We start from the raw sequence: 72089 nt of genomic DNA, 5'->3' as shown, positions 1-72089 counted from the left end.
TAATATTTTTTAATTTATTATTTATATTATTTATAAAAAATTTATCAAGAGCTTCTTTTTGAGATTGTATTAAATTTTCAATTCTTCTCTTTTTTTAAAGCTTTGAATAACCAGATTCATATTTTCTAGTTGATATATTTAAATTCTTGTTGTGAATTATCAAAATAATTTAGCTATTACAATTATTTTATATTTTTTAAATAGCTAATATAAGATCAATAATCAAAATTTCTAATTCAATGAATCAACTATTAAATAAAATAGAGATAATATAATAATATAATATAAATTTAAATTAAATAAAAATTTATAAAGGTTGGAACAATAGTATCTGATTGTTGAATGCTAATTGCAAATGGGATAAATAATCAACTAATTATCTTATGCAGGAGTGCAAAAAATGAGTTAGAACCTGTTATCAAGGAGAATAGTAAATAGAATAAGGCAAGAAGAATTAAAAAATGACTTAGTTTTATAGAATAGTATATAGCAATTGTGTATCATCAGAAATTGCAAGTGAGAGAACATGGGGCTGTGGGCATTGGTAGAACTATAGAAGCATTAACTAACCTCCACAGTGTGTTTATCTTTTCTAACGGACGGTCATGCCACCACGTTTTATTTTCCTAACGGACCATCATGCCATGTGGCATGCGTATCACGTCTGTCGACTTGAGAATGGGAAAGCCGGTGCCTCCCCAGCTCTCCCCGTAGCCGCACAGAGATTCCAACCTGAAACCCATCGAGATGCTCTCTAGGCCTCCACTACCACCAAAGTGGGTCCCTATCCTCTCCATCAATGGGGTGGGTTGCCTGTGATGGGCTCAGCATTAGGAATGGCCGAACAGGAAAGTCGGTGCCTCCTCGCCCCTGTGTCGCCCAACCCTCACCCCTCAAATCCATTGGAACCTCACCGGAGATGCCTCTCAAGGCCTCTTTGCCATCGGGATGGGTCCCCATCCATTCCTCTCCATCGATGGGGCGGGCTGCAGGTCGCTTTTGAGTCTGTGATGGGCTCTGCATCGGGAACGAAAAAGTCGGTCGCTGTCGGTGCCTTCTCGCCTGTGTCGCCTAGTCCTTGCCCCTTAAACCCACTGGAACCTCATCGGAGATGCCTCTCAAGGCCTCCGTTGCCATCGGGATGGGTCCCCGTCCTCTCCATCGATGGGGCGGGTCGCATGTGATGGGCTCGACATCGGGAATAGGAAAGATGGAAAGCTAGGGGTGGCAAAATATAACCTGACCTGCTAATTCGACTCATGTTTGACCTGCCTTAAATAGATTTGGGTTTAGCTTAAACGGATTCAAATCGTAAACGGATCGACCTGTTTAACTTATTTATTAAACAGATCGGGTTTGATTTTAATTTCTCAACCTACCCAATCTGTTTAATCCGTTTAACATTTTAATAGGTCAGATCAAATTAATGAGCCATTTAAATGGGCTGGAAGCATTGACACCGGGAAGAATCCTAAATTTTCGATTTTAAAATTTGAATCATGTCCAAATTTTCTATGGTGGTCCCAAATCATGGTTAGGTTATTTATTTTTTTTGCTTCCCTTCTCCTGTGCCACATTCACTCCTCTTCTCTCTGGCAAGCAACAAGGCCTCCGATACCAATCCTCCTCTTGCTTGGATATGTCCCAATCCTCCTCTTCTTTGATCTTCTCCCGGTGGCAACGGCAGCCTCCACCTCCCCCAGCATCCCCAACAGTGGGTTTCAAGCATCCATAAGTCAATGGAAGCATAGGACTGTGAGCTCCCCGACATGGAGGAACATGAAGCGGAGCGTGGCAATTTCTCTATAAATCCCTCCCCTCTATCTGAATCACCCGAATCGTCCTTAATCTCAATTGATCATCAGGGAAACTCTTTGGATTTCCTCTAATCTTTTGTTGATTGTGCTCATGATTCATCGATGATTCTTTGTTGGAGTGAAGATAAGAGGCAGGAGGCCCTCATCTATCTTTCATCTTCTTCGGATCCCTTTGCCACTATTATTGATCGGATTTCATCAGGAGGTGAAGCGTACCTGCTCTCAGGTATCAACAACGAGAGCAGTCGAGCAGAGATGCAGCCGAAGCATAGCGAGGGGGAGAGGAATGGAGTTGCAGTGAGGGCGGAGATGAGGCGGTTGGGCGGAGCCATGAGCAGTTTTTTTTTTGTTGCATTTTTTTTTGGAAAAAATGGGTGGTAAACGAGTTGGGCCTTGTTTTTTCTTTCTTGTTTTTTTAAGTTGGTTCAAGTTATCTATTTAATAAACAGATTAAATGGGTCGGGTGACCTATTTATTAAATGGATTAGGTTCAGATTTGAAAATCTGATTTGTTTAATAAATAGATCGGGTTCAGATTTGGTATTTTCTGATCCAATCCACATCTGATCTGATTTATTTATGATTCGATCCGATTTGATTGCCATCTTTACAAAAAGCCGGTTGCTGTCGGTGCCTCCTCGCTGTGTGGCTGTGTCATCCAGCCCTTGCCTGCCTCGAGGGCTCTCATGAGTGGATGCAGTGGAGGGTTTGGGGGCCTCCGAGCAAGAGGGGCCTAAAGCAAGGGCTTTGGTGGCCTTACCCTTCAGCCTCTCTGGGGGTACATGCTTCTTCAACTATCCAAGGTGACCCATATATATTTGTTCATATTAAAGTCTTTTTTTTTTCTGTAATTCTCTCCAAATGTCCACATCATACAGATATTGCCAAGGTTTTCCACTCAGATTTCTTTTTCTTGGTTTCACCAGCTGATACGGTATTTCTTTTCTTGTGAAATATATGCTCAATAGAGAGATCCCAGCATACTGTTGATTGATTAGAGAGAGTTTGGGAGGTGATCCAAAAAAGTAGACGCCAAGAACTGAAGCAGGAAGTGTGTCATCTGCCGAACTACGATTTTCGACTGTGAAACTAGTGTACTCGGCTTGATTAAAAAAGGAAAAAGAAAAAGAAAAAATTATTCGGCCCTGTTCCGTGGGCGGTGCTTACCACTGATAACTGATAGTGATGAAGACAGGTGAGGTTTGTTTTCTTTTCTCCTTAATCTGGCAGCAATGCTGTGTAGGGGATCAAGAGGGGATACGTTTTTAAAACTGACGAGGCGAGTTGGAAGTGGAACTACAGGAATCTTAGCACGGGTGACACAAATCGACATTCTTGGGAATAAGGATAAACTAGTCTTCGCAATATTGGTGGTATTCTAGTATTATCATGGTGCATGCCATCGTGTATAGAGCCCTCATTGGAATAGTTTGTTTGCATGCTTCGTCTCCCAGACGAAGATTGGATGTTTAGAGCCACAGTTTGTCTACTTGGCATGCTAATATTGCAAGCTTATAACATGGTTTGGAGCATGTTTATTTTGATCACAATGGATCTTGTGATTTGTAGACCACCGCTTGACATGATGGATCTCTCACTATTTGCATGCTATAGGTCCCGATCGTATGCCCAAAATTTTTTGCATTGCAGCAAGGGTCTAAAAGTCAGAATTGTGCTAACAATACCTATTTAGTATAATTTGAATCAGTAAAACCCTTGCATCATAACTGTTGGTGCAGAATTTCGTCGTTGTCGGAGAAGCTGGAGTCGAGGGGATCGCGGCCACCATCGGGACCTGCAAGAAAAGTCTAAACCGGAGTTGGGGGTGCTCCGGCAAGACCCTCCAACGCTCAAGTCAGTACTCTGCTTCAACAGAAATGGAGCACTCGAATGGGATTTTAGAAGAGTTTAGAGATAGTGCTTAGAGCTTAGAAGAGAACGTATCTGGGGGTCTCTTTTATAGATGGGAGAGCGTAACCGATTGACAGCGACGTCCGTAACTGCCTGGTAGTGGGCCGTTCGGGGCCACATGGCGTTTGTTACGGAGAGTGGAGTGGTGTCCGTTGTCGCGACTTGCCGGGGAGTTCGGACCGGATGGCTGAAGCTCGGTTGGGACATCTGGTGGAGAGGAATAGCTCTCTGTCTCAGCAATCTAAGAGAAGCTCGGATGTTTTTGAGGTTGCTGACGGATTAACTGTTGTTGGGAGCCTTAGGTGTTGATGCTGCAGACAGAAGTCATCTGCTGTAGAAGCCCGGACGGAAACTTTCTGTTGGAGAAATTCGGCTGGAGTCTGATTGCTAGAGAAGTCTGTCTGAAATTTATCTAATGTAGAAGCTTGTCTGAAGACTGTCCGCTGGAGAGGTCCGGTTGCATGAGAAATCCGACAGAAGGTCGACCGGTAGAGAAATTCGGAAGGCACTATAGAAGGTTGACCGATAGAAGAGTCCGGAAGATGTTGTGGAAGTTCGTCCGCTGGAGGAGTCTGGAGGACACTGTTGAAGTCCGGTTGATGCTGTTGAAGGTTGATGGCTGGAGAGGTACAGAAGACACCGGAGATAGTCGGTCACTGTAGAAATCTGGTTGCTGGAGCCCGTCCGTTGTAGAAGTTCGTCTGGAATCAATCTGCTGTAGAAGTTTGGATGGAGTCTGATTCTTGCAGAAGTCCAGAAGGAGTTGTGAAAGTTCATCTGCTGGAGGAGTCTGGAGGATACTGTGGAAGGTCGAACGTTGGAGGGGTCCGGAGGGAATTTGTCTGTTAGAGGGGTCTGGTTGGCACTGTTGAAGTCCGGTTGGCACTGCTGAAGATTGATGGCTGGAGAGGTATGGAAGACACCGGAGATAGTCGATCACTGTAGAAATTTGACTGCTGGAGCCTGTCCGTCGTAGAAGTTCATCTGAAATTCATCCGCTGTAGAAGTTCGGACGGAGTCTGATTTTTGCAGAAGTTCGGAAGGAGGCCGCTTACTGTAGAAGCTCGGATGGAGACCGATTGCCGTGGAAGCTCGGATGGAGACCGCTTATTGTAGAAGCTCGGTTGAAGTTGTAGAAGCTCGGATGAAGACCTGTTGTCGTGGAAGCCCGGATGGAGACCGCTTATTGTAGAAACTCGGCTGAAGTCTACTTGCAATAGAAGTTCGGATGGAATTCGCTTACTGTAGAAGCTCAGATGAAGATCGATTGCCGTAGAAATCTGGATGGAGACCACTTATTGTAGAAGCTCGACTGAAGTTGTAGGAGCTCGGATGAAATTCGAAAGGCGGTCGACAACTGTAGAAATTTGGATGGAGTCTGATTACTGTAGAAGTCCTGCTGCTGGGGAAGCCTAGACATTGACGAAGTCCGGAAGAAGCTCGGAGTAAAGTCGATCGTGACAGGAGGAAGTCTGAAAGAGATTCGGAGAGTAGTCAATCACTGTAGAAAATCAACTGATAGTGAAGCCCAGAGAGCATTTGGAGCAGTCCGATAGATGACTGAAAGAGCTCATTATTGGAGAAGTCCGGAGGGTACGATAGGAGTTCGTCCGTTGGAGGAATTTGGAGGATACTGTGGAAGGTCGACTGCTGGAGGAGTCCAAATGGTACTGTGGAAGCTCGAACGGTCGGGGGAGTTCAGAAAGATGCCACACAAGGTCAGAAGCCGGAAGAGTCCTGGGAGGGTTGGCCTCTTACGAACTTCGACTGGGATTATTTTATACCCAATACTAGTCCCCTTACTTCCGAGTTCGGGTTTCGAATGAAGGAATTACAGAGAAATTTTCACAGCCGAAGTTGCCCCCCTTAGAGACTGAGGATTTTTTACAAGAGTTTTCTTCCTCGTTGAGACGAGGTCCCTTGTGTTTTAGATGTAGTTCATTTTTCCTTATCTCTGATGAAGCTCGTCGCTTTCTCTTTTTCTCTTCCCTTTTTTTTTTATGTTTGGGTGAGGGTTTTTCCTCTACTCCTAACAGGGTTGTAGGGGTGTAGAGGAGCCGTTGAGAAGGCTTTTCTCCTCATCCGGTCTTAAACGATCAGGTCTTCGTTTGTGTCAGGATGAGGTTCTCCTCCTATTCCCGACACAGTCAATTTCAGCTCATGTTAGGATGAGTTTTCCTCCTGTTCCTAACAGGGCTGTGGGGGCACATAAGGGCCATTGCGAGGGCCTCTCCCTCCATCCGATCTCTTAATAACCAGGTCTTCGACTTTGCTCATGTTAGGATGAGGTTCTCCTCCTGTTCCTAACATGGCTGTGGGGGCGCATAAGGGCTGTTGCGAGAGCCTCTCCCTTCATCCGATCTCTTAATAATCGGGCCTTCGACTTTGCTCATGTTAGGACGAGGTTCTCCTCCTGTTCCTAACATGGCTGTGGGGGTGCATAAGGGCCATTGCGAGGGCCTCTCGCCCCATCCGATCTCTTAATAATCGTGCCTTCGACTTTGATCATGTTAGGACGAGGTTCTCCTCCTATTCCTAATATGGCTGTGGGGGCGCATAAGAGCCGTTGCGAGGGCTTCTCCCCCTATCCGATCTCTTAATAATCGGACCCTTGACTTTGCTTATGTTAGGATGAGGTTCTCCTCCTGTTCCTAACATGACTGTGGGGGCGCATAAGGGCCATTGCGAGGGCCTCTCCCCCCATCCGGTCTCTTAATAACCGGACCTTCGTTCATATTAGGACGAGGTTCTCCTCTTATTTTTGACACGCTTAGTTTCGATTGTCTTAAGGAGCTACTCCCTGTCATTATAAGTTCATGCCAAAAGAAAAAATATGTGAATATGAAACTTTTACTTAAGGTAAAGTTATCGATAATACATTCATAAATTTTTTGAATTCCACGATCGTGGAAGGTCCGCTCCTCCGAGCTCTTTTAGATAGTATGTTCCGGGTCGGACTACCTCCCTAACCTCATACGGGCCTTCCTAGTTTGGGGCAAGTTTCTCTTGGTTCTGAGGTTGTGAAACAGCGGCTCGCCGAAGTACTAAGTCCCTCACTCTAAAGGCTTTGCTCTTGACCCGGGAGTTGTAGTAGCAGGCTACTTTCTGCTTGTAGGCTGCCATCCGAACTTGAGCTGTCTCCCGCTTTTCTTCAAACAAGTCGAGGTTGGCCTTAAGATCCTGTGAGTTGCGCTGCTCGTCGAATGCCACGACTCGCACCGACGGAAGCGTGAGTTCAATCGGGATAATGGCTTCTGTTTCGAAGGCTAAGGCAAAAGGGGTCTCCCCCGTGGGCAGTCTTTGGGTAGTTCGGTATGCCCATAACACATGATAAAGCTCGTCTGCCCAAGTTCCCTTTGTTTATTCAAGTCTCGCCTTGATTCCTTGGAACAGAGTCCTGTTGGTCACTTCGACTTCATCGTTTGCTTGTGGATGGGCTACTGACGTGAAGTTATGGGAGATGTTTAAGTCCTCACAAAATTTAGCAAATCTTGCTCCAGCAAATTGTCGCCCATTATCAGTAATGAGAGTTCTGGATAAGCTGAATCTACAAACGATTAACTTCCAGACGAAGTCCTGCACTTTAGCTTCTGTGATTTTCGCCAAAGGTTCAGCTTCGACCCACTTGGTGAAGTAGTCAATTGCCACCAGGAGAAACTTCCGCTGCTCGGACGTCATGAGAAAAGGTCCAAGGATATCCATCCCCCATTGTGCAAACGGCCATGGGGCACTCAAGGGTGTAAGTTCGGAGGCGGGCTGTTTTTGGATATTCGCATATCTCTAACACCGATCACACTTTCTGACATATTCAATGAAGTCGTGGTACATTGTAGGCCAGTAATAATCTTGTCAGAACAGTTTGTGGGATAAAGATCTGGCCCCCAGGTGACTTCCGCAGACTCCTTCATGTACCTCCCACTAGACAAAGTCGGCTTTAGAAGGCCGGAGACATTTCAGGAGGGGCAAAGAGTACAACCTCTTATACAGTTTGCCCTCATAAAGGATATATCGAGAGGCCTGGTTTCTAAGCTTTCGAGCTTCTTTTGCATCATGAGGAAGAACCCCGTCTTTGAGGTATGCAACCAGTGGGTCAATCCAGCTGGGTTCATGGCTGATCTCCATTACAAGCTGCGGTTCTTCCGTACTTGGACATTTCAGAACTTTGAAGAGGACTTCTTTGGGTAGTTCAGCCAGAGCCAGTGTAGCCAACTTGGAGAGAAGATCGACCCTAGTATTTTCTGCTCTTGAAATCTGCTTGATGTCAAAGCTGCCAAAGGCAGGGATGATCTCTTTCACCTTTTTGAGATACTTGGCCATACTGTCCTCCCGAGCTTCATAGTTTTTGCTGACTTGTCCCACCACTAATTGAGAGTCACTGTAGACTTGGAGTTGATCTACTTCTAATTCTTTGACGATCTTCAGTCCTGCAATCAGAGCTTCATATTCTGCTCCATTATTTATCGTAGGAAATTCGAAACGCAGTGCGTACTCTGTGATAATTTATTCCGGATTGACTAAGATCAGGCCCGCACCCATGCCTGACATGTTGGAGGAACCGTCCATATAGAGGGCCCAAAAACTATCAGGGAGATCTGTTCTTTCCTCAGGGGAGTTCGACTGGAGCCCTGGGTTGTCAGCTTCACCTCGTTCAAGTTTGGCTTCTTTCGGGATAGTGCATTCCACTATGAAGTCTGCTAATATCTGGGCTTTTATCATTGGCCGAGGTTGATAGTTGATGTCAAATTTTGTGAGCTCGACCACCCATTTCGCTATCCTTTCGGAAGCATCCGCTCGATGCAGAACTACCTTAATCGGCTGGTCGGTGAGCAGTATTATGGTGTGCCCTTGAAAGTAAGATCGGAGCCTTCGGGCTGCAATCAACAGGACGTAAGTTAGTTTCTCTAACTTAATGTACCTAGTTTCGGCGTCTCTCAATACTTGACTTATGTAGTAGATCGGCCGTTGAATTTTTACTTCTTCCTTAACCAGAACTGCTGCGAGAGCCACAAGGGAGACCGCCAGGTACAGAAACAACTCCTTTCCAGGTTCGGGTTTTACCAATAGCGAGGTGAGCTGAGGTAGTTCTTCAATTCTTCAAACGCTTGCTGACATTCAGTGGTCCAACAGAAGTTCTTCGGCTGCTTGAGAGTCTGAAAGAAAGATAGGCACCGTTCAGCCGACCTTGAGACGAAGCGATTCAGAGCTGCTACTCTCCCAGTAAGGTGTTGAACTTCTTTTATTGACTTCGGAGCGGTCATTTCCTGGATGGCATGAATCTTTTTCGGATTTGCTTCGATCCCGCACCCCGATACCATAAAGCCCAAAAATTTTTCTGAGGTTACTCCAAAAGCGTACTTGGTTGGATTCAGCTTCATCTTGTATTTTCGAAGGGCGCTGAAGGTCTCCTCAAGGTCGGCGACATGGTTTATTGAGGATTTACTTTTTACAAGCATGTCATCCACGTAGACCTCCATGTTGCAGCCTATCTGCTCTTCGAAGATCTTGTTCACCAGCTGTTGATAGGTCGCCCCTACATTTTTTAGGCTAAAAGGCATGACTCTGTAACGGTAAAGACCACGGTCAGTGATAAAAGTAGTCTTTTCTTCATCCTCTGGTGCCATCCTGATTTGATTGTAGTCGAAGAATGCATCCATGAAAGTGAGAAGCTCGTGGCCCGAGGTTGCATCCACCAATTGGTCAATTCTGGACAGAGGGTAATTGTCCTTCGAGCAGGCTTTGTTCAGTTTTTTGAAGTCTATACACATCCTCTACTTGCCATTCACCTTCTTGACGAGAACCACATTGGAGACCTAGTTCGGATAGTTGACTTCTCTGATGAACCCGGCTTTTAGGAGTTTATCAACTTCCTCAGCTATTGCCTTCTGCCTTTTTAGTGAATGATCTCAGATTTTTTCCTTCATCGACCGATGTTTGGGATCAACAGCTAGACGGTGTTCCATGACTTCCGCATCAATCCCCGGTATGTCCGTCGAAATCCAAGCGAAAACATCCATATTTTTTTTGTAGAAAATTGATGAGCCGTGTCCGTACCTCTTCTCTCAGGTTGGAGCCAATCTTCACCACGTGCTCTTCATTCCCATCGTTCAAAGGAATTGAGACAAGATCTTTAATTGGCTCACCCCGTTCTTCAGAAAGGTCGTCGTGGGTGTCTAATCCATCAACCGGACAGGGGTCAGACTGACCATTTCTTTGTAAGGTTATGTTATAGCAGTGTCTTGCCAGGACTTGATCTCCTCTGACCTCTCCGACCTCTTGGCTTGTAGAAAATTTTAATTTCAAATGGTAGGTCGATACCATAGCTTGGAGGGCGTTGAGGCCAGATCGGTCGAGTATTGCGTTGTAGGTAGATGGCGCCCTTACTATCAAGAAATCCACTTGCGCTCTAGATTGTTTCGGACACTGACCTGCAACTACGGTCAAAATTATTACTCCTTCCACTGGCACAGCATCGCCAATGAACCCTACCAATGGAGAGCTTATCGACCCTAATCGATCGTCCGAAATGGATATTTTTTGAGAATACATCGTAAAATAAAATATCGGTAGAGCTTTCATTATCAACAAGAATACGACATACATCATAGTCAGCAATATTTAAAGAAACTACGACCACATCATTATGGGGAATTGAATCTCCTGGGCATATTCTTCAGTAAAGGTTATAGATTCTTCAGTCCTCTGCTACTTGGGCAGTCCGGCCGATCCACTGACTGCTCCCCACTGGGGTCCTCCAGAGAGGGTGTTGATGATCCCAATTGGAGGCTGATCTTCAGGCTGTTCTTCCTTCCTTGGTGGCTCTAATTGTGGTAGGGCCCTCGGTCAATCTTTCCTACCTTTAGGCCGACGTCGGATGAATCTGTTGAGCCGACCTCATCTAATGAGCTCCTCGATCTCATCTCAGAGCTGAATACACCCCTCCGTGTCGTGGCCATGGTCACAATGATAGAGGCAGAACTTGTTAGGGTTACGCTTCCTGGGGTGTGTGCGCATCCTTTCCGGCCTTGCAGCTGCTCCCTGATCTCCATCAGCACTTGAGTTTTTGGAGCATTGAGAGGGGCGTAGCTGTGGAATCTTCCTGGGGGAGAGCTTCATCGAACTCTGTGGTCCAGACTTATCTGCCTACGAGCTCGGGGGGGGTTCGGACACGCTTGTGTCTGGGGGGAGTTCGAAAACGTGGTCGAGCGAACCTTTTTCAACCGCGGGCTTGCTGGAGTCACCCGCCTGCCGCTCCTTCGCGGCCTCCTCGTCCTTCAGCTTGAAGGCTTCCTCTGCTCGGGCATATCCTTCGGCCCGAGCCAGTAAATCAGCGAAGTTCCTGGGATACTTCTTTTTCAAAAAAAATAGAAGGTCATTCTTTTGAAGACCGCTCTTCAGGACGGCCATTGCAACTGATTGGTCCAAGTTTCAGACCTCCAATGCGGCAGCATTAAAATAGTTGACATAAGTTCAGATGGATTCTCTCTCTTTTTGTTTGATGTTGATGAGGGACTCCGAACCTCTTCGGGGACGTCGGCTGCTGATGAAATGAGCCGCAAACTGGTGGCTCATTTGATCAAAGAGAAGATAGTACCTGGCTTCAATGTCGAGTACCAATTTCTTGCTGCTCCCTTCAAGATAGATGGGAAAGCTCGGCACAGGATGGCGTTTGACGCGTCATGAAGCAACATCATTGTCTGAAAGGCCTCCAGGTGGTCAACTGGATCCGAGGTCCCATCATAGCTCTCAAATTGAGGGAGGTGAAGTTCGATGGGATCCATTCCTACATAATCCTTTGAGAAAAAGGAGGGTCAGTATAGATATCCTCACCATAAGCAGGAGGAGCATGGCGGAGCTCTTCGATCTGCTGGTTCATCTCTTGGAATCTTGATCCAAAAGATCCTCTCAATCATGAATCTCGAGGATCTTCTGGTAGAACAGAGGTAGGGATCCTCTGGGGGTGGAATCATGATCAGATAGAGGACTCTCTGCCCTCTGCTTCCCCTTTTCGGGGGATACAGGGCGACTGGCCCAAGTGGGCCGCCCGATCGTCAGATTCTGGAACTTCGATGATGCTCTTTCCAGTCGCATAGATGTCTGCGGCTATTGTTGCTGCTGCTGCATGGTCTGCACTGCTTCGGTGAGGCTCCTGACCTGTTGAACCAGCAGGTCAAACTGCTCCATACCGACTGCCGTTGCCGGAGGAGGAGCCTGGAAAACTAGAGAGGAGACTGGAGCTGGCAGATCTTGCTGAGATCTGGCCATGGAGGACGTAGATCGCCTGGTGGATGCCTTTCGGGGAGGCATCAGGTTGGGATCTGGCCAGAGAAAAAGAAGAAGATGTCGAAGAAGATGATCGGAGACAGTCCCATTGAGTACTTCTTTAAGAACAAGGGTCCTGCGAAGACACAGCCCCTTCCTCTAGCGCCAATTCTGTTGGTGCAGAATTCCACCGATGCCGGAGAAGCTGGAGTCAGGGAATCACGACCGCCGTCGGGACTTGCAAGAAAAGTCTAAACCGAAGTTGGGGGTACTCCGACAAGACCCTCTGATGCTCAAGTCAGTACTCTGCTTCAACAGAAATGGAGCACTCGAATTGAATTTTAGCAGAGTTTAGAGATAGTGCTTAGAGCTTAGAGGACAACGTATCTTGGGGGTCTCTTTTATAGATGGGAGAGCGTAACTGATTGACAGTGACATCCATAACTGCCTGGTAGTGGGCCGTTCGGGACCACGTGGAGTTTGTTATGGAGAGTGGAGTGGTGCCCGTTGTCGTGACTTGCCGGGGAGTTCGGGCTGGATGGCTGAAGCTCGGTTGGGACGTCTGGTGGAGCGGAATAGCTCTCTGTCTCAGCAATCTAAGAGAAGCTCGGATGTTTCTGAGGTTGCTGATGGATTAACTGTTGTTGGGTGCCTTAGGCGTTGATGCTATAGATGGAAGTCATCTACTGTAGAAATCCGGATGAAAACTTTCTGTTGGAGAAATCCAACTGGATTAAGACACACCATAACACTACTCACTGACCAGCCGATTAAGGCAGTTCTACATCGAGCGGATGCTTCTGGAAGGATAGTGAAATGGGCGGTCGAGCTCACGAAATTCGACATCAACTATCGACCTCGGCTGACGATAAAAGCCTAGATATTAGCAGACTTCATAGTGGAATGCACTATCCTGGAAGAAGCCGAACTTGAATGAGGTGAAGCTGACAACCCAGGGCTCCAATCAAACTCCCCTGAGGAAAGAACAGATCTCCCTGATGGTTTTTGGGCCCTCTATGTGGACGATTCCTCCAACATGTCAGGCACAGGCGCGGGCCTGATCTTGGTCAATCCAGAAGGAATTATCATGGAGTACGCACTGCGCTTTGAATTTTTTGCGATAAACAATAGAGCAGAATATGAAGCTCTGATTGCAGGACTGAAGATCGTCAAAGAATTAGAAGTAGATCGGCTCCAAATCTACAGTGACTCCCAATTGGTGGTGGGACAAGTCAGCAGAAACTATGAAGCTCGGGAGGACAGTATGGCCAAGTATCTCGAAAAGGTGAAAGAGATCATCCCTGCCTTTGGCAGCTTTGATATCAAGTAGATTCCAAGAGCAGAAAATACCAGGGCTGATCTTCTTTTCAAGTTGGCTACACTGGCTCTAGCTGAACTACCCAAGGAAGTCATCTTCGAAGTTCTGAAATATCTAAGTACGGAAGAACCACAGCTTGTAATGGAGATCAGTCATGAACCCAGCTGGATTGACCCACCGGTTGCATACCTCAAAGATGGGGTTCTTCCTCATGATGCAAAAGAAGTCAGAAGCTTAGAAACCAGACCTCCCGATATATCCTTTATAAGGGCAAGCTGTACAAGAGGTCGTACTCTTTGCCCCTCCTGAAATGTCTTCGGCCTTCTGAAGCCGACTTTGCCTAGTGGGAGGTACATGAAGGAGTCTACGGAAGTCACCTAGGGGTCAGATCTTTATCCCACAAACTACTTCAACAAGGTTATTACTGGCCTACAATGTACCATGACTCCATTGAATATATCAGAAAGTGTGATCGGTGTCAGAGATATGCGAATATCCAAAGACAGTCTGCCTCCGAACTTACACCTTGAGTGCCCCATGGCCGTTTGCACAATAGGGGATGGATATCCTTGGACCTTTTCCCATGGCATTCGAGCAGCGGATGTTCCTCCTGGTGGCAATTGACTACTTCACCAAGTGGGTCAAAGCCGAACTTTTGATGAAAATCACAGAAGCTAAAGTGCAGGACTTCGTCTAGAAGTCAATCGTTTGTAGGTTCGGCTTACCCAGAACTCTCATTACTGATAATGGACGATAATTTGCTGAAGCAAGGTTTGCTGAATTTTATGAGGTCTTAAACATCTCCCATAACTTCACGTCAGTAGCCCATCCGCAGGCAAACGGCGAAGCCGAAGTGACCAACAGGACTCTGTTGCAAGGAATCAAGGCGAGACTTGAAAAAGCAAAGAAACTTGGGCAGACGAGCTTTATCATGTGTTATGGGCATACCGAACTACCAAAGACTGCCCACGGGGGAGACCCCATTTGCCTTAACCTTCGAAACGGAAGTCGTTATCCCGATTGAACTCAAGCTTCCGTCGGTGCGAATCGTGGCATTCAACGAGCAGCGCAACTCACAGGATCTCAAGGCCAACCTCGACTGGTTAGAAGAAAAGTGAGAGATAGCTCAAGTTCGGATAGCAACCTACAAGCAGAAAGTACCCGCTACTACAACTCTCGGGTCAAGAGCAAAGCCTTCAGAGCGGGGGACTTAGTACTTCAGCGAGCCACTGTTTCACAACCTCAGAACCAAGAGAAACTTGCCCCAAACTGGGAAGGTCCGTATGAGGTCAGGGAGTAGTCCGGCCTGGAATATACTATCTAAAAGAGCTCGGAGGAGCGGACCTTCCACGACCGTGGAATTCGAAAAATTTACGAATGTATTACCGATAACTTTGCCTTAAGTAAAAGTTTCATATTCACATATCTTTTCTTTTGGCATAAGCTTATAACGAAGGGAGTAGCTCCTTCAGACAATCGAAACTAAGCGTGTCAGGAAGAAGAGGAGAACCTCGTCCTGACACGAACGAAAGCCCAATTATTAAAAGACGGATGGGGAGAGAGGCCCTCGCAATAGCCCTTATGCGCCCCCACAGCCATGTTAGGAACAGGAGGAGAACCTCGTCCTAATATGAGCAAAGTCGAGGGCCCGGTTATTAAGAGACCGGATAGGAGGAGAGGCCCTCGCAACGGCCCTTATGCGCCCCCACGTCATGTTAGGAATAGGAGAAGAACCTCGTCCTAACATGAGCAACGTCGAAGGCCCGATTATTAAGAGATCGGATGGGGGGAGAGGCCCTCGCAACGGTCCTTATGCGCCCCCACAGCTATGTTAGGAATAGGAGAAGAACCTCGTCCTAACATGAGCAAAGTTGAAGGCCCGATTATTAAGAGATCGGATGGGGGAGAGGCCCTCACAACGGCCCTTATGCACCCCCACAGCCATAGTAGGAACAGGAGGAGAATCTCATCCTAACATGAGCAAAGTCGAAGATCCGATTATTAAGAGCCGGATGGGGGGAGATGCCCTTGCAACAGCCCTTATGTGCCCCCACATCCCTGTTAGGAACAGGAGGAAAATCTCATCCTAACATGAGCTGAAATTGACTGTGTCAGGAACAGGAGGAGAACCTCGTCTGACACAAACGAAGACCTGGTCATTTAAGACCGGATGAGGGAAAAGCCTTCTCAATGGCTCCTCTACACCCCTACAACCCCGTTAGGAGCAGAGGAAAAATCCTCGCCCAAACATAAAAAAAAAGGAGAGAAAAAGAGAAAGCAATGAGCTACGCCAGAGATAAGGAAAAAATAAACTACATCTAAGACACAAAGGATCTCATCTCAACGAGGAAGAAAACTCTTGTCAAAAATCCTCAGTCTCTAAGGGGAGCAACTTCGGCTGTGAAAATTTTCTGTACTTCCTTCATTCGAAACCCGAACTCGAAAGTAGGGGGACTAGTGTTGGGTATAAAATAACCCCAGCCGAAGTTCGTAAGAGGCCAACCCTCCCAGGACTTTTTCGGCTTCCGACCTTGTGCGGCGTCTTTCTGAACTCCCCCGACCGTCCAAGCTTCCACAGTACCATCTAGACTCCTCCAGCAGTCGACCTTCCACAGTGTCCTCCAGATTCCTCAACGGACAAACTCCTATCGTACCCTCTGGACTTCTCCAATAATGAGCTCCTTCAGTCATCTATTGGACTGCTCCAAATGCTCTCTGGGCTTCACTATCAGCCGATTTTCTACAGTGATCGACTACTCTCCGAATCTCTTTCAGACTTCCTCCTGTCACGATTGACTTTACTCCGAGCTTCTTCTAGACTTCGTCAATGTCCGGGCTTCTCCAGCAGCAGAACTTCTACAGTAACTAAACTCCATCCAAGTTTCTACAGTGGTCGACCGCCTTCCAAATTTCATCCGAGCTTCTACAACTTCAGCCGAGCTTCTACAATAAGCGGTCTCCATCTGGGCTTCCACGGCAATTGATCTTCATTCGAGCTTCTATAGTAAGCAAATTTTGTCCGAACTTCTATTGCAAGCAGACTTCAGTCGAGCTTCTACAATAAGCGGTCTCCATCCGGGCTTCCACGGTAACTGGTCTTCATCTGAGCTTCTACAACTTCAGCCGAGCTTCTACAATAAGCGGTCTCCATCCGGGCTTCCATGGCAACTGGTCTCCATCCGAGCTTCTACAGTAAGCGGCCTCCTTTCGGACTTCTGCAAGAACCGGACTCCGTCCGAACTTCTACAGTGGATGGATTCTAGATGAACTTCTACGATGGATGGGCTCCAGCAGTCAGATTTCTATAGTGACTGACTGTCTCTGGTGTCTTCCATACCTCTCCAGCCATGAACTTCAATAGCGCCAATCGGACTTCAACAGTGCCAACAGACCCCTCCAACGGACAAATTCCCTCGGACCCCTCCAGCGGTCGACCTTCCATAGTATCCTCCAGACTCCTCCAGCAGACGAACTTCCACAACTCCTTCCAGACTTCTGCAAGAACCGGACTCCGTCCGAACTTCTATAGCGGATGGATTCCAGACGAACTTCTACAACGGACGGGCTCCAGCAATCGAATTTCTATAGTGACCGACTGTCTCCGATGTCTTCCGTACCTCTCCAGCCATCAACCTTCAACAGCGTCAATCGGACTTCAATAGTGTCCTCCAGACTCCTCCAGCAGACGAACTTTCACAACACCTTTCGGACTCTTCTATCGGTTAACCTTCTATAGCGCCTTCCGAATTTTGCTACCGATCGACCTTCTGCCAGATTCCTCATGCAACCGGACCTCTCCAACGGACAGTCTTCAAACAAGCTTCTACATCAGACAAATTTCAGATAGACTTCTCTAGCAATCAGACTCCAGCCGAATTTCTCCAATAGAAAGTTTCCATCCGAGCTTCTACAGCAGATGACTTCCGTCTGAAGCATCAACACCTAAGGCACCCAACAACAGTTAATCCGTCAGCAATTTCAAAAACATCCAAGCTTCTCTTAGATTGCTGAGACAGAGAGCTATTCCGCTCCATCAGATGTCCCAACCGAGCTTCAGCCGTCCAACCCAAACTCCCTGGCAAGTCGCGACAACAAACACCACTTCACTCTCCGTAACAAACTCCACGTGGCCCCGAACAGCCCACTACCAGGCAGTTACGGACATCGCTGTCAATCAATTACGCTCTCCCATCTATAAAAGAGATCCCCCAGATACGTTCTTCTCTAAGCTCTAAGCACTATCTCTAAACTCTGCTAAAATCCCATTCGAGTGCTCCATTTCTATTGAAGTAGAGTACTGACTTGAGTATCGGAGGATCTTGTCCGAGCACCCCCAACTCCGATTTAGACTTTTCTTGCAGGTCCCGGCGACGGCCGCGATCCCCTCGACTCCAGCTTCTCCGGCATCGGTGGAATTCTGCACCAACAATAACCATGCATTTGGCAATTTAGGAATAATTTCATACGGTAGTTCATAGCTTGCATATGTGAGCTAAATTCAGTATCAGGAGCAGTCGATAAATTATCGTCAACCTGCAAAGTTCTCTGCAATCAACTTATTTCAATATCACCAAGCTATGCAGATCAAGATTCTTATAACACTTCAAGGTGAAAGCTGAGCTTCCATCAGAATCTATCTATCACATGACACTTTGAAACCTCATCCTCAAACTCCAAGAAAGACTAAAATGCCCTACAAAGTAATTTTCAAAATAACTGAAAATACACCGGCAATGTAGAATTATACACGAAAATAGCCAAATATGATAACAATGAAAAAAAAAAAAAAAAAAAGCCGACCTCCTGATGGGGGACTTAACTAAAAGTGTGGAGACGTACGAAGCCAGTCAAAACAGAAAAGGATGAGAAAACAACCGTCACCTCCACAAATACGAAATTTTTTACTCTTCTGTGATGTATTTGACTCATAAGAATGACTTCTCACGGGTGCTGCATTTCCCCATTTTTAGCTTGGGAGCTCTATGATCGCGCCTGCAAAAAGGGAACGAGGGGTGCAGGCAATTTCTTTTGTATTTTTCTTCGTTTCTAAATAATCTATCCTTTTTTAAAGAAAACCTAAAAGGCATTCGAACTTTGACTTAAATATCAAATAATCTATCCTATTTTAAATATCAAATAATTATTTGAAGAAGACGACGGCAATGATGATGACATTGCTCGTTTTGCTTCTAGAGAGATATATCAGGAACGAATATATATATATATACATGTAAATGAAGCCTCATGAAAGCCAGCTGCGTGAAGCCGGCTGCATGGGCTTTTTTCCTTATGAATATTTATGAAAGGACTTGGCAAACACCACCAAAAACGCAACGCAATGCCACAGATCCACCCACACCGGAACATCCACAGGTTGGTTGGCAGAATAATAACACCAAATATGATCTATCCGCACAAAAAGTATGCTATTAACTGCAACAAAATCTCTAGCTCTGTTCAAGCGTTGGGAGACAGGTGATTTTCAAAGGAGTTCCCAGCATCGATGGTCCCAGAGACAGGCCAGCCACGTTTCGCTGCCACACAAATTATTCTGGAGGCCTACAACAACCGCAACAATCTCAATAGCCCAATCGATGCTTGAGAACATATCATGTGATACCAACTGTTGCGGAAGATTCCCGATCCTGTACGGAAATGGTTGGAACAAACAGAAAAGCACCAGAGCGACATTCTTGCAAAATAAGTTTCGATCAAATTGGCTCCGACGAGAATCCTCTGACGATCAAGTCAAGAATCTGGCACAAAAGAGGAGAGGGAGAGAATAGGAGAGCAAAAAGTATTTTCTGGAGCACACACGCAGGTGTACCTGGGGTCACCCTCTTATTTATTTTTATAGGGAGATTAATAATGATGAGCTGTACAGATTATATCAGTTGATAAGTCATCTTTCACCTGACGTACGACTGACAAAGGAGGCAATATGATATGGGCTCAATAAACAGGTGCGTGGGCGGCAATTGGGTGGTGGTGATGTGCCCTGAGTTGATATGTTTGAACAAAAGTTATTATTAACTATCGGACCTGTTCGTGGGATGAACAGCTTGTAATCTAATGTCCAATCTCCCTTTGGATGCCGAAGTTTGGGAGCCAACAAGAAAAACTATCATATTAAAGGCATCTATTGAATAGGGGGGTTCGGTCGGTTGGCTCGAACTTGTCAGCCTGCCATTTGATGAGGACCAAGGTCGGCAGTGGGCATAAGACACCTAGAGGTCGGCCCCCCCCCCCACCCCACAAACAAGGTCCTATTCGGAGGGTTGATGTTTAAGAGGCCAATCCTTTTGGGATGATTAGTTGTGATAGTAGGGGACCCTTGATCTGATTTGGGATAAGGATTGGCGAAGACCCTGGAGGATGGTTGATTCCTTAGCTGGATATTTGATAGTCAGAAGTTACCTTTAGGGGGATCGACTGTCGAGGGGTTTGGAAGGGGACGGGATCATATGGTCGAATTGGGGATCGGTACCACCATTTTAGTCAGGATGGCTCTAAGAAATTAGGGTCAATAGTGAAAGGACGGAGTTATTATGACTGTCCTGTTGCATAGAACCATGTGAGGTACTTAAATACCACTGACAGCGATCATGAATTAGCTTGGCGCGCAGCTAGCCATGAAAATAGTGACAAAACATGATGTGGGATAGATGAGCAAAACGACACGACTGCATGATAGGATTTTTTGGTCAACAAAGAGCTCGTCAGACGTTCTATAGCTTGAACCCCGAACAAGGATCAAATAGGACATGATGGCACCGAACCCCTTGGAGAGGGAGGGGTAATCGGTTCTATGTGGTGAGCCTGAACCTCTGGAGAGGAGATCAGTTCTGTTCGATAGTTGACGGAAGCGAGCTCTAACAGTAGTAAGATATCTTCCGCTTAATAATTTTTAATATCATATATTTTTTTATCCATAGACGATTTTCGGGAATATCTATTCGGTGATTCTTTTAGACGGCTACTAACGAAATCTTGATGGTATTGAAGATATATCTCACTGAATGGCGTCAAGGATATTAATAATTTTTGTTAGTCTGTAGTGGCCAACGTATAACCCCCAACACCAACAAACCGAAAGGTCCCAGCAGCACCCAGAAATTAATATATGAATATTTAACGGCACCACAAAATATAGCATGATATTTACAACCCCAGATACCCAGCTATATAGATAATGGTTTTCTTACAAGGGATCAAACGGTTGCACCTGCAAAAGATGCTTGCAAACACTGATGGGTTTGCATTCCATGCTTACAAGAGGAAGCATCGCCTTCCACTGTCACTGTTGCAATTTGCCGACATTGACGTCTTTTGGTTCTATGCCATTGTATGAGGACTTGCTCTGGTTCAAGCCATACTGCAAAAAGAAAATGGCACATCTGATGAACTAAATAAAGAAATATAGCTTCAGTATGTGAATTTGTTGTGTGTGAAAAAGATTAAATGTTGCAATAACATTCACGAGGCAACACCATTCAAGAATATGACGAGAACAGGGACCTTTGGGCATTTCATAAAACTGTTTTGGGAACGGTAGCCGTGATTACAATGTCAGTGGGCCCCCATCGGACTACACAACACACCATTCGATGGTTTTCCCCTTTTCCAACGGCATAGAAGCCCATAATTATGACATTATTTGGAATGCAAGAAATTAGTGAACAGGTTAGATTGGAATTGCAGCACAATTATGCTAAAAAGTTTAATGTAAGAACTGTGCTAACGCAGCATGCTCGTGTAGGTGAAGAACATGGCAACTACATACAGCTTGCCAAAACATGAGTGGCCCCATAGCTTCCGAGGTGGGACCTCCAGAATAAGGACAAGTGTGGTGGTACATGCCAGAGTTTTTCACTTACATACTCGTGTAGGTTCAACATGCCTGTTAATGGAATGATCAAACAAAAGAGGGCTGAAAGGGAAAATAAGAGTGTAAAAACCTTTCATACAGTAACCAGATTACGTTGTTAGAGTCGGCGTTCTTCATTTTGACAAGGGCAGTCTAATCACACCTATCTGAGGTTTGAAAAGGGCTTTGACCATAACATAGGCATGATCCAGATTTTTGCAGCTTAAATTCTCACCTTAATTTGATTGTAGCTCGAAGGAAATTCTTAGCAAGAACAAAAATCAGTGTCTGCCAACCGCCAATAGCAATTTTGTTATTTTGAGTCCTAAACTTTTTGACCAACAATCATTAGAAATTTTAAGAAGTAAAAGAAAAAAAGTACTCCCGAATGTGAAGTCTTAAGCCAACTGCCAATAGCAATTTTGAGCTTTACACATACTTTGAGAACTAACATATTATTACTTAACAACCATGTCCAATCAAAACAGAAACAACAAGAGCAGTAAATATGATTAAATACACCAGTCACCTTGCTTATGCAATAGGCAGTCTTATCAACGTAAATCTGCGACAAGCTATTTGCCATCTTATTTAACAGAAACTTGACACTAATGCATGGACTCACACATAAACTACCTGGTATACAGGAGCTTGACCTCACAAATTCTATATGTTTTGCAATTATCTAAGCAGCAGGAGATCTCAATGGACCATCTGAAGGCAGTACTGCTTTAGTTTCCATAGAACCATGTGTATGATCCATATACGTCTCTGATCATGTAGTGACATATTCATGCTCTACTTTTGTTTACAGAGAATTGAACAAACATGACATACAGAACAGTAGCGCATAGGAAGATAGAAAGCGAGAGCAAATCATTTAAGTTTATAAAACAGTAAGGAAATATTGATACAAATTTGAGATGGCTATTTAGTTGAAAATATTTATGATCCAAGTCAATGGACAAATATTGATACAAATTTGAGAGATTTATTAGTAGAAAAAAATTAAATTCTAGTTAATGATATAGATTTTTCTAAAGATGAATTTTCAAGATATTTTTCTACTACATATTACATCCAAAAGTTGGCAAATGAAAAAAAGCATGAAAGAAGATGGCTACTTTATTCAAAGACTTGGATAGAGTATTTTATTTTTGTTGCAAATTGCTTGACTCTGTTTCTAGTATAAGTAAACTAGCTAATGTTGATAGTAGAGATTGAAAAAATTTTAGTACTAAGCTTAAGAGTCATGAGATGAGTAATGAGCATATTATTAATATAAGTTCATATATTAATTTAAAAATGAGATTGTTGAAAAATAAAATAATTAATAAAAATATTTAAAAATAAATAAATAGAGATGAAGAATATTAGAAAAAAGTATTATTAAGAATTCTTGCAGTAGTAAAAACTCTTAGTAAAAATAATTTGACTTTTTGTGAAAAAAATAAAAAGATCTATCAAGAAAATAATAATAATTTTTTAAATCTAATTGAAATGATTATAGAATTCAATCTAATAATACAAGAACATATTTAATGCATTAAAGATAATAAAATTCATACTCATTATCTTGAACATAATATACAAAATAAATTGATAAATTTATTAGCAAGTGAAATTAAAAATAAAATGATTAAAAAAATTATAGAAGCAAAATATTTTTTTATAATACTTGATTGCACTCCAGATGTAAATCATCAAGAGCAAATATCTTTTATATTGCGATGTGTGGATATTTTATCAAGTCCAATCAAAATTATGGAATATTTTTTTGAATTCTTAAAAGTAGATGATATAACTGGCAAAAGTCTTTTTGATGCCATTGTGGATGAAATAAAACATATTAACCTTGACATTAATAATTTAAGAGGATAGGAATATAATAATGGATCTAATATGAAGGACAAATAACAAGGAGTGCAAAAAAAACTTTTAGATATAAATTCTAAATCTTTTTATACACCATATAGTTGTGACAATCTAAATTTAGTACTTTACGATATGACTAATTTTTGTACTAAAGCTATATTATTTTTTGGAGTGGTACAATATATATATTTTCTTCTTCTACTAAAAGATAAAAAATTTTATAAAATAATATATCTAATCCAACTCTTAAATCATAGTCACAAATATGTTGGAAAAATCGTATTGAAAGTATTAAAGCAATAAGATTTCAAGCTCCATAAATAGGAGATACTTTATTAAAATTAGTAGAAGTTAGTAAAGATCCTAAAACCAAAAGTGAAGCTAATTGCTTGACAACATATGAGCTTAAAAATTTTGAGTTTTTTTTGGGCATGACTATTTGATATGATATCTTGTTTCATGTTAATTCAGTTAGCAAAAATTTACAATCAAAAAATATGCGTATTGATGTTGCTATAAGATAACTGAAAGATCTTCTTTCTTTTTTTGAAAAATATAGAGAAGATGGATTTGCATCTGCTATGATTTTTTCTAAAGAAATTACATCTGAAATAAAAATAGAACCTAAATTTCATGATAAACATATCATTCATAGAAAGAAACAATTTGATGAGAATGTTAATAATGAAATAACAAAATCTCTTGAAAAATTATTTAGAATTGATTATTTTTTATATATAGTAGATCAAGCAATTTTTTCACTTCAAAGCAGATTTGAACAATTTAAGATATATGAAAATATTTTTGATTTTTTATTTAACAGTAAAAAATTGAAATCACTAGACAATAATAATTTGAAGAATATTGTCTTAATCTTAAATGTTCCTTAAAATGTGATAACTACTTTGATATTAATAGTTTAGATTTATTTTCAGAGCTAAGAGCTTTAAAAAAAATTATACAAGTGAAAGATAACAATACAATAGACATACTTAATCATATAAGAAGATTCGATTTTTTTTCAAATACATATATTTCTTTTAGAATAATGTTAACAATTTCAGTAAGTATTGCTTCGATAGAAATTTTTTTTTTAATTAAAATTAATAAAATATTATTTAAGATCAACAATATCTTAAAAAAGATTAAATGGATTGGCTATATTATCAATTGAAAAAAAAAATGTTAGAAAAACTTGATTATAAAAATATAATTAAAAATTTTGTATTTCAAAAAGCTAGAAAAATAAAATTTTAATAAAAAATTTACATAAATTTTAATAGAAAAAAATATTATTTTAATATTTTGCTTTAGGTCTCCATATGTATTGAGCCGCCTCTGAATACCCTTCGTTTATGAGAAAACATCCAATAGCAAACAATGGACATACAACACAACTTGGGAATTATATAGATATACTACAAAATATGAAGCCACCAGTATCATCACATGGATAACAAAAATAGAACGGGCTGTGAGGAAAGAAAAAGGGGTAACGAGCAGAAAAGCACCTCATTTCGATCACCCACAAGCAAAATCTGACAATGCCTCCTCAACCAACTCCAACACCAGACCACCAACCTCCTGGCTGAACTCATACATTTCCAGCCACATAAATTCTGCCCATCCCCTTCCTGCTATTTCTCTTTTCACCACTCTATCTACCACAGGGTTGATGCTACCAGGCTCACTTGGCGGAGACTTCTCTTCACCAGAGTACCAATTTCTCACAAGCTCACATACTTCCTCAGTCACCGAAGCACCTGCTGTACCATCCTTCCAAGCCCCGGAACATGCTCCGGCCCGTGGATATGAAGCCAATATGGCACTTTGACCAACGTTTAGCAATGCTGCATTGACACAATCGAATGGGAGCCTCTGGTTTGATCGCCTCTCCCTGCACTTAGCCTCTTCTTCCTTCCTGTCCAAATATTTATCCAGCAACATTGGATTCAAAGGGCTCTCCAGTGAATGCCATCTTGTGAATATCATGCAAGACTTTTCATTTTGAAAGCCAGCGGATGATAGTAACTTTTGGACAAGCACAAATCGTTCTTGTTCTTCTTCTACCTTGGGCACAAGGCTGGAAGGTTTCAGGGGATTCAACAATATTCTCCCTAAACTGGAGCCATCACGTGATAAGGAACGAGCAATCGACTCAATTGGTGGAGACCTAGAGAGAGCTTCTGAAAGTAGGTAAAAATACTAGTTAGTGTATGGAACTTTGAGATCTTCAGTGGTAGCTATGACTACACACAGCGATGTGGCATGGAGAAGCTTGGGACATATTATTTTTGACATCATCGACAAATGGTGCTTGTAGAACTGACACAGGGCTGGGGTGGTCCTGGTTCTCACTGGAGTTTGGGCATGCCATTGTTTTTTCAAGAGAATAAGCACCCTGCTAATATGTAAGCACCAATTCTAAATAGGAAATTGGAGAAATAAAAGGAAAAAAAATATCGAAGAACAAATATATGGTAGTTCAGCATGCATTAGAAATTTAAAGTTCAGAATTAAAAGTCTCCCCTTCAAATGTGTGACTCTATAAAACAAGGGGAAAAACAGCATTAATACACTGAAAAAAAAAAAATGAAGAAGGAAAAGGAACAAAATGGCTGAGATAGGAAATGACCACCAACCCGCTTATACTTGTTTATCTTTTTTCTTGTATGATAGATTAACAGACAGAGAAGAATTTCTATCAGATTCAAGACAATAAAGAACTTCACGGGACAAAAATGAATACCTTAGCACAGAAGCCCCGATTTGGTCCATCATCACCAGAACTTTTTTTACACAAACTAACCACTGCACTTTGCTTAGGTCGATTGTCATTAACAGAATGTAATAAATCATTTATTTTACCATCAACCTTAATGCGACCAGGTTGGAGCCTATCATCACAACCCGCTGAAGATGGAATAGATTTCTCTTGAACATGTTTCTTATTTCTAGAGAAGAGCAAACTTGAAACTTTCCCTTTGAAAGATGACTTGCCACTCTTTGGCTTAGCAATGCCCTCATGAACAATGGCTTTGCCAATCGAAGCATCAGAAACCTCCACATTCAACTCAGCGGCTTCATAAGCTGAAGAAGATGGAACAGATCTTGACCTTGACAAATTACTAGGGGAGAACTCCCAACTACATCCTTCCTTTACCCCACCTGTAGATAAACACGGCGACAGTAATTGAAGGTTTGTATCATCACATGACCTGCTGCTCAAAACAGCAAGTCCCCCACTATTCTCCTCTTCTTTCTTTATCTCAGGAATGGCAAGCATCTCACCCAAGGTACTTGAGCTTCTCCGTGTTTGTTTTTGTTGTTGACTATTTGCATTCGATGCCACCAATGCCCACCTCTCTGAGAGCCGTCTTCTGGCCTCCCTGATTACTGACTCAGGTGAACAAGATTTTCGACTTACAGATGATATTGAATAAGTGTAACACCCCGGCCCAAATTGGGCCCAGAATCAGCCACAGCCCACACAAAAAAAAAAAAAAAAAAAAAAAAAAAAAAAAAAAAAAAAAAAAAAAACTAGGAGAGAAGACTCCCGAAGGAGTCTTCTTCCTCCGTTCACCGGCTCCCAATCGGAGTCGGAGACAAGCTCCCTCCGGCCCTATTTAAGGAGGAGATCCCTCCTCTCTCCTTTCCATCGAAAATCTCAGGGTAAAACGGCGGCAATCGCCGGAAATTCCTCATGGAGACCCATCACTGTGACGTCCAATTTCTCGCCGGAAAAGCTTCGCCGGTGATGGAGGTAAGCCTCCTCCCCTTCCTCTCTCCTTCCCCTTCCTTCCCGTGTCGATGTGCACGCTCGCCGACGACCAGAGTCGCCGGATTTTGTTGCGAAAGAAATCCTTCTTTTTGCCGTTTTCCATCGCCGGTGGTCACCGCCGACCACCGGTTTGGCCGCCTCTTGCCGTCGGATCACCTCTCCTTTGGCCGCCGACCATCCCCGCGCCGGCTGCGCCGCCGGCCGGCCAACCAATGAGGGGATCAAAGATCCCCTGTTTCGGTCAAAAACAAGCCGCGGGAAGGAAAGAAAAGAAGAAGAAGAAGAAGAAAAGAAAGCAAAAGAAAAAGGAAAAAGAAAAAGAAAAGAAAAAGGAAAAAGAAAAAGAAAAAAAAAGGGAAAAAGAGAAAGAAAAAAATAAAAATAAAACAAAATAAGAAGAAGAAGAAGAGAGAAAAATTTTTTCTCTCTCCTCTCTCTACCTTCTCTCTCCAGTTTCTCTTTAGATTCTCTCTCTATTTTCTCTCTCTAGATCTTTCTCTCTTTTGTGGATTTTATCTCTCTAGAATCTTTCTACTCTCTCTCTGATTGCATCACAGACCCTAGGATATATTTGAATTAAAAATATGATGAATTGAGATTGCTCTGAAATTCATGCAGTAGATCTATCCCAGTCCGATCCTATTCGAAATTTGTAACACTTGATTCATATTGAGTCACCTGATAGACCTTTGATGATCTCGATCATGACTGCCTCATCGGAAGGATACGAAGGTTTCTCTCTCCACTTTCTCTCTCTACTTTCTCTCTCTAGAATTTTCTCTCTCTTCATGGATTTTCTCTCTCTAGAAGTCTTATGGATCAGTGGAGGATCCAGATACTTAGATAAATCCTAATTTTGATTAATCCTAAGAGAGGTCCTCGATTTATGTTATTAAGATCGATTATCGGTAATTTTCTTATATATGATTTTTATATTTGATCAGGGTTATGAAGAGATGATTGTCTGCATATGATATCGAGTGGAATATTTTATTAAAAAAATTCATAAGTCAAAAAAAGAACATTGATTTCTGTGCTTGGATCAGTCACCGGTAAAGGTAAGAATCTCTGTACATGATCACTATTATATATATGCTATTTTACTATTGGTCTTGCATTATTGGTTTTGCATTGTCAGATTTGAGATCGATGAATTTATTATATCTGAGATACTGTTATTTGATTTTGAGCATGAGTATGTTATGTCAATATATATTATTAAGATTGATGGCATGATTATATAGATATGACATATCTGAGTTGATCATAATGCAAGTCGGAATTGATTTGATGAAATCAATACATAATGATTAAATGAAAAGAAAGAGATATATGGTATGGACTAGCCTTGTCATGTGGACAGCCTGTCAGGAGCTTATGCCTGGGACAGCCCCACTGGCTTATAGGTGGATCAGCCGGCCAGGAGCTCATGCCTGGGATAGCCCGCCAGGAGCTTATGCCTGGACAGCCTCTTACGGGCTTCCGTACGTGGGACAGCCGGTCCAGGAGCTCATCCTGGGACAGTCTTGAAAGACTTTTTAAATGGATTCGATCCGGATGATGACTGAGGTATAGAATTGGATAGTCCAGAACCAGAAAGAAAAGGTTAAAAATCATGTGATTATGAAAGGAGAAATAAAAGATAAGACATGAAATAATTGTTGAACAAAAGTGTTTTACCTGTTAACATATGATGATGCATCTATTTTAACAAGATAGAAAATTTATGAATGTTTGCATTATTCTGGACATTGAACATGAGATTTTATATTTTACTGCTTATCCTTATTTTCAGACTATAGTACTATATCAGTGTGATATGGGAATTCTCACTGGCTGTAAAGCTCACACCCTTCATCTTTCTTTTTCTTCTCAGAGTTACAGGATGCTTATGATTGGCTATAGCTTAGATTTACGGGTGAACAGAAGGATAAATAGAGTGTCATAGTATCTGATCAGAGAATTGAAGAAATTTAATTTGTAATTATGTAAGGTTTTATGAATTATTATTGAAATAAATTATTATGGTTGATAAGGTTGTAATGATTTAATTTGGCCTTGCATATTCTTTAGGGCTTGCTCTAAGGAGTGTGCGGCCATCACGTATCCGACTCGGGTGTTGGGTTCGGGGCGTGACAGAATGGTATCAGAGCATAGGTTATAATCATTAGGGATTATGATATAAGTGATTAGAATATTACAGAGTGATATTAGAGCTTAGGTTATGATCATTGGAGATTACGGTATAAATGATTAGGATGTGATAGAATAATATCAAAGCTTAGGTTTAAGATCACTAGAGATTATGAAGAGATATTAAAACTTAATGTAAGATCAGTAGGATGTGACAGAATGGCATCTGAGCTTAGAGCTTAGGTTACGTTTATTTGGAGACAATGATACAAGTGATTAGGATATGACAGAAAGTTTAGGGTCACTAAGGATTGTCATATAAGTGATATCAAAACTTTGAGATTATAATCAATAGAGTATGATAGATAATATCAGAGTTTAAGGTTATAATCATTAAGGATGTAATAGAATGATATTACAATTTAGGTTATGATCATTAGAGAATATGATTTAAGTGGTATTTAAGCTTAAGATTATAATTATTTGAAATTATAACTTTAGTGATATTTAAACTTAGGTATTGATCATAAGGAACATGATAGATATAAAAGAGAAGATTCAATATTTAGATTTCGAATCAATAGATATTAAGATAAAATTTATGTATAAGTGGCATATGATATCTATAATAAAATTGACGAGTTATATCTTAGATTTCAATTAGTAAGATTGACCTAAGTATGAAAAGAGTTGACCTTGGAATAAAGTGGGAGATATTGATAAGATATGTTGAGTATACTAGAGGATTTTGGAATGTAAAACTTATATGATTGAAGATCATGATAATTTTTTTTAATTTCGATGATAATTATCTGAGCATTATAAATTTTGGACTTATCAAAGAAAGTTAATTAGGGTATGGTCTAAGAAGAAATTACATCATATAAGAAAGAAATATTTTTGAACACTGAACCTATAAGAGGTCATATATGAAACTCAATCTTAGATGAAAAATATACTTAAATTTTATTATGAGAATATGAGATACACATTTTGGTGAAATCTTTGGTTACTCAAAATATCAATTCTGAATAGGATTCCTTGATCCTTCAAGTTACATTGAATTTCAAGTCAAAAGCTTACTTTTCTAAGTGGATCAAAAGTATTTTGATATTGTTAAATTAAAAAAAAAATTTATTTTGTCAGAGTATGATATACAGATTATGATGAAATCTTTAATAATCCATATTATTATCTTTGGATTAGATTTTTTTTAATTTTTCTTGTGATTGTTGAAGATAGTGAAGTGTATTAATTATTCAAGTCAAAATTTGGATTTTTTTTTAAAATTGAACTAAGACATCTTGTTAGTGTTAAATTTTGAATGACTTATACAAGGGACAAGATTTTGTATGGATTTATCGATTAATATTAAGGGTTGTGATGAAGAGAGCTTTATAAGAAATAATCAAGTTGACTCTACTTAAGGATGTTGGCTTGAATTCTTCTAGTTTATCAAGTTAGAATTAATTCTTTTAAAAAGAAAGATTGATTTAGAAATTATTTAAATGATTGTAAGGTAAATCTAAGATTAACTCCAATTAATTCTAGACATGTTGGATTCTTGAAGAGTGATGAAACTTATATAATGATTTCAAATATAGGAAGTAGATCAAGATTTAATTTTTATATGCTATACCCGAAGGTAGTAAAGATAAAGAAACTTAAATTTTGCCCCAAGTCTTATCTGAAATTTGAAGGTTGGATCTATTCTGGATTGATCTAACATATAAGGATATTTTTATCTTTGATAGACCTATATAATTTGATAAATTAAGATCAGAGTGTGCAGCAAAAGCGTGGTGGATTAAATCGATTTGAAATATTAATCTTTTAAATCAAAAGATATTATGATGGAATACATTAGTTGCAAATAAGGAAGGATTTTATTGATAATGAAAGGATGCTATAAATTTTGATCTAATCTGATCATAGCCAGATAATTTTTGTCAGTAGGTTGTTTCATTATAGATAATGCCAAGAAATTTTAAATATCTCAAGTTTATTAATAGCTTGATAGTTCTGATATTAGTTCAAACTTAGAATGTCCTGACATAGATCTCATATTTTTTTAAATTTAATATTGTTACTTGGACTGATATAGAAGATTGAGATTTTTTTAAGATGAGAGTCTACATATAAAATTTGTTGGAAGGTCAAGAGAAGAAAGAAATCGATAATCGTGAAGAGTGTCCAATGTTCGACCTTTCTTTATTTTTCTATCAAGGGTAGTCTGAGATAATTATGAATTTCGAGTGAAATGTATTAGACAAATAAGGGTGGTATATTAATACAAGTCCAAAATGTTACAGTTCTTCAAAAAGTTGAGAAATTAATAAGAAGGGATGAGTTTGAAATTTCAAATAATTTTTGTTATAACAAGATAATGAGAAATAAATAATATATAAGATATTATTGTAAGCTTGAGAATGATATGAAGAATGTATACTTTGAAATATATCTCAACAACATAACTTAATTTCGAGGACGAAATTATTTGAAGGGGGGAGAATGGAACACCCCGGCCCAAATTGGGCCCAGAATCAGCCACAGCCCACAAAAAAAAAAAAAAAAATAGGGGAGAAGACTCCCGAAGGGAGTCTTCTTCCTCCGTTCACCGGCTCCCAATCGGAGTCGGAGACAAGCTCCCTCCGACCCTATTTAAGGAGGAGATCCCTCCTCTCTCCTTTCCATCGAAAATCTCGGGGCAAAATGGCGGCAATCGCCGAAAATTTCTCACGGAGACCCATCACTGTGACGTCCAATTTCTCACCGGAAAAGCTTCGTCGGCGATGGAGGTAAGCCTCCTCCCCTTCCTCTCTCCTTCCCCTTCCTTCCCGTGCCGATGTGCACGCTCGCCGGCGATCGAAGTCGCCGGATTTTGTTGCGAAAGAAATCCTTCTTTTTTCCATTTTCCGTCGCCAGTGGTCACCGCCGACCATCGGTTTGGCCGCCTCTTGCCGTCGGATCACCTCTCCTTTGGCTGCCGACCATCCCCGCGCCGGCTGCGTCGCCGGTCGGCCAACCAATGAGGGGATCAAAGATCTCCTGTTTCGGTCAAAAACAAGCCGTGGGAAGGAAAGAAAAGAAGAAGAAGAAGAAAAGAAAAGAAAAGAAAAAGGAAAAAGAAAAAGAAAAGAAAAAGGAAAAAGAAAAAGAAAAAAAAAGGGAAAAAGAGAAAGAGAAAAATAAAAATAAAATAAAATAAAAAGAAGAAGAAGAGAGAAAAATTTTTCTCTCTCTCCTCTCTCTACCTTTTCTCTCCAATTTCTCTCTCTAGATTCTCTCTCTATTTTCTCTCTCTAGATCTTTCTCTTTTTATGGATTTTATCTCTCTAGAATCTTTCTACTCTCTCTCTGATTGCATCACAGACCCTAGGATATATTTGAATTAAAAGTATGATGAATTGAGATTGCTCCGAAATTCATGCAGTAGATCTGATCCCAGTCCGATCCTATTCGAAATTTGTAATACTTGATTCATATTGAGTCACCCTGATAGGACCTCTGATGATCTCGATCATGACTGCCTCATCGGAAGGATACGAAGGTTTCTCTCTTTACTTTCTCTCTCTACTTTCTCTCTCTAGAATTTTCTCTCTCTTCATGGATTTTCTCTCTCTAGAAGTCTTATGGATCAGTGGAGGATCCAGATACTTAGATAAATCCTAATTTTGATTAATCCTGAGAGAGGTCCTCGATTTGTGTTATTAAGATCGATTATCGGTAATTTTCTCTATATATGATTTTTATATTTGATCAGGGTTATGAAGAGATGATTGTCTGCATATGATATCGAGTGGAATATTTTGTTAAAAAAATTCATAAGTCAAAAAAGAATATTGATTTCTGTGCTTGGATCAGTCACTGGTAAAGGTAAGAATCTCTGTACATGATCACTATTATATATATGCTATTTTACTGTTGGTCTTGCATTATTGGTTTTGCATTGTCGGATTTGAGATCGATGAATTTATTATATCTGAGATACTGTTATTTGATTTTGAGCATGAGTATGTTATGTCAATATATATGTATCAGAGATTGATGGCATGATTATATAGATATGACATATCTGAGTTGATCATAATGCAAGTCGGAATTGATTTGATGAAATCAATACATAATGATTAAATGAAAAGAAAGAGATATATGGTATGGACTAGTCTTGTCATGTGGACAGTCCACCAGGAGCTTATGCCTGGGACAGCCCCCACTGGCTTACAGGTGGATCAGCCGGCCGGAGCTCATGCCTGGGACAGTCCCCAGGAGCTTATGCCTGGGACAGCCTCTCACGGGCTTCCGTACGTGGGACAGCCGGCCAGAAGCTCATCCTGGGACAGTCTTGAAAGACTTTTTAAATGGATTCGATCCGGATGGTGACTGAGGTATAGAATTGGATAGTCCAGAACCAGAAAGAAAAGGTTAAAAATCATGTGATTATGAAAGGAGAAATGAAAGATAAGACATGAAATAATTGTTGAACAAAAGTGTTTTACCTGTTAACATATGATGATGCATCTATTTTAACAAGACAGAAAATTTATGAATGTTTGCATTATTCTGGACATTGAACATGAGATTTTATATTTTACTGCTTATCCTTATTTTTAGACTATAGTACATATCAGTGTGATATGGGAATTCTTACTGGGCTGTAAAGCTCACACCCTTCATCTTTCTTTTTCTTCTCAGAGTTACAGGATGCTTATGATTGGCTATAGCTTGGATTTACGGGTGAACAGAAGGATAAATAGAGTGTCATAGTATCTGATCAGAGAATTGAAGAAATTTAATTTGTAATTATGTAAGGTTTTATGAATTATTGTTGAAATAAATTATTATGGTTGATAAGGTTGTAATGATTTAATTTGGCCTTGTATATTCTTTATGGCTTGCTCTAAGGAGTGTGCGGCCATCACGTATCCGACCCGGGTGTTGGGTTCGGGGCATAACAATAAGGACTGCCAATTTTATTGATGTGATCCCAACAGTGTTGTGAAGTCGGGGTGGTGGTCTCAGAATCACTTAAATTACCACTCTCTTCCTCCATACACTCACTTTCTCACCTATTGAACGAGCTCTCATCTCCAACATATCCACTCGATAAGACCGAAGACAACAAGGTTTCATCCCTTTGGTTACTACTCAGGCTTTCTCGCATCTGACAAGTAATTTTCTTGGCCTTTTCTCTTGACCCTGCTACTCCATCAGTTGCCAAAGCTCCATAAGAATCTCTACTTCCAAGCTGTTCTACTGAAGATGCTGGGGATGTCATTGTGGTCTTTATGTCATGGAGCTTTCCTGGGCTAGGCTTTAAAACTACTATCCTGGTTGATTGAGATAAATTATAAGCTTTTGCATGAGAGAAACTAGGGGACCAATCATGTTTATTCACATCACATTTGCTTTCTTCGACAGAAAAGTAGAGTTGTTGTTCCTCATACTTTGCCCCATTAGTTTTTGATGGTTTCAGTACAGTTATGTGCTTTGTCTGAGAAGGTGGAGAGATGGCCTGGTGTTCACGCAGATGCTTTGAGAACAGAGAATTTGGTTCTTCTAGAAATTTGAGGAATAAATCTCTGTTCGAACTTAGAACCTCTAGTGCATCTTGAAACTCTTTGGACTGAAGGAGCTTTCCATCTGTTGCTAAGCGTTTTGCTTCAATGAACTTCTGGCGAACAAGAGTCATTCTCTTTTCATATGAGTTCTCATCATACCTTCCATTCTGTGGACGCTGATCCTTAATATGACTAATCTTTGATGGTTTCTGCCAGATTTCATATACATCTTTGTATTCATGCTTTTCATGAGGAATTTCACACTGAACTGGTTTGTGAAAATAGTCATCTTCCTGCAGATAATAGGCCCTAAGTGCTCCTAGTAACACGTTCTACACAGGCAAAGCCCGGGTGAGGACTTATAGCAAATGTAATAATAAAACTAAAATAAGGCATAATTAATGTTTTTTCTCCATAGAGCAAGATTTGTTTGCGCTGCTTATTATTACTAGGAGGGATGCACCGAGAAACAGGAAGATTAGCTCCAAGAACTGTAACAAATGCCTCTCTATTGGTGACAAGATGAGGCGTATTTGATGCAACGGAAACTTTTCGGCAATACTTTTAGGCTCTACCATCTCTTACAAGTTGCAAATTTGGGTGGCTATTGTGACAACCATGGGAGCTAAAATTGCTGTATTTTCTTCGGATATGCATTAGGTCCCGACGGACTATGAGTTTCGGGCAGGACTTTGAGATTATCAAAATCACATTCGAAACTCCAGCACGAATTTTGGAGTCCTTAGTGAAGCACCAACAGACAAGCGCCAAGACTAATTGCTGCCATATTTTCTCGATATTTTTCTTTTCTTTGGGACAAATTTCTGGACCAAGAATCAGGTATTAATCTGCAAGTTTTTTTCTTGTCGAAATGATTAATCTGCCAGAGTTTAGGAACTGACCAGTTGCAATCATAATTCTTAAATTTAGTATGACAGATACATATTGACAAGAAAAGTAATTTATATATTGAATAGAATATATTTACAAATAATGTGTGGCAAATAATTTATCAAACTTGGAACACCGAAAGAACTGATCAAACAAACAGTTCCAACAGACTAAGAATGCTATATGGCTGTTTCGATCTACTCAATGAGCACCAAATTTTTGTTATATTTTATTGGCTGTGTTGGGCACTGATGTGTCTATCAGGCATGTATTTAGTTTCAATTTGAAGCAAAACAAACTCTAATAGCACCATATCACTGTCCTTTTGCCATATAAAGTACTATAGGATAGAGCTACGGTAGCAGATCAGGCATGTATCTAGTTTCAATTTAATGCAAAACAAACTCTAATAGCACCATATCACTATCTTTTTGTCATATACACTACTACAGGATAAAACTATGGCAATAGTTCGAAACCGTTGCTGTAGACCAAAAAATTACTGCCACAGCCTATGACAGCGGTTTCACAACCGCTGCCACTGTCACCGTAAGTCTATGATAGTGATTGTTGCAGTAGTTATTAAACCGTTGCTAAAATCGATCTATTGCAGTGACATATAGCAGCGGTTTACCGCTGCTATAGCTTCTCTCTACGACAGCAGTTATTAAACCGCTGCCATAGATTATGATAGTAGTTGCCACAGATGTACTGCAGCAGTTGGCATGGATATGGTTGCGGTTGCGCAATCGTTGCCATATGCTGTTGGACAATAAAAAATATATAAATTTGCTCCTTTTTTATCTTGTTTTTATCTGATAAATGCAGTTCAATATATAATTGCTCAAATTAAAACTTGAAAGAATTAAAAATTTCACATAAAACTCAATAATAATGTAGAAATATGTCTCAAATACTTAAATTTTATTACTGATCAAATTATATTATAATATTTTTTAAATAAAAATAAAATATATTAAAAATCTGCTAAATCTAAATCCTCCTCTTCAAGCATCTCGTCATCAAGAGGGACTGGAGTAAGAGTTGGAGGGGCTGGAGCAGGAGCTAGAGGGGTTGGAGTTGAAACGCTGGCCAACATATTCTGAATGCTCAAAAAATCAGCTCTAAGATGAGCAGAAAGCTATATCACCATAGCGGACATGATGCTCTGTAGCTGAGATATGCACTCCTCAGCCTACGATGTATGCTCCTCAGCCTGAGCTGCTTATGCCAAGGCCTCATCAAGCTGCTTCCGGCTGACGACCCCAAAAGCATATGAGGAGACATTTGCCTCAGATCAGTATAGCTCATCGACGTATGTTCGGGCCTGCAATGAATCCTCCCAGAGTACTCAGATCCCAAGACCTAAGATAGATGGTCATGGGGCCAGAGGTGTCCGGACCCTCGCTCGCAAGCACATCTAACTGCTCCTATAATTGTAAATTCAAATAAAATCTCATAAGAAATGTTATAATACTAATCATACTAATTATACTCTAGTTATTACTTATAAAAATCCTCTCGATCACGGCATGTATCGGCCTGCCCTTCTTGTCCGTACGATTGGAACGAATGATGGTGCCATAGGTGGACATCATCCCTTCTCTCATCAGCTATAACAATCAATCAGCTTGTTAGAAATAAGAAAAAGATAATAATTCAATAATTTATAAACTAAAGGTCATAATTCATTACTTCTCTATGCACACGACTGGCCATAGACTCACGGTCGAGAGTGTGCGTGTACTCCTGAGCAGTCTGGTTCTAGCGGGAGGCAACCTTAAAAGTATTTCAATCACATAAGTGAAAATCAAATATAATTATTAGTGTAATAAAAAATTTATAAGGTACAAATTAAACCTGAAACTTCTGACTCCTTCAATGCCTGACCATCCCCTCCCACTGACTCGGGGGATAGTCCTGGATCCAAGGAACAAGCTTCTCCTTAGTGTCTCTATGGTGCTCTAGCCACCCTCTATGGAGCTTGACTTTGTAGTTTTGGTACAACTTTCAATCTTCTACATTCAGGCATCTCGAGCTCTCTCATGATCTGAAAAGTTATACCTCCTCTGTACAAAGTTATCAGAAGTTAGTTACGAAATTATTCTAATCAAACATAGTGTAAATATATCACATGCATATATATAATTAAGATACACTTATCAAAATCTCCTCCCACACCCGATCCTTGACACCAGCATCCATCAATCACCAGTCTATGGGCAGTACGAAAATGATGTCGGATTGTCTCACAAGCACTCCGAAAAAGGAATACATCTCCTATGCGGTCTCCTCTACCAACCTCCCCTCCTAATCGTACTCCACCATGATCTAAAGCTGGCGGTTCCACACATGCAGCATGCGTGTGGGATCGCTAAATGTCCTACTGGATGATGCACCTACAATAAAAATATATTCTGAATATATAAGAGTATACAATAACTATATAAAAATAAATAAATAAATAATTGACACAATGAAAACCTACTCTCATTGGGATCATGCAACATAGGTGTCGGTGGAGCCTCATCGATGGGTGGAGTATGTGCCGGAGATGTGGCTGCCGATAGAGGCTCAAATGCTGGTGGTGTTTGCGAAGTCGAAGTCGATATAGAGGTGGATGGAATATGCTCTGATAGTGGCTCAGCTGCAGAGCTCCGCATAGCCCGTCGATGGGCAAGGGTGAAAATTAGATAGCATTTTGGTGCCATCGTGACCTGCAACGTTAATAAATATTAACCAATATAACATGTTGTTGAACAATAATCTTAGTAGAGCATCAATAAATAAACACTAATATTTATATCAGGATGTTGAACTCATCATCTTGTGGAATCTACAATATAAACATCACCATCACTCCTGATAAATGTATCTGGGACCTCGACAATACCAGATAAGTTTTATCCTAGAAGAATACTTTGTATGAATGGTCCAACATCGTCATCAACCTTGGTATTATCAAAGATATGCCTAGGCACCATTCTCACAATAATACCCCATTGAGGCTCTAAGGGATCACTAATGTAGAAGATTTGACTAGCTTGGGAGGCAAGTATATATGGTTCTTCGGTGTGGAGATGGAGTTGCATGTTGACGAGAGTAAAACTGCACTCATCAATCTTCATCCCTGACTAAGATAAGGTGTCAAATCAATCATATTTTATCAACGCAATCCTCCCTTTAGAATAGTAGTCGAAGATGACTATCTTCTCTACAACCCTATAATAGTTCAGATCCTCCGTATGAGACTGTAAATTCTTCGAACTAGCAAAACACCTAGTAGTGGCACTCAACATCATGCTACTATTTTGTATTGCCATGTTTACAGACTGATTGTGAATATTGAACCTATAACCGTTAATGACGAGCTGTTTGTACTCACACATGGTACGATTAGGTCCCACTGAAAGAGCATGCACATCAGGGCTTACATCATCGAGCGGTAATCTCCAAATCTAAGAAGATGACACCTAATTAGTAAAATGTTCAAATAAGATATACAAGACAGGAATATACACTCACTTATATGATCTTTGAACCACTTAGGAAACTCTTTGTTGTACATTTTCTTTTTTTTCCGCATACTTAGAGCACCGTATTTTACTTTTATGACCTCCTTGTGTTTGCTACATGCATAAAGAACATATTGAGGTGCAATAGGATATTTTCTTCTAAGTAATGAGAAATAAATAAGGATGAGTGACTTATCTTATAACGACTCAATGACATCACAATTGAACAGCATGTAGCGGTGCACCTTATCCCTTTCCTCAAGGTTTAAATCAGTGAGGTGGTATGAAGTAGAAAGTCTGTCTGACTGTAGAATAGACTCAAATGCAGGCTCAATTGGCTCATATTGATCATCCTGATTCCTCATTGGTCGGTTACGACGTGTCTCGAGCTTGTTTAATTGAAACTATCCATACAAAAGGGATGCACGTTTCTTCGATGGCACTGTTGAAGAAGGTGAGGCACCTCACATCGATACCTCATAAACATAAAGCTCCTCTGATGTGTCAACCTTTTAGATCAGACATTTTTTCCATACATCAAGCATGCTAGCTCACTTTTTGTGCTCCAACCCGATATTAGGGCATTAGCTGAAAAGTCGTTTATTGTCCACATAAGCATCGCACGTATGGAGAATGACTCATTCATCAAAGCATCAAAAGTTGGAACATTTTGAATACTCCACAACTATTTTAGCTCGATAATAAGAGGCTGCAAATAGACATCAATGTCATTTTCTACCTCCATCGGTCTAGGGATGAGCACTATCATAAAAGTGAAGGATTTTTCATACACATCCATGGTGGGATGTTGTAAACATGAGTATACACTAGCCATACACTGTGATTGGTATTCATATGCCTGAATGAATTGAAACCATCACATGATAAGCCTAACCTCACATTGCGTATCTCTTGTACGAAGTTGGGATATATTTCATTAAACTTCTGTCATGCCTCTCTATTGGCTGGATATCTCAATGCATTATCTTTTATTCACTTCTCTTCATACTATCTCATGTCCTTCAATATCCTCACCAATATAGACAATTTTTGTAGTCTCGATATTAAAGAAAAGTACGACATCAACTTTTGAGGTATAAGGATCGATGTGCCATCTTTGTTATGTTTCTATTTTGATACACCACACCTCCTACACTCATTTCGGTTGGCATCCTTCTCTCAATAGAGCATGCAATCATTAGGACATGCATGTATCTTGACGTAAGTAAAGTCTAACTGTTTAATAATCTTCGATGCCTCATAATTATTTTTTGGAATTTGTGCATTATCCCGAAGAATATCTCCCAGAAGCTCTAGTATATAGTTCTCTCCATTATTACTAAATCCATTAGAGTAGTTTGCATGATACAATTAGATTAAGAACTCAAGCTTTGCCATCTTTTCATACCAGAGATACAACGAAACATTAGCATCCTCCATCAACTTGCGAACCTTCTCCACATCCTCACTGTTTGTTATTCTACCAACCACAGGATCAACATGGACATAGATGCACCGTCATTGTGGCCAACAAACGGGAGGATATCACAAACTATTTGTTCCACTCCTCCATCATGTTGATTGCCTCCTTGTGGCCTGCACTCATCATGTTGATCCCAACAAATTTCATAGCCGGGTTTAAAGCCATAAATAGTGAGTGACCATTTACATCTGACAAGATAGCCAAGGTCCACCCATATACTTCTTACAAGGATATTAGATAAGTCCATGGTCCTCGAATTTCTCTATAGCAAAATTAAGAAACTTTTGAAGTCCAGCCTCATATTCTGGTGAGAGTCTACTCAACATCATTCATCCCTTATCTATTATAAAAATGATGATACTGTAATTAAATCATATATAGAAATGAGACACAATATAATAATATCAAGATAATTATCTATAGAATTAATTATAATTCTCAAACTGTCCAAATTAGACAATCAATTGATCAATGTACACTTTTCATCCGTATAAAAATATATAAATGTACAGATGCCATAGAATATGTACATTAATCAAAAGATGGTTCTATGATTCTATGCATGGCCTAGAACCCATCGTAAAGTGGCACGGCCTATAACCCACCGACACGGCCTAGAATCTATTGGCACGGCCCAAAATCATGGGATCATTACATAAACAAACAAAAAATATTATTTGTATTAAATATTATTTTTAGATACAAATGCATCATAAACAAAAAATGTTATTTGCATTAAACATCATTACATACCGATGCATTATAAATAAATATTTGAAGAAATAAAAATATATTAAATATCATTTTTAGATATGTAATAAATACATCCTATCACCAACTAATAAGTAAAGATACGTCCTATCCTATTCAAAAATTACAGTAATTCTATAGATTCATTACAGTAATCAAATGATATGCAATAGGGATCGAAAAAAATTTCGACAGTATTTTTTTTTAGTTCTCCCGTATAGGGAGAATAAAAAAAAATAGTGTCCAAAATTTTTTTCAAATCCTTAGTATATCATTTGATTACTGTAATTACTTATAGAATTATTTATAATTTCTAAACTATCCAAATTAAATAATCAATTGATCATTGTATATAGTTCTTCCATCTGTATAAAAATATATAAATATATGGATGTCGTAGATTATATACACAATTGACGGGTCTATTATTATGCAATGCAACAAGCAAAAGCAACAGGGACTAAATACTAATCCAAAAAATTTTATGCAATAAATTTTGAAACAAGAATTACATTAATTCTAAAGTAAAAGAGAGGCTCAGATTCACTATTTAATCATGCATTGTAATATTACTTTCGGTATCCGCTACAAGTAAATCAAATTGACTGCGAACAGTTGCCCGCTAAATGGTCAAAAGCCATCCAAGATCTTATTGCCATTCAAAATTGTTAAAATATTTGTAGAAGAAGAGAAAAAATAAGAGAGAAATATCACTAAAATCATGCTAAGAATTAATCATTTTTCATCCAAAATCATCACGACCTCTTTATAAAAAAAAGAAAGAAAAAAAAATATATTTCATAAAGTGGCATGGTCCAGAACCCACCAGCACGGTCCAAAACCCGATGGCCCAAAATCCACCGACACAACCCAGAATCCAATGGTCTAGAATCTGCCGGCACAGTCCAAAACCCACCAACACAGTCAAAAATTCGACGGCCCAGAACCCAACATCCTAGAACCGACCAGCATAGCCCAAAACTCGCCGGCATGGCCCAGAACTTGCTGGCCCGGCCCAGAACCCATCGGCCCGATCTAGAACCCATCAGCACGGTCTAGAACCCACCGACATGACCCAAAACCCGACGACATGGCCCATAGCCACCGACAAGGCCCAGAACCCACCGACGGTGATTTTTTTAAATATTATTATGACATAATTATTATTAAATATTATTATGACATAATTATAAATATAATTATAAAAATAATATGATATGAAATAAAAAAAATAAAAGTCATACCTACAGCTGTGGGGAGGGGGGTCGCACAAAGCTGCGGGGGTCGTCAGTAGCGGCGCTAGAGGAAGAGGGGCGACGGTAGGGGCCGGTGCAGGGCCAAAGGTGGCCAAGGCTGGGGAAGAGGGAGGCAGGGCCGAGGAGGTGGGGCCAGGGAAGGCCAGGGTCGAGGGAGGCGGGCTGGGGGAAGAGGGAGGCCAGGTTGGGGGAGGTTAGGGAAGAGGGACGTGGGGCACGAGGCAGAGGGAGATTGGGGAAGAGAGAGCCAACGGTGGTGCTAGAGGGAGGGGGCGACGGTGGGGCAGACCGACGGCGAAGAGGGTAGGGCTTGGATAGAGATGAGAGAGAGAGAAGAGGGAAAATAAAATGTCAGTGCGAAATGAAGAAGAGGGGGTGAGCTAGGGAAAAGACCTAACCTATAGGAGTGGTTTTAAAAACTACTGCCATAGGCCATACGTGACCTATGGCAGTGATTATGAATAACCGCTGCCATAGGTAGAATATAAATTTCATATTTTTTTTCTGAATATAGTATAATTTTAAAATTTAAAATCCATCTTTACCATTCATTATCTAAGTAATTATCATTAGAGTATCATTACAAAAAATCATCTCGATCCGATAGCCCTAACTATGTCGATCAATAATATTCAATTTCGACGATCATGAACGATTGCATATTGATCTGATAGATAGAGACCATCGATGGGTCCAAAAATTTACAACAATGATCTCGATGATATTTGTAGTACGCTATCAAAATTTTACTTCAATCAAATATCATTATCATGGTCAATTTAGCACAGGATGATTTTGACCGTTAAAAAAAATAAATGATCAAAAAGCCAAACGACGTCTGATTATGAGATAATTTTTTAGATAAATGATCTTTGTTACTACTTTAATCATTTATATGATGGTGATCATAAAATTCAAACCGTACTTATATGAACGATCTAAAATTATATGTCTCTTGATACTCATTCTTAAAGTCCTTAAGTAATTATGCTTGTGCTTTTGTAAAATCTACTTAACATGGATGGTTCATATAGGCACGATTTGAATTTTATGATCATCATCATATAAATAATTAAAATAGTAGTAAAGATTATTTATCTAAAGGATCGTCTTATAATCGAATATTGTTTGGCCTTTTCATCACTCATGTTTTATTTAACGGTTGAAATCATCCTGTGCTAAATTGATCATTTATATGATGGTGATCATAAAATTCAAACCACACTTATATGAACGATCCAAAATTATATGTTTCTTGATACTCATTATTAAAGTCCTTAAGTAATTATGCTTGTGCTTTTGTAAAATCTACTTAACATGGATGGTTCATGTAGGCACGATTTGGATTTTATGATCATCATCATATAAATAATTAAAATAGTAGTAAAGATTATTTATCTAAAAGATCATCTTATAATCGAATGCCGTTTGGCCTTTTCATTACTCATTTTTTATCTAACGGTTGAAATCATCCTGTGCTAAATTGATCATGATAATGATGTCTGATTGAAGTAAAATTTTGATAGTGTGCTACAAACATCACCAAAATCATTATTGCAAATTTTCAGACCCATCGATGCTCTCTATCTACTAGATCATTATGTGGCCGTTCATGACCGTTGAAATCAAATTTTATTGATCGACATAGCTAGGGCTATTAGATCGAGGTGGTCGTTTGTGATGACACTCTAATGATAATTATTTAGATAATGAACGGTAAAGATGAATTTTAAATTTCAAAATTATATCATATTCAAAAATAATATAAAAAAAATTGTATTCAGTTTATATAGCAGCGGTTGCATGAAACTGCTGCTATATATTCTTAGCAGCGGTTACCTAACCGCTGCCATATCAGTTATAGCAGCGATTATTATTAACCACTGTCATAGATTTCTTATAATAGCAATTACATCTAACCGCTGCCATAAGTCAGAGATATAGCAACGGTTACTATAACCGCTACCATATGTCGAATCTATAGAAGTGGTTATACATAACCATTGCCATAGGTCGAACCTATGGCAGCGATTACTTGTAACCGCTGCTATATCTCCAATTTATGGCTGCAGTTAGTCAACCGCTGCAATATTTAGAACTTATTACAGCGGTTATTTGTAACCGCTGCCATAGGTCGGGACTATGGCCGTGGTTATGTTTAAGTTGACCTATGGCAGCACTTATAAGTAACCGTTACCATATGTCCAACATATGGCAGTGGTTATGATCAATAACCGCTGCTATACTTGCTATGACAGTGATTTTTGAATCGCTACTGTAGTAAGCACTGCCATAGGTCTATTATGCAGTAGTGATATATGATAGAAAAAGATTCCTTCACCTAGTTTGCAAAGAAGCACACCACCTACCCAGGCAATCATAAGATCTAACTTTAGAGTTAGGTGGCATCTGCTCTTAATTAACGTTTGTGTTAAGTTGTGGTATGAATTATAAAGACAATTAAGGGCACCTAGTTTCCTTTGGTCAATAACCCGCATACTTATTTATGATAAAGTTAAGATTTTGTGAAGATAAGAATAATCAAGAGAATATAATATCAAGAGTTTGTTAGTTGCTGGTGATTCCAAGCTTTAGTGCTGTTAATAGAAGAGGCAGCTAAGAATCTAGGCAACACTTCAAGAGCATTTCAAGAAAGAAGTATGGCAATCCTATATTAATCCTAGGTGCAGAAAAATGATAGATTGCAGTTTAGGATACGTCAGCTTAGTTATTCTTCAATTTTAGCTATTACCACAATGGAATGTCTTGTCTGTTAAGAAACAAAGTCCAAACAACTCAAGGAAACATAGGAAAAAAAAAAAACAAAGAATTGTTGAAGCTTTGCAGTTCCAAATTTTGCAAAGATTCAAGCAACCCATCCATGTATCTTGGATGATGCATAAAAAAGACGTAGTTTGATCTGATACGCTTTTCCTTCTATTTAAGAATCATGATTTTAAAGTAGTTTCTTGATCTTTTATTCTTGCTAGCTATTTGCAACTTTCTAGAATAGGGTATATTTTTTTTAGCTAGTTGCATAACTTTATGGTAGTGATAGAGTCCGTTCCAATATGCAAATCTGCTAATATGATATAACTTGTGCTGTAAGTGAAGGTTTCATACTCTCCATTAGTTAAAATATGAAGTTTGGCCGAAATAAAAACAAGAAAATCAAAACAAGAATAATTAAAAAGAAAAAAGAAAAAACTATGGAGATTCCAATGATTACACTAGTTCATGACTGCAACAAATGCAATAGGATATCAGATGAAAGCGTCGGACTGGAATTGGAGCTTTTTGAGGAACAGTTGATGGAGATTGTTAGCTTAATTGCCAATGATGATTTTGGTCATTGCAAAAGGTGAAGGAAATCATTGGGAAGTTCATAGGGGCTCCACAGTTGTGACTCAAACTCCAACAGAAAGGAGGATAACAGCCACCATCTCAATCACCCGGATCATCTTATGCTTCAGAGCCCAAAAATATTCTTTTGTTTTTTTCTAACTATCTGAAAGTGATTGATCAACAAAGCTGAAGAGACTTGCCTTGGCGGGACAATAACCTGCTGAACTGCTTTCAGTATTTCACTAAATCGATGTGCGACGCTGCTTTAATTTAGGTTACACTTCTAGTGGGAAAAGATTCAATCCGTGCTACATATGCTAGACCTTTGGCTACACTTCTCCTGGAAAGATGCTATCCATATTAACCAGCAGTGAATTTCAGTGAAAACATCAAACTTTGTGCTCTCAAGAGTAGAATCACCTTCCATGCCTTGCTTTTAGCCTACGGCGGCGCAATCCGACAGTAAAATATTTATAACAGAACCTTAAATTGCAGTAATTATGGGACTAAATGAAGAGGAAATAAGCACGAAGTGAATTGATATAAATATGTGTTATTGTAAGTCTATATGTGAGCTTGGCTAGTGACTCCCCATCGTTCCTAAGGTCTGCAATACAACAGTAGAAAACCAGGGGCATAGGGTTGCCGATGGTTTCCAGGGTAACTTCATTCCTTTTTCTGAAGATCAAGAAGATACAGAACATAAATAACCTATAGTGGCATCATGATCATAAAAGTTTCAAATAATAGATTTAGGAGGCTATGGCAACCAATTTATTAAAGGAAGAAAAAAGTTTTGTACAAGAGCAGTAGCATTAATATATGCAACTGAAAGATAAGAAAAGGAGAGAAGATGAGAAGGTTTGATGATTGAATACTTAGCTTAAGTAGGGAGCTACCACTTCCACTTAGGAAGGAGGGAGGAGGAGGAGGCAGTGACGTCAAACCATGTACAAGGGAAAGTGGATATTATAGATGAAAACTTTGTTTTAGACATTGAAATGCATCCATACTTTTTAATATATATTAAAATCGATAGAGATGGCGAAGCTTATTGTTGGGTATAAAATACCTCCCGGCCGAAGTTTGTAAAAAGCCGACCCCTCCAGGGCTTTTCCAGCTTCCGACCTTGTGTGGCGTCTCTCTGAACCCTCTCGACCGTCCGAGCTTCCATAATGCCATTCGGACTTCTCTGACAATGAGCCTCTCCATTCATCTACCAAGCCGCTCCAAACACTCTCCGGGCTTCACTATCAGCCGATCTTCTACAGTAATCAACTATTCTCCGAATCTCTTCCGGACTTCTCCCAACCACGATCGACTTTACTCTGGACTTTTTTCGGGCTTCATCGACGTCCGAGCTTTCCCAACAACAGGGCTTCTGCAGTAGCCAGATTCCATCCAAGTTTCTACAGCAGTCGGCAGCCTTCCAGATTTTATCCGGGCTCCTACGGGAGCCGGATCCCAGACAAACTCCTACCGCAAGCAGTCTACTCCGAACTCCTACCGCAAGCAGTCTACTCCGAACTTCTGCCGCAAGCAGTCTACTCCGAACTTCTACAGCAAGCGGTCTACTCCGGACCTCTACTGTAAACAAATTTCTTTCGAACTTCTATCACAGACAGACTTCAGTCGAGCTCCTACAGTGGATGGATCCCAGACAAGCTTCTACAACGAGATAGGCTTTACCGGCCAGGTCACTACTCCAAGCTCCCATGACAACCGATCATCGATCGAGCCTCTACGATAAGAAGCCTCCTTTCAGCCTTCGACAAGAACCGGACTCCGTCCAAACTTCCATAGCGGATGGATTCCGGATGAGCTTCTACAACAGACGGGCCCCAGCAGCCGGACTTCAATAACGCCATCCAGACTTCCACAGGATCTCCAGACTCCTCCAGTGGATGAACCTCCCCAATGCCATCCGAAGTCCACCACCGGCCGACCCTCCGCCAGATTCTTCATGAAACCAGACTTCTCCTGCGGATAATCTTTAGACGAGCTTCCACATCAGGCAAATCCCAGATGGACTCCTCTAGCAATCGGACTCCTACTGGACTTCTTCAACAGCAGTTCCTGTCCGAGCTTATACAGCAGATGACTCCCGTCTGCAGCACCAACGGCACTCAACAACCGTTAACCCATCAACAACTTCGGGAACATCCGAGCTTCTCTCAAATTGCAGGGACAAAGAGTCATTCCGCTCAATCAGACGTCCCAGCCGAGCTTCAGCCAACAGTCCCGAACTCTCTGGCAAGTCACGACAATGGCCACTACCCCACTCCACTCTCTATAACAGATTTCATATGGTCCCACTACTCTCTGGCAAGTCGCGACAACAGACACCACTCCGCTCTCCACAACAAACCCCACGTGGCTCTAAACAACCCACTGATGCTACTACTCTCCGCAATAAACTCTATGCGGCCACGAACGGCCCACTACCAGGTGGTTACGGATGTTGCTGTCAATCAGTTACGCTCCTCCATCTATAAAAGGGACCCCCCAGATACGTTATTCTCTAAGCTCAAAACTCTATCTCAAAACTCTGCTAAAATTTTTCCTCGAGCACTCCATTTCTGTTGAAGCAGAGTACTGACTTGAGCGTCGGAGGGTCTTGCCGGAGCACCCCCAACTCCGGTTTAGACTTCTCTTGCAGGTCCCGGTGGTGGCCGCAGTCATCTCGACTCCAGCTTCTCCGGCTTCGATGGAATTCTGTACCAACAAAATTGGCGCTAGAGGAAGGGTGGCTGTATCTTCGCAGTACCCTTGTTCTTAAAGGAGTGCTCAACGGGACTGACTCCGGTCATCTTCTCCGGCACCCTCTTCTCCTTCTCCCTCCGGATCTCCACCTGATGCCTCCTCAAAAGGCATCCACCAGGCGATCCACGACCTCCGCGGTCAGATCTCAGCGAGCTCTGCAAGATCTGACCTCGTCTCTAGTTTCCCAGGCTCCTCCTCCTCCTCCGGCAATGGCAGTCGGCATGGAGCAGTTCGACCTACTGGTTCAACAGGTCAGAGACCTCACCGAAGCAGTGCAGACCATGCAACAGTAGCCACAGCAGCTACAGGCATCAGTGCGGCTGAAAAGAGCATCGTCGGAGTTCCAGAATCTGGCAATCGGGCGGGCCACTTGGGCAAGTCACCCTGTCTTCCCCAAAAAAGGGAAGCAGAAGGCGGAGAGCCTACCATCCAACCATGATTCCACCCCCAGAGAGTCCCTACCACCATTCCATCAGAAGACCCTCGAGACCTGCAGTCGAGAGGACTTCTTAGATCGAAGACTCCAGGAGATGAACCGGCGGATCGAAGAGCTCCGCCATGCTCCCCTGCTTATGGTGAGGACATCTATACTGACCCTCCTTTCTCTCAAATGATCATGCAGGAATCGATCCCGCCAAACTTCAAGCTCCCCTAATTCGAGAGCTATGACAGGACCTTAGATCCGACGACCACCTGGAGGCCTTCCGGATAATGATGCTGCTCCATGGTGCGCCAGACGCCATCCTGTGCCAAGCTTTCCTATCAACCTTGAAGGGAGCAGCCAGAAATTGGTACTCAGCACTGAAGTCAGGTACTATCTTCTCCTTTGACCAGATGAGCTACCAGTTCGTTGCTCATTTCGTCAGCAGCCGGTGTCCCCAGAGAGGTTCGGAGTCCCTCATTAACATCAAGCAAAAGGGGGGAGAATCCATCCGAGCTTACGTCAACCGTTTCAACGTCGCCGCGTTGGAGGTCCGAAACTTGGACCAATCAGTTGCAATGGCCATCTTGAAGGGCGGTCTTCAAAAGAACAATTTTCTGTTTTCCCTAGAAAAGAAGTATCCCAGGGACTTCGTCGATTTGCTGGCTCGGGCCGAAGGATATGTCCATGCAGAAGAAGCCTTCAAGATGAAGAATGAGGAGACCGCGAAGGAGCGGCAGGCGGGAGGTTCCAGCAAGCCCGCAGTTGAAAAAGGGCCGAGTGAAGCTTGGCCACGTTCTCGAACTATGATTAAATATTATTAAATATTATTATGACATAATTATAAATATAATTATAAAAATAATATGACATGAAATAAAAAAAATAAAAGTCATACCTACAGCTGTGGGGAGGGAGGTCGCACAAAGCTGCGGGGGTCGTCAGCAGCGGCGCTAGAGGAAGAGGGGCGACGGTAGGGGCCGATGCAGGGCCAAAGGTGGCCAAGGCCGGGGAAGAGGGAGGCAGGGCCGAGGGAGGTGGGGTCGGGGAAGGCCAGGGTCGAGGGAGGCGGGGCTGGGGGAAGAGGGAGGCCGGGTTGGGGGAGGTTGGGGAAGAGGGACGTGGGGCACGAGGCAGAGGGAGATTGGGGAAGAGAGAGCCGATGGTGGTGCTAGAGGGAGGGGGCGACGGTGGGGCAGACCGACGGCGAAGAGGGTAGGGCTTGGATAGAGATGAGAGAGAGAGAAGAGGGAAAATAAAATGTCAGTGCGAAATGAAGAAGAGGAGGCGAGCTAGGGAAAAGACCTAACCTATGGGAGTGGTTTTAAAAACTACTGCCATAGGCCATACGGGACCTATGGCAGTGATTATGAATAACCGCTGCCATAGGTAGAATATAAATTTTATTTTTTTTTGAATATAGCATAATTTTAAAATTTAAAATCCATCTTTACCATTCATTATCTAAGTAATTATCATTAGAGTATCATTACAAAAAATCACCTCGATCCGATAGCCCTAACTATGTCGATCAATAATATTCAATTTTGACGGTCATGAACGATCGCATATTGATCTGATAGATAGAGACCATCGATGGGTCCAAAAATTTGCAACGATGATCTCGATGATATTTGTAGTACACTATCAAAATTTTACTTCAATCGAATATCATTATCATGGTCAATTTAGCACAGGATGATTTCGACCGTTAAAAAAAAAATGAATGATCAAAAAGCCAAATGACGTCTGATTATGAGATAATTTTTTAGATAAATGATATTTGTTACTACTTTAATCATTTATATGATGGTGATCATAAAATTCAAACCGTACTTATATGAACGATCTAAAATTATATGTCTCTTGATACTCATTCTTAAAGTCCTTAAGTAATTATGCTTGTGCTTTTGTAAAATCTACTTAACATGGACGGTTCATATAGGCACGATTTGAATTTTATGATCATCATCATATAAATAATTAAAATAGTAGTAAAGATTATTTATCTAAAAGATCGTCTTATAATCGAATGTCGTTTGGCCTTTTCATCACTCATGTTTTATTTAATGGTTGAAATCATCCTGTGCTAAATTGATCATAATAATGATATCTAATTGAAGTAAAATTTTGATAGTATGCTACAAACGTTATCGAGATCATTATTGCAAATTTTCAGACCCATCGATGATCTCTATCTACCAAATCATTATGTGGCCGTTCATGATCGTTGAAATCAAATTTTATTGATTGACATAGCTAGGGCTATTAGATCGAGATGGTCTTTTGTGATGACACTCTAACGATAATTATTTAGATAATGAACGGTAAAGATGAATTTTAAATTTTAAAATTATATCATATTCAAAAAAAATATAAAATAAATTTGTATTCAGTTTATATAGCAACGGTTGTATGAAACCGCCGCTATATATTCTTAGCAGCGGTTACCTAACTGCTGCCATATCAGTTATAGCAGCGGTTATTATTAACCACTGTCATAGATTTTCTATAGTAGCAGTTACATCTAACCGCTGTCATAGGTCGAAGATATAGCAACGGTTACTATAACCGCTACCATATGTCGAATCTATAGAAGTGGTTACACATAACCATTGCCATAGGTCAAACCTATGGCAGCGATTATTTGTAACCACTGCTATATCTTCAATTTATGGCTGCAGTTAGTCAACCGCTGCAATATCTAGAACTTATTACAACAGTTATTTGTAACCGCTGCCATAGGTCGGGACTATGGCCGTGGTTATGTTTAAGTTGACCTATGGCAGCAGTTTTAAGTAACCGCTACCATATGTCCAACATATGGCAGTGGTTATGAATAACCGCTGCTATACTTGCTATGACAGTGATTTTTGAACCGCTAAGCGCCGCCATAGATCTGTTATGCAATAATGATATATGATAGAAAAAGATTCCTTTACCTAGTTTGCAAAGAAGCACACCACCTACCCAGGCAATCATAAGATCTAACTTTAGAGTTAGGTGGCATCTGCTCTTAATTAATGTTTGTGTTAAGTTGTGGTATGAATTATAAAGACAATTAAGGGCACCTATTTTCCTTTGGTCAATAACCCGCATACTTATTTATGATAAAGTTAAGATTTTGTGAAGATAAGAATAATCAAGAGAATATAATATCAAGAGTTTGTTAGTTGCTGGTGATTCCAAGCTTTAGTGCTGTTAATAGAAGAGGCAGCTAAGAATCTAGGCAACACTTCAGGAGCATTTCAAGAGAGAAGTATGGCAATTCTATATTAATCCTAGGTGCAGAAAAATAATAGATTGCAGTTTAGGATACGTCAACTTAGTTATTCTTCAATTTTATCTATTACCACAATGGAATGTCTTGTCTGTTAAGAAACAAAGTCCAAACAACACAAGGAAACATAGGGAAAAAAAAAAAAACAAAGAATTGTTGAAGCTTTGCAGTTCCAGATTTTGCAAAGATTCAAGCAACCCATCCATGTATCTTGGATGATGCATAAAAAAGATGTAGTTTGATCTGATACGCTTTTCCTTCAATTTAAGAATCATGATTTTAAAGTAGTTTCTTGATCTTTTATTCTTGCTAGCTATTTGCAACTTTCTAGAATAGGGTATATTTTTTTTAGCTAGTTGCATAACTTTATGGTAGTGATAGAGTCCGTTCCAATATGCAAATCTGCTAATATGATATAACTTGTGCTGTAAGTGAAGGTTTCATACTCTCCATTAGTTAAAATATGAAGTTTGGCCGAAATAAAAAACAAGAAAACCAAAACAAGAATAATTAAAAAGAAAAAAGAAAAAACTATGGAGATTCCAATGATTACACTAGTTCATGACTGCAACAAATGCAATAGGATATCAGATGAAAGCGTCGGACTGGAATTGGAGCTTTTTGAGGAACAGTTGATGGAGATTGTTAGCTCAATTGCGAATGATGATTTTGGTCATTGCAAAAGGTGAAGGAAATCATTGGGAAGTTCATAGGGGCTCCACAGTTGTGACTCAAACTCCAACAGAAAGGAGGATAACAGCCACCATCTCAATCACCCGGATCATCTTATGCTTCAGAGCCCAATAATATTCTTTTGTTTTTTTCTAACTATCTGAAAGTGATTGATCAACAAAGCTGAAGAGACTTGCCTTGGCGGGACAATAACCTGCTGAACTGCTTTCAGTATTTCAGTAAATCGATGTGCGGCGCTGCTTTAATTTAGGTTACACTTCTAGTGGGAAAAGATTCAATCCGTGCTACATATGCTAGACCTTTGGCTACACTTCTCCTGGAAAGATGCTATCCATATTAACCAGCAGTGAATTTCAGTGAAAACATCAAACTTTGTGCTCTCAAGAGTAGAATCACCTTCCATGCCTTGCTTTTAGCCTACGGCGGCGCAATCTGACAGTAAAATATTTATAACAGAACCTTAAATTGCAGTAATTATGGGACTAAATGAAGAGGAAGTAAGCACGAAGTGAATTGATATAAATATGTGTTATTGTAAGTCTATATGTGAGCTTGGCTAGTGACTCCCTATCGTTCCTAAGGTCTGCAATACAACAGTAGAAAACCAGGGGCATAGGGTTGCCGATGGTTTCCAGGGTAACTTCATTCCTTTTTCTGAAGATCAAGAAGATACAGAACATAAAAAACCTATAGTGGCATCATGATCATAAAAGTTTCAAATAATAGATTTAGGAGGCTATGGCAACCAATTTATTAAAGGAAGAAAAAAGTTTTGTACAAGAGCAGTAGCATTAATATATGCAACTGAAAGATAAGAAAAGGAGAGAAGATGAGAAGGTTTGATGATTGAATACTTAGCTTAAGTAGGGAGCTACCACTTCCACTTAGGAAGGAGGGAGGAGGAGGAGGCAGTGACGTCAAACCATGTACAAGGGAAAGTGGATATTATAGATGAAAACTTTGTTTTAGACATTGAAATGCATCCATACTTTCTAATATATATTAAAATCGATAGAGATGGCGATGCTTATTGTTGGGTATAAAATACCTCCCGGTCGAAGTTTGTAAAAAGCTGACCCCTCCAGGGCTTTTCCAGCTTCCGACCTTGTGTGGCGTCTCTCTGAACCCCCTCGACCGTCCGAGCTTCCATAATGCCATCCGGACTTCTCCGACAATAAGCCTCTCCATTCATCTACCGGGCCACTCCAAACACTCTCGGGCTTCACTATCAGCCGATCTTCTACAGTAGTTAACTATTCTCCGAATCTCTTTCGGACTTCTCCCAACCGCGATCGACTTTACTCCGGACTCCTTTCGGGCTTCGTCGACGTCCGAGCTTTCCCAACAACAGGGCTTCTGCAGTAGCCAGGTTCCATCCAAGCTTCTACGGCAGTCGACAGCCTTCCGAATTTTATCCGGGCTCCTACGGGAGCCGGATCCCGGACGAACTCCTACCACAAGCAGTCTACTCCGAACTCCTACCGCAAGCAGTCTACTTCGAACTTCTGCCGCATGCAGTCTACTCCGAACTTCTACTGCAAGCAGTCTACTCCGAACTTCTACAGGAAGCGGTCTACTCCGGACCTCTGCTGTAAACAAATTTCTTCCGAACTTCTATCACAAACAGACTTCAGCCGAGCTCCTACAGTGGATGGATCCCAGATGAGCTTCTACAACAAGATAGTCTCTACCGGCCAGGTCACTACTCCGAGCTCCCATGACAACCGATCTTCGACCGAGCCTCTACGATAAGAGGCCTCCTTTCAGCCTTCGACAAGAATCGGACTCCATCCAAACTTTCATAGCGGATGGATTCCGAATGAGCTTCTACAACAGACGGGCCCCAGCAGCCGGACTTCAATAACGCCATCCAGACTTCTATAGGATCCCCGGACTCTTCCAGCGAATGAACCTCCCCAATGCCATCCGAAGTCCACCGCCGGTCGACCCTCCGCCAGATTCTTTATGAAACCAGACTTCTCCTGCGGATAATTTTCAGATGAGCTTCTGCATCAGGAAAATCCCAGACGGACTCCTCTAGCAATCGGACTCCTAGTGGACTTCTTCAACAGGCAGTTCCTATCCGAGCTTATGCAGCAGATGACTCCCGTCTGCAGCACCAACGGCACTCAACAATCGTTAACCCATCAACAACTTCGGGAACATCCGAGCTTCTCTTAAATTACAGGGACAAAGAGTCATTCCGCTCCATCAGACGTCCCAGCCGAGCTTCAGCCAATCGGCCCGAACTCTCTGGCAAGTCACGACAATGGCCACTCCCCACTCCACTCTCTATAACAGATTTCACATGGTCCCACCACTCTCTGGCAAGTCACGACAATGGACACCACTCCGCTCTCCACAACAAACCCCACATGGCTCTAAACAGCCCACTGACGCCACTACTCTCCGTAATAAACTCTGTGCGGCCACGAACGGCCCACTACCAGGCAGTTACGGACGTCACTGTCAATCAATTACGCTCCTCCATCTATAAAAGGGACCCCCCAGATACGTTATTCTCTAAGCTCAAAACTCTATCTCAAAACTCTGCTAAAATTTTTCCTCGAGCACTCCATTTCTGTTGAAGCAGAGTACTGACTTGAGCATCGGATGGTCTTGCCGGAGCACCCCCAACTCTGGTTTAGACTTTTCTTGCAGGTCCCGATGGTGGCCACGGTCATCTCGACTCCAGCTTCTCCGACTTCGACAGAATTCTGTACCAACAGAATTGGTGCTAGAGGAAGGGTGGCTGTGTCTTCGCAGTACCCTTGTTCTTAAAGGAGTGCTCAACGGGACTGACTCCGATCATCTTCTCCGGCACCCTCTTCTCCTTCTCCCTCCGGATCTCTTCCTGATGCCTCCCAAAAGGCATCCACCAGGTGATCCACGACCTCCATGGTCAGATCTTAGCGAGCTCCACAAGATCCGACCTCGTCTCTAGTTTTTCAGGCTCCTCCTCCTCCGACAACGGTAGTTGGCATGGAGCAGTTTGACCTACTGGTTCAGCAGGTCAGAGGCCTCACCAAAGCAGTGCAGACCATGCAGCAGCAGCCATAGCAGCTACAGGCATCAATGTGGCTGGAAAGAGCATCACCGGAGTTTCAGAATCCGACAACCGGGTGGGCCACTTGGGCAAGTCACCTTGTCTTCTCCGGGAAAGGGAAGCAGAAGGCGGAGAGCCTACCATCCGACCATGATTCCACCCCCAGAGAGTTTCTACCATCGTTCCACCAGAAGACCCTCGAGACCCACAGTCGAGAGGACCTCTTGGATCGAAGACTCCAGGAGATGAACTGACGGATCGAAGAGCTCCGCCACGCTCCCCCTGCTTATGGTGAGGACATCTGTATTGACCCTCCTTTCTCTCAAATGATCATGCAGGAACCAATCCTGCCAAACTTCAAGCTCTCCCAATTCGAGTGCTATGACGGGACCTCAGATCCGATCGACCATCTAGAGGCCTTCCGGACAATGATGCTGCTCCATGGTGCGCCAGATGCCATTATGTGCTGAGCTTTCCTGTCAACCTTGAAGGGAGCAGCCAGAAATTGGTACTCAGCATTGAAGTCGGGTACTATCTTCTCCTTTGACCAGATGAGCCACCAGTTCATTGCTCAATTCATCAGCAGCCGGCGTCCCCAGAGAGGTTCGGAGTCCCTCATTAACATCAAGCAAAAGGGGGAGAATCCATCCGAGCTTACGTCAACCATTTCAACGTCGCCGCATTGGAGGTCTGGAACTTGGACCAATCGGTTGCAATGGCCGCCCTGAAGGGCGGTCTTCAAAAGAACAATCTTCTATTTTCCCTGAAAAAGAAGTATCTCAGGGACTTCGTCGATTTGCTGTCTCGGGTCGAAGGATATGCCCGTGCAGAAGAAGCCTTCAAGATGAAGGATGAGGAGACCGCGAAGGAGCGGCAGGCGGGAGGTTCCAGCAAGCCTGCAGTTGAAAAAGGGCCGAGTGAAGCTCGGCTACATTCTTGAACTCTCTCCGGACACAAGCATGTCCAGACTCCTCCCCGGGCTCGTAGGCAGAGAAGCCCGCATCGCAGAGTTCGGCGGGGCTCTCCCCCGGGAAGATTTCACAGCTACGCCCCTCTCAACGCATCGAAAACCCAAGTGCTGATGGAGGTCAGGGAGCAGCTATCGAGGTCGGAAAGGATGCGCACACACCCCAAAAAGTGCAACCCTAACAAGTTCTGCCTTTACCATCGTGACCATGGCCACGACACGGAGGAGTGCATTCAGCTCTGAGATGAGATCGAGGAGCTCATCAGGTGAGGTCGGCTCAACAGATTCATTCAACGCCGACCTGAAGGTAGGGAAGATCGGCCAAGGGCCCTGCCACAACTGGAGCCGCTAAGGAGGGAGGACCAGCCTGAAGATCGACCTCCAATTGGGATCATCAACTCCATCTCTGAAGGATTCCGACGGGGGGCAGACCTTCCGCAACCATGGAATTCAGAGAATCTACAAATGTATTACCAATAATTTTGCCTCAAATAAAAGTTTCTTTCATATTTGCATATCTTTTTCTTGGCTTGAGCTCATAGCGACAGGGAGCAGCTCCTTTCGACAATCGAAATTAAGCATGTTAGGAACAGGAAGAAAATCTCATCCTAACATGAGCAATGTCGAAGGCCCGATTATTTAAGATCGGATGGAGGGAGAGGCCCTTACAACGGCCCTTATATGCCTCCACACCCTTGTTGGGAACAGGAGGAGAACCTCATCCTAACATGAGCAAAGTCGAAGGTCCGATTATTTAAGATCGGATGGGGGGAGAGGCCCTTACAACGGCCCTTATGTGCCCCCACAGTCTTGTTAGGAACAGAAGGAGAACCTCGTCCTAACATGAGCAAAGTCGAAGGCCTGATTATTTAAGACCGGATGGGGGGAGAGGCCCTTACAACGGCCCTTATGTGCCCCCACAGCCTTGTTAGGAACAGGAGGAGAACCTCGTCCTAACATCAGCAAAGTCGAAGGTCCAGTTATTTAAGATCGGATGGGGAGAGAGGCCCTTACAACGGCCCTTATGTGCCCCCACAGCCTTGTTAGGAACAGGAGGAGAATCTCATCCTAACATGAGCAAGATCGAAGGCCCGGTTATTTAGAGATCGGATAGGGGGAGAGGCCCTTTGCAATGGCCCTTACGTGCCCCCACGGCCCTGTTAGGGATAGAAGGAGAACCTCATCCTAACATGAGCTGAAATTGGCTGTCGGAAATAAGAGGAGAACCTTGCCCTGACACAAACAAAGATCCAGTCGATCAAGATCGGGTGAGGAGGAAAGCCTCCTCAACGGCTTCTCTATGCTCTCACGATCCCGTTAAGAGCAGAGGAAAAATCCTCACTCGAACACAAAAAAAAGAAGGAGATGAAAAGGGAAAGCGACGAACTACATTAGCGATAAGTGAAAAACAAACTACATCAAAGACCCAAGGGACCTCATCTCAACGAAGAAGGATACTCCTATCAAAAAACCCTCAATCACTAAAAGGGAACTCAACACAGGTGATGAGAAGTTTGAAAAAATCGATTTCCACAAGGCGACGAGGAGTTCAAAAAAATTGACTTCCACAAGGCAGCGAGAAGTTCGGAAAAATCGACTTCCTCAAGGCGACGAGAAGTTCGGGCCCCCAAGCTCAAGCACCGAAAGGAAATGATAAATTCGAATAGCTTCAAAAAGACCTACGGTCATGAACAAAAAGGGCGAATCAATACAGCGACGATCAGGAACCTTCAAACAACGTCGACATCAAACATGACAAAAGACAAAAGAAGTCCAGTAAACGACAACTTAATGCAAGAATGGACAAGATAATGGAAAACTTTCTTTTCATTTTATTAGTGAAGTGTACATTACAAAGCTTTGAAGGCCAAAAAAGAAAAATGACAAGAAAAGAAAAAGAATACATGGAAGGGTGAAAGGTAAAAAAAAGGGGAGCTCTAAGGAAGTTCAGCTCCTTCCAACTTCGAGCTCTCGGTTCCAGTCCTTACCAGGGATTGCTTTAAGTTTTTGACTTCTTCTTCCAGTTTCATCTTTCTTAGCAGCATATCCCGGTACATCTGGTGGAACCGCCGACCCTCACCCTCTGACTCCCGAAGCCTCTTCCTCAGGACCTCGGACTCCACCTCGGCATCTTTGACCGCTTGCTGCTCATGGACTAGCTGGATCTTCAGCCACTGTAGTTCGGCCTCCTCCCACCCAAGGGCCATAGACAGTTCTGCCATAGTCCCCCTCAAGGAGCGGAGCTCGTCGGAGCCTTGTGCAGGGACAGGCTGGACTCTCTCAGACAGCTGCCTCTAAAGGGGGGCAACTTCATCGGTCGTCGTCCGAAGCTTCCTTCGATAGTCCTCTACTTGCCCGCTCCAGCCGACTCGATAGGCGTTGTAGTTCACCTTGGCATTCTACAGCTACTTTTGAAGGTCAGAGAACTTCTTCGACCAGTCTCGATTGTGGTCGGCTTGGATTGTGAGCCAGGACGAGCTCCCTTCCAACTGGTCGATCATCTTTCGTGCGGCCGCCAGCTTGACTTCAAGGGAGCTGATCTTGGAAGCCTGAGTCCAAGATCGATCGCTGGCACGTTTTCGGAGTTCCTCAAGCTCCGTCACAAAGTCAGCCTTCCTCTGGGTATAGTCCATGAGACCCTTTCTGTGGAGGTCCTGAAAGCGAATAGCCTCCGCAGTGACTTCCGAATGGCTCTTCCTCAGCCGGTGAAGTGCATCTTCCAGCTTCTTGAATTTTTTCATCAACTGATGAACTTTCCTTCTGAGGTCTCGAATCATCAACTTTAGAGGGATCCCCTGTGGTAGGAGAAGAGCTTCGACAGGGCACTATCATTGGGAGACAAGAATGCTACAGCTCAAATTAGTACAAGAAGATGAAAGAGAAGAAAAGGAATGCAGAAGAAGAAAAAGAAGCTCTTTGTAAAGAAGAATCCGATTTCATTGATTAAATAATTTTCAAGTACAAGAGAACAAAGAAAAGTCACCACAAAGAAAAAATACAAAGTTAGAGGTCTCGGACCTCTGGAGCAGAAGTGAGGGGGCTCGGCACCCCCGGAAGGTCGGTAGCGGCAACCGCAGTAGTCGAAGAGGTCCCGACTGGAGGAGGACCGGTAGTAGCTTCGGAAGGTCCGACTTCATCGTCGGACGCTTCATCCAGGAAGCCGAGGTCCAGATCGGAAAATTTTTTGGCCACCTTCTCTTGGCAGAGTTCGAAACCCTTGATGAAGGCATCCTGACCGAACTGGACCTGTAGATCCTCCATCTCGGAGGAGGCCTTGAACTCCTCCACTGCTCGGACCCCTGCCTCCGAGACCAGGGACGGGATCCGCACCTTCAGCTCAAAAACCTAGGCCTTCAGTTCAGAGATCTCGACCTTTACCTTCTCTCTCTCCTCCTCTAAGGTGGCCCTCAAGTTCGTCGAGGTCTGCCCCTCTTTCAGCAGCGCCTCTTGGAGACTTGCAACTTCAGTGGTCTTCTCCTCGAGGCGGGTGGCCTCGGCCAGACGACCTTCCTTTGCCCGGGCGACCTCCTCTCGGGCATCGTTCATCGCCTCGATGTTGGCGATGAGCTGGTGTCCCACCTGCAAGAGCGGCCAGAGAATCAATATAAAAGCCGAAAGGTAGGCAAAGTAAAAAGGTAGGAAGGAGTGAATTGATCTACCTCGAAGAAAGACCCCAGAGAGTCCCAGGCCCGCTGCTCAGGGTCGGCGTGGATGATCCTGCAGACGACCTCGGGCAAGATGCACCCGTCGACCATTTTCTTTATTAAATCCCTATTATGGAAGGGATTTTCCCCCAGATCTTCCTCAGAACCACCTGCCCCCTCGACGGCAGCCTTGCGGCTGCTGCTCTTGCGAGCCAGAGTCTTCTTTCTCCTCCTTTCACCCCTGGATGCCCCCTCGGGATGAGCCTCTGGAGCGGGATCCACGATCGGGGGGCTCCGTGAAGGGGCTCAGGGGACTTCGGGTTCGGCGTCGGAGGGGACGTCGACGGTGACGGCCACCTACGCAGGCACGGCCGAGCTTGTCCCTTCTGTCCTGGCTCTCTTCGCCGACCCCGAGGATGAGGCGTCTTTTCTCTTATGGGTCTTGAGGCCCTGGGCTAACCTTCGAGCCATGCCTGCATCCATGTCTGCAATACAAGAAGATCAACACGACTCAGAGATGGAATAAGAGAAAGGGGAAGCAGCAAAAAAAAAAAAAAAAAAAAAAAGAGAGATAATGGTACCGACAGGGTTAAGAAGACTCAGGCCGACATTGAACAAGAGTTGTTCCTTTAGAAGTTCGGAAAGAAGGGCGGCTTGATAGGCCTCGAGCTTTTTGGAGGCTTCGAGGTCATCCCTTTTCAGGCTAGAAGCCCGACGGACGGAATCCCTCAGAGAGCCCCAAGGGGTAATCCTAGCTCCAAGGTCAGGCATCGGACATAGAAGAACCTCTCTTTCCAATTGTGGATAGAAGAGGGGGCGCCTTTCAGCAACCCCTTTCTACCAAACTGAGGGGAGAAGTACCACCAGTCCTTTGCCGAGGGATGACGCTTGAAGGTGTAGAAATTTCTAAACAAAGAAAGAGTCGGCCGAACTTCAGCTAAACTACAAAGAGAAAGAAATCCTATCAAAAATCTAAAGGAGTTCGGTGCTACTGAGACTAGAGAAATGTTCAGAAAATGAAAGAGAGCGACGACAAAAGGCAGAAGTGGAAGCCGAAGTCTGGTGCAGAAAGCCTCCTGGTACAGATAGAAGCGGTCGGGAGGAGGGGCGCTAGTCCGGTCAGTTGGCCCGGGAAGCTCCAGCTCGTACTCCGGAGGAACTCCATACTGAATCCTTATCAGTGAGAGTTCGTCCAGAGTCAAAGAGCTAGGGATGATGTCCGACACAAAGATCAGACGAGGTTCGGTCCTAACTACAGGTTCGTCTGCGGTACAAGGACTTTGAAAAACTGGGGCTGACGAACTCCTAGAACCGCTAGAAGAGGAGATATCGGAAGACATTTTGGATCAAACGGAAGTCACAAAAAATCCCAAAAAAATTGAAAGAAATAGCAAACAAGCTCTCGAGGAGGCTAAACGAATGGAATACGAAGAAGAAAGAACAGAAAAGCGACAAAAAGTTTCGGAACTAACCTAGGTTGGCTCGAGGAGTGCAGGAAGACGGCAAGGACGATGGAAGTCGACCTGGAGGATGCCTAAGGCCGAGAAGGATACTAAAGGAAGCTGGAGCTCTCGGGGAAGTGGAGGGGACCGAGGGATTCTCTCAGGCAGAGTGAAACCCCTGAAGGAAGAGGACGTGCTTAAATAGACCCCGGGGTTCGACGCAATAATGATTGCGGATCTTCTCTGGCCGATCTACGCTCGCCGCATGTCCCACTTACCATGACAGGCTGTTGAAAATGGCTGACAGCTGATAAAATTATTATTGCACCGTACCTAGAGCCATGCTTCGATGGGAATTTTGAAAAAATCTTTTCGGATCGCCTTGATTTGAAAAGACTCCGGCACCAGCGCACCAAACACCAAAATATCTGGAAACCATCGAGTGCGGAAATCGAGGGGGACAACTTCGACCGTGAGAATTTTTCTATACTTTCTTAATTCGGAACCCGAACTCGAAAGTAGGGGGACTGGTGTTGGATATAAAATACCCCCCGACCGAAGTTTGTAAAAAACCAACCCCTCCAGGGCTTTTCCAGCTTCCGACCTTGTGTGGCATCTCTCTGAACCCCCTCGACCGTCCGAGCTTCCATAATGCCATCCGGACTTCTCTAACAATGAGCCTCTCCATTCATCTATCGGGCCACTCCAAACACTCTCCGAGCTTCACTATCAGCTGATCTTCTACAGTAATCAACTATTCTCCAAATCTCTTCCGAACTTCTCCCACCCACGATCGACTTTACTCCAGACTCTTTTGGGCTTCGTCGATGTCCGAGCTTTTCCAACAACAGGGCTTCTGCAGTAGTCAGGTTCCATCCAAGTTTCTACGATGGTCGACCGCCTTCCGAATTTTACCTGGGCTCCTACGGGAGCCGGATCCCGGACGAACTTCTACCGCAAGTAGTCTACTCCGAACTTCTACCGTAAGTAGTCTACTCCGAACTCCTACCGCAAGCAGTCTACTTCGAACTTCTGCCGCAAGCAGTCTACTCTGAACTTCTACCGCAAGCAGTCTACTTCGAACTTTTACAGCAAGCGGTCTACTCCGAACCTCTACTGTAAACAAATTTCTTTCGAACTTCTATCACAGACAGACTTCAGCGAGCTCCTACAGTGGATGGATCCCAGACAAGCTTCTACAACGAGATAGGCTCTACCGGCCAGGTCACTACTCCAGCTCCCATGACAACCGATCATCGATCGAGCCTCTACGATAAGAGCCTCCTTTCAGCCTTCGACAAGAATCGGACTCCGTCCAAACTTCCATAGCGGATGGATTCCGGATGAGCTTCTACAACAGACGGGCCCCAGCAGCCGGACTTCAATAACGCCATCCAGACTTCCATAGGATCTCCAGACTCCTCCAGGGATGAACCTCCCCAATGCCATCCGAAGTCCACCGCCGGTCGACCCTCCGCCAGATTCTTCATGAAACTAGACTTCTCCTGCGGATAATTTTCAGACGAGCTTCCGCATCAGGCAAATCCCAGACGGACTCCTCTAGCAATCGGACTCCTAGTGGACTTCTTCAACAGGCAGTTCCTATCCGAGCTTATGCAGCAGATGACTCCCGTCTGCAGCACCAACGGCACTCAACAATCGTTAACCCATCAACAACTTCGGGAACATCCGAGCTTCTCTTAAATTACAGGGACAAAGAGTCATTCCGCTCCATCAGACGTCCCAGCCGAGCTTCAGCCAACAGGCCTGAACTCTCTGGCAAGTCACGACAATGGCCACTACCCTACTCCACTCTCTATAACAGATTCCACGTGGTCCCACCACTCTCTGGGAAGTCGCGACAACGGACACCACTCCGCTCTCCACAACAAACCCCACGTGGCTCTGAACAGCCCACTGACGCCACTACTCTCCGCAACAAACTCTGCGTGGCCACGAACGGCCCACTACCAGGTGGTTACGGACGTCGCTGTCAATCAGTTACGCTCCTCCGTCTATAAAAGGGACCCCCAGATACGTTATTCTCTAAGCTCAAAACTCTATCTCAAAACTCTGCTAAAATTTTTCCTCGAGCACTCCATTTCTATTGAAGCAGAGTACTGACTTGAGCGTTGGAGGATCTTGCTGGAGTACCCCTAACTCTGGTTTAGACTTCTCTTGCAGGTCCTGGTGGCGGCCGCGGTCATCCTGACTTCAGCTTCTCCGCTTCGGCGGAATTCTGCACCAACACTTATCATTGTCACTTGCAGCTCTTTCATGGCAGCCCACCTATCTATTTATAAACCTCCCTCATCCTCTCAACCGTCACCACTTCAACAAGCTTCATCCCCCCCTCCCTCTCCATTCTGCAGTCGCCTTTATGCTTGTCCTACTCCTTCATATCTTCATTTCTAGCAAACTAACTACAAAACTCTCCCTTGTGTCATAGTCTAGTGCCCTTTAGTCTATTGGTACACGGTAAACTTCTTCATTTTAGTTTCATCAACCTCTATAATCACATAACCTTTGTAAAGAGCTACTTGTACTAGTCCACTCCAGAATCCGACCGATCCATTTGTTCACCTGGCTCTCTCATCATGGCCCATTTGTCCGACCATGACTATCTTTTTAAGCCAAAATGTAGATTGGACCGTCTCATTGAATTGTGGATGGAGATCAAGGATCTTGGCATAGGACTCCAAGTAGTCTATGAATTGTTTCTTGGATGGGTACTCGGGGAAGCCGTCAGGGAAGGGGAGCTGGCAGAATTGCTTGGGGAGGTGCAGTTTTAAGCGATCATAGGCTAAAGGAGCACGGCATTCCATTTGTCATCCTTGAAAGGTCTGACTGCATTGCCTCCCTCTGGCAAAAGCACACCTACGATCGCTTAAAACTGCACCTCCCCAAGCATTCTGCCAGCTCCCCTTCCCTGTCGGCTTCCCAAGTACCCATCCAAGAAACAATTCATAGACTACTTGGAGTCCTATGCCAAGATCCTTGATCTCAATCCACAATTCAATGAGACGGTCCAATCTGCGAGGTACGATGGGACGGCCAGCATGTGGCGAGCATGGACCGTCGTGTCGGGGAGCAGGATTGCAGGCAGGAACATCGAGGTGGAGGAAGAGTACATTTGCCAGTGGCTGGTGGTGGCTACAGGGGAGAATTCAGAGTGTGTGAAGCCTGAGGTGGAAGGATTGGAGGAATTCGGTGGTCAGATCATCCATGCTTGTGACTACAGGTCTGGTGAAGCCTACCGAGGGAAGCAGGTGCTGGTGGTGGGATGTGGCAACTCTGGCATGGAACTCTGCCTGGATCTCTGCCACCACAATGCCTTCCCAACAATGGTGATCCGAGACTCGGTCAGTATGTCATACAAACGGATCACCATGATCTGACAAAAGGATAGATTCTACTCTGTGGACTGCAGAAAACCAACTATAAAATTAAGATTACTTTCTCTGTTTTAGCTTTGTTGTTCCTTATATATTACTCTTGGTGCACTTTTATTTTACTGATTGCTCAACAGGTTCATGTACTACCAAGGGAGGTTCTTGGGAAATCAACATTCGAGTTAGCTGTGTCCTTGATGAAATGGCTCCCAATCTGGCTGACTAATAGGATTTTATTGGCTTTATCATGGATGATACTTGGGGATATAAAGAAGTATGGCCTAAAGCGACCTTCGGAAGGTCCCCTGGAGCTCAAAAACACACAGGGAAAGACCCCTATTTTGGACATCGGTGCTTTAGGAAAAATTAGATCTGGTGAGATAAAGGTGGTTCCTGGAATCAAGAGGCTCTCGCATGGCAGAGTTGAGTTGGTTGATGGTCGGCTCCTTGACCTGGATTCAGTTATTATGGCCACCGGTTATAGCAGCAATGTTCTTTCATGGCTGCAGGTAAATTCATCTCTTTTTTTAAATTTATTCCTTGAAAAAAAAAATCTTATTTGTTATTATGTACTAAATTTCTTATTGTTTCCTTTTTAAAATAATTTTTGGCTACAAAACTCAGAATTTTTATATAGAGTCTGCATGTTGTTCCCCACTTTCCATGTTGTCCTGTTAAACTGACAGTTATGGAAGTTGGGTTCTGACACTTGTCTAATTTATATATGATGTTGGATGGGTCATTGTACTTGACTGAATTTAGTTAGGTTGTGTTGCTAGAGTTATAAGCTCCTTCCACCTCACATGCGTTTCCCAAAATATACAATAACAAGGGAATTGAGATATGAAGAAGAGTTTGTGGTGGTTAGAGACTGTTTAGAACATTGGACTTGATAGAAGTTAGGATATTCTTTGGTACAATTTGCCTACTCTATATGCTGAAAGGTGTGTTCTGGGCACTGATTTAGTTAGGTCACTGGATTTTATCTTTGCAGGGCACTGATTTCTTCTCCAAAGATGGATTTCCAAAAGAGCCATTCCCCAATGGGTGGAAAGGGAAGTCAGGGCTCTATGCTGTTGGGTTGAGAAGGAGAGGGCTCTCTGGTGCCTCCATGGATGCAGTGAGGATAGCAGAGGACATGGGCAGGGTCTGGCAAGAGGCAGGCAAAGCATATCATTGCTTGCCATAGGAGATGCAGCTCACAAATATGATGAGAAGCTTCTGATCTCCTGTTTATTTGTTCCCTGGCGTTTTGCGTTGTACAATACTGTAACTGTTTCAGAAAAAAGGGAAAGATAACAAAGGGAAGAGCAGGGCTCTCTCAATGCAGCCCATATTTTGCAAAAGTAATGGGTGTAATGTATAGAGAAAAGTTGATGATGAAGAGGCTTTTTCAGATTTTGAGACTTTGTACAATGATTTAGACATTTAGTTTTAATGGATAAGGTGTTGGAATTTGGGGTTTGAAGCATGCATATGTGTTTCAAAACTTAATCTTCTAAATACCATAGTGGAGAATAAGATTAAAATAATTTTAATCTGAATTTTGCATGCATAAAAATATAAAAATACATGGATCTATTTCATATGCTGAAATTGATATATACTGAAATTTAAATTGTGATCAAATCACATACCTTTATTGCAATCTCTTTCTTCAAATCTGGATCTGAAAGAGATGAGACTCTCTATTAGCCGCACAAGTGTCCGGCCTCTACGAATATCCACTCGGGATCAGCCTGGAATAGCCCATTATAATCTGAATTTTGAATCTCCAAAATTTCCTGCTGAATCTGAACGAAGCCTGGATCGCGATCAACACTTGATCTTTCTCCTTGATCTTCTTCTTCTCCTCTTCTCTAGAGTTTCTCCTTACTTTGCGCTACTACCAGATGCTAGAAACTAGCAAGGAAGAGGTACCCAAACTCCTTTGGGCATGGAACACCTTGGGACGCTTGTCCCAAGGGAAGGGCGTGTAGAACGCCCAAGAGAAGAGAAAAGGAGAGGAAGAGAGGGCATGGGGAGAGCCTTTGGGTATGAGGGGTGCTGATTTGGATGCTCTTAGGATCTTAGGGAGGTCCCTTTTTATAGACACAAAGTTTGAATCCTATTCAATCATATAATATAGGTCCTACTTGCATTAGGATTCCTAGTAACTTAAGTTATCCAACTTACATTCGGAAACCATTAGGTGCCAACTATTGGAGCCCTTGCACACATAATTAGACACCCTCTTTTGTACCTAAGAGATATCTCATATGAAAATCAAAAGTCCTCTAATTAATAGACACGCCCAAATTGATCAAATCAAAGTGGCACCTCATAATAACTATTAAGGAGATTTATAAGGGACTTGCATCCTTAATTTATGTGATCCATAACTTTAGACACCCAACAATTGAAGTCTCATGAATCTTATTCATGTAGATAATTAGCAGGTAATTAAGTTAAAATTAGCTTATCAAATAAGTAATCCTAACGAAAAGAGGAATTGGGTCCGATCATGTGCTAGCAAAGTTACCATGAACCCAATGGATTTCTCTAAACTCAATTGACATTTCATCAGGTCAATTACTAATTCCAGGCATGATCCCTTTGTTGTGTGACCTCATAGGTTTAATTCTATCTAGTAGTGAGATATACAATGATCTCTATTATTGTATCATTCAAACTCTTTTCAATAGATCGAAACAATTTCACTTTAACTCAATCAAAATTGTTGATCCAAAATAATCCTAGTGAGCTCTCACAATCCACCAGTGACACCTAGCAGTATATAGTGACAATCCAGTAGAACTGAAATGAACCTCTCGATGTAGTTAACATGTGATTTAGTCCCTCTATCGTGAGTCCCGACTAGATGGCAAGTCATGGATAAATCGTCAAACCTCAACATCAGTCATATGATAAATTTGATTAGCTCAAATCCAGATGTGATGTTTATGAAAATTCTTTTCCATCAATCACTCTACTATGGCCACAGATTCATGGACTTAGCTTCTTAAATTTATAGGACTACTCTTCTCTATCAAGATTGATAGATCCTATCTTGATGCGCACTTTACTCCTACAGTGGATCAATTATCATCAATATCCACTACAAGGGCTCATTGAGATCCATATTTATGTGTCAATCAAACTCCGGCAGTCTCACTGCGAGCAGTAGTTCCATCTCAAGTCAAAGAACCAGACATATAACTCAGCATCGAGACAATTACTGACGATTGAATAAAAATTCAAATGATCTCTCGTATGGTCACGCTCAGTACTAGTTGTTCTCTAACAACCACCCACATCGTTGCTATGTGTCTCTACATAGTAGATTAGAGACCCATCTATCCGAAGGAAGCGATATGTGCGTCAGTCAATCTGGATCTATCACCATCCTCATGATGATCCAATGATCGAAACCTTTAGGAATTAAATAGATGTCTTTAATTCTCAACACCTTAAGAGTATGTATCGAAATTATGTCCTAGATTGATTATAATGTGTCAGCCATATTGGCTTCTAGGACATATATCTAACAATCTCCCACTTAGACTAAAGTTAATTAGTCATAAATCTAAGTCCCATATTTTTAAGGTGGATTTCTATTTTTGGTTGGCTCAGCTATTTAGTCAGCGGGTCTACCATGTTATTTGCGAGTCTACTCTTTGCACCTCGACATATTTTTTATCAAGGTAGTCACGTATGATATGATAACACCGTTTGATGTGCTTTGATTTTTGATGAGACCTCGACTCCTTAGCAAGTGCTATGGCTCTATTATTGTCGCAGTACAGTAGTATGGCATCCAATGTCATGACCCCAAGTTCCGCAATAAACTTTTTGAACCAGAAGCTTTTCTTCGCAGCATCCAAAGCAACGACATATTTAGCTTCTGTGGTCGAATCTGCTATGATGGATTGCTTGAAACTCTTTCAGCTAACCGTACCACCATTGCAAATGAACATATACCCTGATGTAGACTTTCTATCATCAGGATTAGACATGAAGTCTTAATCAGCATACCCCTCAACTCGCAACTCAGAGTCTCCTCCAAAGATCAAGAACAAATACTTAGTCCATCTCAAGTACTTAAAGATGTTTTCACAGCTGTCTAGTACTCTTCATCTGGATTCGACTAATATCTGCTCGTGACACTCACAGCAAGGATAATATCAGGTCAGATACATAGCATGGTATACATAAGGCTCCTTATTGTCGAAGCATAAGGAATCCTACTCATGCGCTGAACCTCCTCAGATGTGGTCGGACACATCATCTTAGAGAGACGAATACCATGCCTGAGAGGTAAAAGATCTCTCTTGGAGTTTTTCATACTGAACCTCTTCAGTACCTTCTCTATGTACAGCTTTTGTGACAGGCCAAGCATCCATCTAGATCTATCCCTATAGACCTTTATTTCAAGAATATAGGATGCTTCTCCTAGATTTTTCATGGAGAATTTTTTGGACAACCATCTTTTGACCATGGTCAGCATGGGAATGTTGTTCCCAATAAGGAGAATATCATCCACGTATAATATGAGAAAGGTGATCGCGCTCCCACTGACCCTTTTGTATACACAAAGTTCTTTTTCATTTTTGATGAAATCAAATGATTTGATTGCCTCATCAAAATGATGGTTCCAACTTCGAGAAGTCTACTTTAATCCGTATATGGATGTTTGCAGCTTGCAGACTCTGTGATCACCATCATCGGATGTGAAACCGATAGGCTGCTTATCTTCTTCAAGATATCCATTCAGAAAGGTAGTTTTCACATCCATCTGTTAGATTTCATAATCATCATAAGCTGCAACAGCAAGTAGAGTGCGGATGGATTTCAGCATGGCTACGGACGAGAAGGTTTTCTGATAGTCAATGCCTTCACGCTGACTATATTTTTAGCCACAAGCCTAGCTTTATAGGTCTCTACCTTACCATCGGTACCTATTTTTCTTTTGTAGATCTATTTACACCCAATAGGTACCATGCCCTCAAATGGATCCACTAAAATTCAGACTTGGTTCGAGTGCATTGAGTCAATTTTGACTTCATTGCATCTAATTATTTTTAAAATTGATGTCAGACATCACCTCGTCAAAGGTATTAGGGTCATCAGTATGACCCCTACTCCTAAAAAATATTTTCTTCACTTCCTCCATAAGCATACCTATGTACCTTACAGGAGGTTGGGAGACCCTACTAGATCTACAAGATGGTAGAGGAACATCAACTATTGGCTTATGAATTACAGGTTCCTGAGGATCTATAGCTCTGGCTCTTTAGAGACCTTCTCTTCGAGCTCCACTAACCTCCCACTATCGCCATCCTGGATAAACTATATTTTTAGGAATACAGCATTTCAACTCACAATTACATTGTGATCTTGTGGAAAGTAGTAGTATCCCATAGATTATTTTGGATACCCTATAAAATGAGCTATAATAGATCTATCCTCCAATTTTTTCGCCATCTGTCTCTTGACATAGGTCGAACATCCCCAAGTCTTAAGATAACCCAGACTCGACTTCTTACCGATCCATATCTCATACGGTATGGTGGGAACAAACTTTAAAGAAATCATATTCAACAAGTGAATGGTAGTTAACAAGGCATGTCCTCAAAAAAATAAGGATAGATCAGTGAAGCTCATCATGGATCAGACCATATCCAATAGAGTCCTATTTCTCCTTTCGGATACCCCATTGAGCTGAGGTGTTCCAGGAGGGGTCCACTGAGAGACTATGCCATTGTTCTTAAGATATCTCAAAAATTATCGACTAAGTATTCACCTCCTCGATCAGATCGAAGAACCTTAACAGGTTTATCCGTTTGCTTCTCTACTTCATGCCTGAATTTTTTGAACTTTTCAAAGCCTCAGACTTGTGTTTCATTAGATACACATATCCGTACCTAGATAAATCATCGATAAATAATGAAGTAGGTATAACCATCCTTGACCTGCAATCAAATGGCCCACATACGTCAGTGTGTACTAGGGTAAGTAACTCTGTGGCCCTTTTCCCATGTCCTACAAAGGATAACTTAACCATCTTTCTCGAAGGCAAGATCACAAGCTGGATATGGCTCTGGGCAAAGAGAGCCAAGGATCCCATCCTTTTTCAGTTTATTTATCCTGTCCTCTCCAATATGACTTAGTCTATGGTGCCACAAGTATTTCTGATTAATTTCATCTCTGAGTCTCTTTTGGCCTACGCACTCACTATTTGCTCATTTAAGTTCACATTCGCATCAACATGTAAGTGATAAAGACTGTCAATTGAAAGACCTCGTGCAACCAATTTATTTCGTAAATAAATAAAATAAAAATTTTTATTGAAACTAATTTTAAAACCTTCCTATGCTAACACAGATATGAAAATCAAATTTTGACTAGCTACAGGAATATAATAATAATCTTTCAAATCTAATCTAATGCCAGACAGTAATCGAAGAGGGTAAGTGCCAACGACCTCTGCAGCAACCTTTGCTCCATTGCAACTTGAAGGATCATGTTATCTTTCCTCATCCTCCTACTTTCTATCAGACCCTGCATTGAGGTACATATATGAGCACTCGAGCTAGAGTCTAATACCCAACTAGAAGTAGAAGAAACCGTAAGGTTAGATTCAATTACAAGCATACCTTCGAAAGGTTTATCATTTTTTTTGGTCTTTAGGCTCTCCAAG

At 42.1% G+C, this 72089-nt stretch overlaps 2 pseudogenes; one reads left to right on the top strand and one right to left on the bottom strand.

Annotated features, from left to right (window-relative positions):
• Positions 1–24568: 24568 nt before the first annotated feature.
• Positions 24569–60478, bottom strand: LOC140850853 (uncharacterized; annotated as a pseudogene).
• Positions 60479–64743: 4265 nt separating this feature from the next.
• Positions 64744–66649, top strand: LOC140855242 (probable indole-3-pyruvate monooxygenase YUCCA5; annotated as a pseudogene).
• The last annotated feature ends 5440 nt before the right edge of the window (positions 66650–72089 follow it).

The sequence above is a fragment of the Elaeis guineensis genome, chromosome 2 (assembly GCF_000442705.2).
Source record: "Elaeis guineensis isolate ETL-2024a chromosome 2, EG11, whole genome shotgun sequence".
NCBI classification, from domain to species: Eukaryota; Viridiplantae; Streptophyta; class Magnoliopsida; order Arecales; family Arecaceae; genus Elaeis; species Elaeis guineensis.
The sequence above is the reverse complement of the archived record's forward strand: the minus strand, read 5'-3'. Positions and strand labels throughout refer to the sequence as shown.